Source organism: Oryctolagus cuniculus, chromosome 11 (genome assembly GCF_051225735.1).
Source record: "Oryctolagus cuniculus isolate XC-2025 breed Fujian yellow rabbit chromosome 11, ASM5122573v1, whole genome shotgun sequence".
Classification (NCBI taxonomy): domain Eukaryota; kingdom Metazoa; phylum Chordata; class Mammalia; order Lagomorpha; family Leporidae; genus Oryctolagus; species Oryctolagus cuniculus.
In genome coordinates this window covers 79,721,611-79,782,558 of record NC_142877.1, presented here as the reverse complement: position 1 = coordinate 79,782,558, position 60,948 = coordinate 79,721,611, and the positions used below count along the sequence as shown (strand labels likewise).

Below are 60,948 nucleotides of genomic sequence, written 5' to 3'. Positions count from 1 at the left end.
ATGAACACCTGCACTGTGTTATTACATGACAGAGAAATAAGCTTCTTTTGTGTTCATCTTCTGGAATTCTGAAGTCTGTTTGTTCCTGGAACTGATTTCCTTGACGTGATGTATTGAAAACAATAACAACAATAAAAAAAAAATGTTTGGAATTAACTTGGCAATTAGGCAGCAACACATTGCACAAAATAGATATTAGAATCTAGAAAGCAGAGTCTCATGTTATGCATGTTATTATCTGTGGATACTTAGACGGGACAAGTCTAAGAAGCCTGCAGGATGAGAGCAAGTTTGAAGATCCAGAATGCAATGGATGCTATGTTGGCCTGTTTCAGCTGCCATAACCAAATACCATAGTCTGAGTGATTTAAACAACAGAAACTCTTGTCTCACGGGTGTGGAGGCAACAAGTCCAAGATCAGGCTGCCTACAGGGCTGGTTCTGATGAGGCCACTTTCTCACTGTGATCCCACAGGGGCTTTTTTCTGTGTTCCTGGTCTCTTGCTCTTAAGAACAGGAATCCTAGTGGAGTCCTGCACCCTTGTGACTTCATTTTACCTTAATTACTTCCTTAAAGGCCCTATCTCCAAATATAGTTACACTGGGGATTAGGGCTTCAGTGTGTATGAATTTGGGGGACAGATTCAAGCCATAAAGGATATTTAATGTTCTCGTCTGCATTTAAGAGAATTACAAGAAAGGTGTTTAGGAAAGAACTGGCTGGTTTACAACAAAAATGAAAGGCAATATTCAGAACTTAGAAATCTGGGTGGGTTTGGGGACTTGCGGACTTGAAAAAGTGACTGCTTCTATACACCAACATTAGAAGATAAGACCCAAGATGTTCTGAGTAAAATACTCATTAAGTTGCATGTGTTAAGCAGAAGTTTGCAAGGCTGAAGCAGCGGTCATGGTAACTATTCTCTTTCTACCAACCGTATTGCTTCAAGAGGCCTGAAGTTACTCACATTAAATTAAGAGAGAAAAGGACAGAGGCAAGCAAGTTTAAGGAAAGAAATAGAGCAGACTTAAGAATCATTTGTAGCACAGAATTATGGATATGACTAGAAGCTAAGGGAACAATGTTTCTTAAGGAATCATGCCAGCAATGAGCTGGGCCTTAAAAAGCCTGAGCCTGTGAAATATCCCCATGAGAGCAAATGTATAGCAGGAAGAAGCTATAAAAGCTGTGTAAATGGATGGGATTTTGGCAGGAGTTAAGATACCTCTTGGAATGCCCTCATCCTATATCAGAGTACATGTTTCAAGTCCCGGCTACTCTGCTTCTGAACCAGCTTCCTGCTAACGTTCACCCCAGGGGGAAGCATGTGATGGCTCAAGCACTTGAGTACCTGTCACCTGTGTGAGAGACCTAAATTAAGTTCCAGACTCCTGGCTTCCAGCTGGCCCAGCCCTGTCTGTTACAGGCATCAGGGGAGTGAACCAGGGGATGGATATGATATCTCTTTCTCTTTTTTTCTCTGCCCACCTCCCCATCTTTCAAATCAAATAAATAAATAAATATGAAGCCGTGAAAGCTTCAAGGAGGTCATGTTCCATAATGGCAGTTGCAAATATTGCCGAAAGGATAATGGACAAAGCAGAACATTCCAGAGGGCAGAGCCAATAACCACAGAGAAGGAACAAGGAACTCCCTCCTACGGAGCAAGGCCACAGTCTAATGAAGAGATCTTCACCACTTCAAGTGCCTACTCGGTCAGATTCTCACTGCCGTGGATCAGCCTTCCCCTTCCCAAATGAAATTTTTACTGTGGTTATCTTGTTCGTAGTTGATATTTGTTATATGAGGTTGGTAAGGGGTAAGGAGGTTGGCAGACCCTTTGTCTTTTACTTTAGAGGTCTCTGCACTGAAGAAGCCACATTAGCCAGATTTCCTGTGCTTTGTCCTGGATATGGTGCCTAGGTGAAACTTTGGGTTGTATCCTTTGGGATAAAAGGGTCACAGAGACATTTGGTGGACAGAGGCAGAAACAGCCAGCTACCCGCGAGTTCTTGCTCCCATCCACAGTGTTAGTTTCTTACTGGGCTGTGCTGCAAAGCCAGTGACTATAATCACAGCTCCCCTGGAATCCAAGCTGATCATGTGACGCTGCATTCTTTCTCCACTGTCGTTTTCCCCTTCTGCAAGCTGGCAACAGAGGACTTGGGACTTGTCTAAGGATACTGCACTGCACCAAAGCAGAAGTGCCTAGTCCCTCAGTTACCACACCCAGGAAAGCCACCCACTCAGGCACACTGTTATCAGACTATCAGGTGAGTAAGAAATAAACTGCTGTTTCGTAGTTTTCTTTGGTCTAGAAATCAATCTGCTCCAGAGAAGCAAGGCAGGGAGCTGTGTAGCTCTCTGGATAAAGGTAGTCCAGCAGAGGAACAGTAAGTGCACGCTCCTTAGGCAGAAAAGTAACAAGTGTGTCCAAGGATTAGCAAGGAGCTGAGTGTGCCTGATGCAAAGCAAACAAGGAGAAGAATTGAAAGCGATAACATCAGAGACACTAAAAGCTATTGGAAGGACTTTGGCTTTTACTTTGAGCTGGAAAGCTACCGCAAAGAAGCCACCGGAGTGTCTGCAGCAGAAGGGGCCAGGATCTGACATGTCATTGGATCACTATAGCTGCTGCTTAGGGACAAGTCAGAGCAACAAGCAGGAAGTGCAGTTCTGAAACTAGGAAAGCAATCCAGGGGAGAGGTGGAATGAGGTGGTTGTGATGGAGGTGGTAAGCAGTGTTTGGATTCTGAACCTATTTTTGAGGTAGTGCCAAAGGCTCCTTGTCAGAAATTCAGGCATAAATAATAGTTATGCTTCTGACTGGCTAAAGTCAGAGAACTATATACATACTGCAAGTTAAAACTGACTCCCAGAAGCACATAAACTCTTTGGTATTCTCTGTAGTGAAAAGCGCTCTACCAAAGCATAATAGTACTACTGCTTCATTATAAGTATTACTAATTAATGTGCAAAAAGTAAGCAAAACTACCCCAAGGTTTACAAATTCTCAGCTACTTAGCCCATAAATACTTTTCATTGAGCTCTAACACTATTAATATATTTTCATCTTCCTTGTCACCCTTAATATTAACCATGAGGGACAAGATTGTTTTGGATTCTTTCCAACAGTCCACTGTGATTGTTCTAGAACAAATCAACAAGAACACTAGGCTATCTGCTCCGTCAGGGTTCTCTGGAGAAACAGAAACAACAGGGCTATGCATACAGGAGAGTCACTTCAAGGAGTGGGCTTATATGACTGAGGAGGCTCAGCAAGTCCAAAATCTGAAGGCAACACCTGGCAGGCTGAAAACTCAAACACAAGAACTCAATTTGCAGTTCAAGTCCAAAGTCAGCCTGCTATGAACCAGGAAGACCTGATGTCGTAGATGGAGTCTGAATGCTGAAGGCTGGCAGAATCCCCTCTCGCTGGGGGAGGTCCTCCTTTCAATTTACACCTTCAACTGGGGGATGAGGATGCCCCCCTCACACCCCACACGGTACAAAGGGCAACCTGCTTCAGTTAAAGTCTTCCAACTTGAACATCAATTTCATCCAATCATCTACACTGAATGTTGGACCAACTGTCTGGGCACCATGGCACAATGTGACACGTAAAATTAACTTCAGCCTTTAAATAAGAAAACTCCAAGATGCCCTTTCTTGGGCCACAAAACTCAGTAAAGCTTGCCTCTCACCAACTTCACAGTTCTTTCCCTTGTTGGCTAATTGCATTTAATAAGAGAATCATCAGCCAATGGCAAGAACTGAGTAAGTTTCTTAATAGTGAGCAAGTTTTAATTAATCTATTTCTTTGTTTTAAAATTTTACCACACAGGTAGATCATGTGGTAGTCCACACTGGCAAAACTGTCTGGTTTCCTCTATTTATAATTTGTTTTCAGGGCCAGTGTTGTGGTATAGTGGGTAATCTTGCTGCCTGCGATGCTGACATCCCATGTGGGTGCCAGTTCCAGTCCCAGCTGCTCCACTTCCAATCCAGCTCCCTGATAAATTCCCTGGGAAAACAATGGACGATGGCCCAAGTGACTGGGTCCCTGACACCCACATGGAAGATCCAGAGTAAGCACCTGGCTCCCTGCTTCAGCCTGGCCCAGTCCCAGCCATTGCTGCCACCTGGGGAGTGATCCCATGGATAGAAGATCTCCCTCCGTATCTCCCTCTCTCTGTATAACTCTAAATTTCAAATAAATAAACCAATCTTTTAAAAATATGTCCTCAGTTATGCTTCAAATGACTTTGTAATTTTTTTAACGTAAGAGTCACTGAGGAAAGCACAAATAACTGTATTGTACTTTAATGAGCCATTTTGCTTAGTTTGTATTGATACTAAGGGAGAATCTTTCCAACATTTTTAATTATTCACACACACACACACACACACACACACACATATACACACACACACAATGGAGTGGAGAGAGTGGGCTAAGCCACCACTTAAGATGCCCACATTCCATACTGGAGTGCCTGGGAGCAAGTCCCACCTTCACTTCTGATCCAGCTTCCTGCTAACGCACACCACGGGAGGCAGCAGGTAATGACTCAAGTGCGTATGCCTGGCTTCCTGTCACCCACATGGGAGACCAGGGCTTCCGGCTTTGACCTGGCCCAGGTCTAACTGTTGTGGGCATTTGGGGAATGAACCAATAAATGGAAAAGATATCTATCTATTTATCTATCTTGCATTTCCTTTCAAATAAAAATAATCTTTGAAAAACAAAAATGTAAAAATATAAGATTTCAGAAAGTTGGGGAAAAGATAAAAACTAAATTACCCTAAAAGGATATTCTATTATTTTGACATTTTAATTTCAAGTACCAATAAAATATTTAATAACTCCAGAAAGTAAAGAAACAAGTAAGATAGCAAAATAAATTCCTACAGCAAATTTCAGCAATATTAGGAAAACAGTAGTAGACTCATGGGAACATTACTAAACAATAAGAAATTCAGTAAAACTGGATGTTGAGAACAGGAAGAAATCCTCCTTGAAGCAAAAGGATAGGCAAAATTTAACTTCATCAGACAAAAAAAAAATGGAATAACAAAAATGAAGAGGAAATGCATAGATACAAATGAAAGATATTCTACTGGTTTACTAAATAGATTATAGACATAAGAGGGGAAGAACAAATGCAATAAAACATTAGGGACTACAGAGGCATTGGTCAATATGAATTAGCTAGGTGGCAGAGGCTGGTGAGACAGGAGGGCCAATGCATCTTCCATGCTCTGTGGCAGCAATGGCCAGGAGCAGCAGCAACACCAGTCCTAGAAGCAGCAAACATCCAAGTAGGACAAGCATCTGGCACCCATCATGGAGGGCACGGTAGTATCACAGAGCATACTTGAATAAAGACACTGTTTGCAGGATGGAGTCATACTACCTGGGGAGATGCATCATGGGAGGGGAGGCACAGACAGAAACCAGCACTGGGCAGTACAGGCTGCAGGTGTTAGGGAAGGTGAGAGGACTTTTTAAGAGCCTTTGTGACTGAGACTCCCAGAATTCACTGTGACAGCAGGAGTCTTTGGATAAGGCTAGAATTCCCCATCGCCTCTCCCTCCACACTCTGCTACACAATGTAAACATTTTCATTTGGTCCTGCAAAGTCTTATAATAAATAAGTGCCGTTAAAATAATGCTATTTGGCAGAGATAATCTGTTACATTCAGCTATTTAATTCTAAGCTGAGAAAAATAAAGATCACAAAGGTGGGTTTTGACCTGATTTTTTTTAACATTCTCATTATTAATGTATGGAAGTACATACATGGATGTACATCATGTAATTTACTGAGTAAAGAAGTGTTCTGTTTCACCAAGTAGGGAAATAAATAAGGTGGTTTTAGCCATGTTCTTAAGTATCTACCCGAAGTGACTAGGAGTCAGTGGCAAATAATGTTAAGAGAATACACTAGAAGTCCAGAGAGCATACAGAAATTCAGAATTAGCATATCTTCAGAGGTTTTCTAAACCAATCCCACTTAGATCTGTTCCAGATCTATTCCAGGTCACCCAGCAAGTTAATGATCACGTTTAATCTAGACTCAATGTCCCTCTACTCCTCAAAGCAAAATCTTTCTGGATAAGTCCTTGGAAATTAAAGGGAAAGTTGGGTTTCCTACTTTCTCCGAAATCTCAGTTCCAAGGAAGTGGTCATTCATGATTTATCACTGTAGCCACTGTGGTATGCCCAAAACCTGCAGTATCCATGTGGCCTCATGTACATGAGAATCCCATCACATACTGTCCATTCTCACAGTATTCCCAGGAACAGCCAAATGTCATCCTGTCTATGCTCTGGAATGTTTGCTTCAAGACACACCCCTTCCCATCCCTGCCCACGTAAATACATGCATGTGCATCAAATACACTCTATTTCCATTGATGACGATGCAAATCACATGACCTTGCTCTATAGTAGTACAGAGCGAACTACCTTTGTACTACAGTACAAAGTGAACTACCTCTGTACTACAGTAGTACAGAGTGAACTACCTTTGTTCCCTGTGGGACACATACTCACAGCTGAGGCACCTCCCTCTGAACAGCTAGACATGTGGACGTCATCTGAGGTGGGAGCTATAACCTGCCCTTTGGTATTATCTTCTTTACATTGTTGCTGAAGTTTTAAGTAGGAACCGGTCATGAACTCATCCTCCCGACATTGCTTTTGTTCAGACAAACACAAATTTCTATCTTATTTGAACCCTCTAACAGCTAGAGAGGTAAATATGTCACACTCAGATCCATAAATGGCTGAAGACAAAGGCCTTTTTAAATTTAAAACAATTCACTAACATGTCATAACTGAACATTTTTATGGGGCACAAAGTAATAGGTTAACCCATGTTGTATTTTGATACTACAGCTAAATACCTAAGACAAGCTGCTTATGAAAGATGGAGGTTTGTTTGGGTTCATGGTTTTTGGCAGCTCATAATCCGAGATAGGGTTGCCCCATCATTTAGGCCGTCTAAATGATCACATGGTGAGCCAGGAAGCAGAGAGAGGAGCCAGGCCCAATTCAGGCTCTATAACTGATTGTCTACAACAAGCTACCTTCCATGGGCATGTTCCTAGTGACCGAAGGGCCTCCCATGAGGCCCACCTTCTATACACCATAATTAGATGAAGCCTCCACCCTCTTTAGTATAATTGACTTATGGCTTTGGAGTTTAAACATCTGTATGTACTGGGGAGGCAAATCGTGTTCAAACTATAGTACATGGATACAGCCTACACTGACCAAATCAGACTGGTTAGTATTTCCATTTCCTTATCTTTTTTTCATATCTGCACCCACCAGCTCCTCTCTTCACAAGGCCATTGGGAGCAGTAGCCCTCGGTTTAGGAAGTGCTGTGAAATCAAGGCACTCGGGGGCAGGTGTTTCAGTGCAGCAGGTCAGGCTGCCACTGGGGACATTCACATCCCAAACCAGAGTGCAGGCTGGAGTCCCAGCTCCTCTCTTTCTGATCCAGTTTTGCTAATTCTCTGAGAATGCAGCAGATGATGACCCAGGTATTTAGGCTTCTGACGCCCAAGTGGGAGGTCTGTATGGCAGGCACCTGGGTTTAAATATCTGTATTCCCAACTGTTGTAGACATGTGGGGTGCGAAACAGCAGGTGGAAGAAATCTCTCTCTCCCTCTCTCTCTCTCCCTCCGTCCCTCTCTCCCTGTCACTCTGCCTTCCAAATTAATAAACAAATCTTAAATTTAAAAAACTAGTGACTCATTCAAAGAGGCCTGAGAATTCCCAGATGTGAAGCTATGATCCCTTTGTTACAAATATGATGAAAAAATCAGGCCAGCGCCGCGGCTCACTAGGCTAATCCTCCACCTAGCAGCGCTGGCACACCGGGTTCTAGTTCCGGTTGCCCCTCTTCCAGGCCAGCTCTCTGCTGTGGCCCGGGAGTGCAGTGGAGGATGGCCCAAGTGCTTGGGCCCTGCACCCCATGGGAGACCAGGATAAGCACCTGGCTCCCGGCTCCTGCCTTCGGATAGGTGCAGTGCACTGGCTGCAGCGCACCGGCCGTGGCAGCCATTGGAGGGTGAACCAACGGCAAAAGGAAGACCTTTCTCTCTGTCTCTCTCTCTCACTGTCCACTCTGCCCGTCCAAAAAAAAAAAAAAGAAGAAGAAGAAGAAGAAGAAGAAGAAGAAAAAATCAGCTTCCAATTCCCTCTGTGACCACGCTTTAGAATACAGATGCCACAGTAAGATGACTTCACATCCTTTGTGTCAAGTGCTGAAAGAAAAGGAAAATATTTGAAGAAGCTGATACATTAACTGGGTAACCCAGAAGGCCCTGCCCTAGGGCCAACTGACATGGGTTATACTTCACTGCAGTATATTCTTTCTGTTAGGAGTGATCAACCTCTTGTTTCTGCAAACTATGATAAATCTTGGGATTTGGACCCGTGAAGGGTGAAATACTATTCACAGGTTTGAGAGGCGGTGGAGTAAGTCTTCTGCACAGAAAAATGTCAGATATCATCTTGGTTTTCCTCTGACCAGAGCCCTGGTTACTCATTTTTTTTGTGCTATCACCCTCCTGCCCACCAGATTCCTCTACTTCTTCCAAAAACCAGTGACATAGCTATGAGCCAGTGAGACCTGGCCTCATAAAACCACTACCCCCACTCCACAGGGTGGCATATGTGCGCAGCACCTCTCTGATGGCTGCTCAGGATCCATTCCTGAAACCACTAAGTCAGAAGTTTCCAAAGGCTTCGATGAAGAAGCACATGCTAAGATGATGCTAAAAAATAAGATGCAAAGTATTTAAAAAAATACATAATGCCCATGGCCAATTTAGATCAATAAATCAGAAATTTCTGGGTATAGAGTTCAGATATTGGTATTTAAAAAACTATACCCAGGTGACTCTAAAAGAGAAACCAGGTTGAGAGTCACAGGCTGAGGCTATTACAGAACACAGGATTATCGCCATGTAAGTAACACTACACTGCTCCAAAATCAATCATGTTTCAGGCAGAACTGTACATTTTTATTGTTTTTATTTACTTTATTTTGAGAAGGAGCGAGAGGGAGGGAAACTCCTATCTGCTGGTTCAGACATCCACAACAACCAAGACAGGGCCAGGTTGAAACTAGGAGGCCAGAACTCAATCTAGGTTTCCCACATGGATGGCAGGGACTCAAGTACTTGATGTGATGACTGCCAGGGAGCACATTACTAAGACGCTAGATTTGGGAATGGAAACGGAACTCAAACCCAGGCACTCTGAGATGCAACAGGTGTCCTAGGTAGCATCTTAACTGCTAGGTCAGACACTGGCTCCAGAATCTTAAATTACTGAGTTAGAATTGTATCTTAATTGGCATGACACCTGGTGTGGCAGTTCTCAAAAATGGCCCCAAATCCTTTGGCTCTTCCTTCACTGACAGGTGTGACACATACCTGTCCCCTTATGTGAACTCTTGATTACTTCATCCCAAAGAGTACTGAAGAACTAATGCTACTTTTGATCTTAGCCTTTGTTACAAAAGGTGATGGAATTTCCATCTGCCTGTTGGGATGCACATTCTGAATCTGTGAAGACACTGTGAAAGATACAGTTACCTTTGCTACCATGTCCAGGCAAAGATCAAGCCACAGGTAGGGACTATTCTTGATGTCCTAGCCCACCTCACAGCTGACACTGGACATCAACTCAGTAACTCAGAGAATGACAGTATTTACACATTCTGGGACCTAAAACAATCAATATAAACAAATGAGTTAGAATAATATCTCTGACTTTGTCAAGCAACATTCACTTTCCAGTTTACTTCCAAATCTAAGGTCACTCTAGCTTTAAAAGATAAATGAAATCAAAAGTGTCTGAAGCTACAGATTAGCAGAATTTTCTTGATTTGAAGAGAGGCCATGTTTGAATTAAAATAGAAAAAGTACTTTGACTGAAAATGTTAGGAAAAAGTCTATAAAACTGCCTAACCCCAAAGAAATGATGACTAATATTTTGAAATATTGAAGAAATGAATGGACTTCGATCATTTGAAAGTTGTTCTACATGGCTGAGTAGTGGTCCAGAAATAGTCTAGCCATGTCTTAATCTCTTTATTTAGAAAAAGGGTCCTTCAAATCAAATTAAATTGATGATCTTGGAAGGAGACCATCCTGGATAATCCAGGCAGGACCTAAATTCAGGAGCGGTTGTCCTTATAAGAGACACACAGATGAGATTTAACAGACAGAAGAGGAGGCAGTGTAACTACTGGGTGGGGTCAGACAATGGAGTGAGGCAGCCATATGTCAACCCTCCCGAAAGCCACAAGGTTGAAGAGGCAAAGGACAGGCTCTGCTTTAGAGCCCTCCTGGAAGCAGGGCCTTGTCAACATCTTGATTTCAGACTTCTGGCTTCCAGAACTTTGAGAGATTAAATTTGTTCTCTCAGGCCAGCCAGTCTGTGATCATTTGTTACAGCAGCTACAGGAAACTAATACAATTGGGAAAAAATTTTCCTTATTTAAATTTTCTGCTTCCACATAAGGGAAAAAACTAATAAACTGCTGTTTTTATATTTCTCTCTGTAATGCTTCTACCTACAAGGTAGGCTTCAGTTCAACGTGTTAATTTTTTAAAAAAATTTATTTATTCATTTTGAAAGTCAATTATAGAGAAAAAGAGAAAGACAGAGAGAGATCAAGAAATCTTCCCATCTACTGGGTCATTTTCCAGATGACCGCAATGACCAGCACTAGGCCAGGCTGAGGCCAGGATCTCCCATACGGGTGGTAAGGGCCCAGGCATCTTCCACTGCTTCTCCCAGGCATTGGCAGGGAGCTGGATCTGAACTGGAGCAGCCAGGACACAAACCAGAGCCCATACAGGATGCTGGCATCTCTGGCAGCGGCTTTACCCACTATACCACACCACCCGCCCCTCAAACCATTATTTCTACTCCAAAAGCTGTCAAATTTTATTATTATTGCTATATTTCTTTATGTTCAATGTGCTGCATGCTTGTTTGGTCTTTTTAACATATGACTTTGTGGTGGTTTTCAAGTTGTACTTACTAGCAATCTAGAGTACAAAGTGAGGACCGGCATTTGGCCTAGTGTTTGATTCCTGGGTCCCATATCAGTGTACTTGAGTTTGAGTCCTGGCTCTAGCACCTCTCCCCAGCTTCCTGTTAATGCAGAGCACGGGAAACAGTGGTGATGGCTCAAGTAACTGGGTTCTTGTCACCCACTTAGACTGTGTCCCAGCTCCGGGTTGCAGCCTGGCCTACTCCTGGCTGCTGTGGGCATGTGGAGAGTGAGCCAGCAGACAGGAGCTCTTGCTGTGTCTCTCTGCCTCCTAAAATACATACAAACTAAAAAATTCGGAAAGTAAAAAATAGAGTACAAAGTGAAGGACTTGATTGAACAATGAGTTGTGCTCACAGTTTATTAAAAAAAAAAAAAGCAAAAACACGTTTTTAGGGGTGAGCAGTGAAGGTGGCGCCTTGGGACAGACAGGAGCACGAGAAAGTTACCTGTGCTGAAAAGCATAGGGTTTCTGGGAAATGTTGAGCAGACAGCTTTAAAGAAGGCTGTTGCAGTATCCAACAGAGCAGTACTCCTTAGAACTGCTGAGGTCATCAAAATCCAGGAAAGTGGGGGAAACTGTCAGAGGCAGGAGCCCACGGAGACGCAAAGACGGAATGGACTGTGGTGTTCTGGAACAGAAAAAAAGCCATTAGGTAAAAAGAGGTAATGACTTCAGGTAAGAATAACATACCCACATCGGTTCACTAATTATAACAACTATAGATAGAAGATGTTAATAGTTGCTGAAACTATTAACATACGGAAACTCTTTGTAGTACCTTTTCCATTTCTCTGAAACTATTCTTGTCTATACAAAACGCAGGTGTCTCCACCAACATTCACAGCTTCAACAAGAAACGCAAAGTGAAGGAAGTGAAACATTTAATACAAGTCAGCGATGCTGAGGAAATTTTCATGACTGTTTCCCAGAATAGGAGTCCATACCGTAAAGAATTATTTAATAGAGACTTTTCTCTCCCTATTTGTCATGTTCTGAAAAGGGAACACCAAGAAACATTTCCGGATTAAAAAAAAAAAAAAATTGGCCGGGGCTCGCAGTCCAGCGTCCAGGGCTAACTGGCGTGCCATCTGCTCGCGGCTTGAGGTGGTAACCAGGGCTCGCGGGGCCCACCGGCGTCCCGGGCACAGGAGCCCGCCCGGCAAGTCTGGGCAGCTCCGCTCCCGCGCAGGTCGCCGGGGAGGGCGGGGGCGTGCATCCAGGGTGTGTGTATCGTTTTTCCAAACCCCATCTGCTTTCCCCTCCCCTGCCTGTGCCCGCGGTCTCGGGGCGCGGCAAAGCGCGGGGACCGAGCGGGTTTTTTACGCATAACAAAAGAGCCCCGGCGCCACCGCCTCCGCCTCCTCCCGCCGTCCCGCGCCGCCCCCACCTTGGCTTCCCGCGGCCGCCCGGGCCCGCGTCCCCGGCAGGAATTGGCTCCCAGGCCCGAGGTTTCCAGGTACCCGGAAGGAGGAGGGGGCTGCGGCGGCAACAATTGGGCGGGTGTGGGCGAAACGCGCGACCCGGAGCGCCAAGACTCTGAGGGGCGGCGAGCCCGGGCCAAGCCGACGCGCGATTGGTCGGGGCCACCCCGCCAGCCGCCGCTGATTGGTGGATTCTCAAATTCGGTCTCAAGGCGCCAGAGGAGGTGTTTTAGCGGGGACTGGGATCCAGGGCTGGAGTCGTGCTCGGCGGGTCGGAGCGCTGGCGCTGCCCGTACGCCGCGGGGTTCTCGCTGGCGCATGCATTCGGAGCGGGTGTCTGCGCCCCTCGCTCTCCCCTTCCGATGCCGCCGTCCGGCTGCTGATTGCTGCACCCGCGTCCTGCATCCCGGTGGGGCCGTGGAGGTCCCTGTAGAGGTAGAAAGCCTCCTTCGCAAAGCGGGAGTAAGTACGCGTGCGGCCCCTGACTGGTGGGGAGGCGGGAACTGGGGGCAGAGGGAACCCCTCTTGCCTGGGTGCCAGGCTGCCAGCCCAGCACTTCCCCGAGTGCCGGGCAGCGAGGTGTTCTGACGCGGGACTGCGCCTGCAGGGGCTGCGCAGTGTCCAGCCCTCTCTGCGGCCAGGCTCTAGAGGGGACTGGCCCTTACCCACAACTTGGTTGTTTCGATGGAAAGGTTTATATCTGGGGTCTGTCTGGAGGCCTGGAAGCGGGCCACGCCAAGCTCTGAGTGGGTTTGATCAAGCGATCAGGTTTCCTTCTCCCTCCCCACCCCCCATTCAAACCCCCTCTTAGCAGAATTCCTCCCAGTTCTTTGCGCCAAAATTAACTGACCCGGGAGACCCTGTACTTTATGACAGAGTTGCCCAACAGTCGCCCTGCTTGGTAACTTTATTTTGCCCTGTTGGTTTTGCATAGAGAATTACTATTTTTGTCGATTTTTTGTTCTTTCCAGGTTTTCAGTAATTACTAAGCACACTTTTTTAAATGTTGTTGTTTGTTCGTGTGAATTTAAGAGAGGACTGGAGGGTAGTTTTAGAGAGAAATGGGAATTCCCAGGATGCATTTGGGGAAAGGGAAGTTCATGTCCACGAAGGAGTACCAAATAGATGATTTTGCTAGGAGAGAAGATGACATATCTAATGTCATTGTGCATTCCAGATGGAGATAAATTGTTTAACACTAAAAGACTTGATCAACCCCAGGCAGCCCAGACTGGATTTTACAATTGAAGATGGGGAAAATGCACATAAGGTAAGCACACACAACCCCCTTAATTAATTTTTAAGCTATTAAGGAGACTCATGTCTAGCCCAGTGAACTATTTCAACATGCCGCTTGTATTTGTCCTGCAAGCATCATGATTAATTTTGATGAACATTTTAAAACATTTTTAAAAATGGTACCAAGCAAGCCATTCTTGCTTCCATTCTAGTCTCAGTCATTGTGCACTTGAAAGACAAGGTAGGTTAACCAACTTAAATCAGAGAGATGCTGAACACAGTGATCAAAATTTGTAGTACAGTTGTTAAGGATGGTAAGGATGGTTTGACTAATGCTTGGCAGGATTGTTCAGATCCAGGAAGATAGACTTTTTTTTTTTTTTTGACAGACAGAGTTAAGACAGTGAGAGAGAGAGACAGAGAGAAAGGTCTTCCTTCCATTGGTTCACCCCCCAAATGGCTGCTGATCTGAAGCCAGGAGCCAGGTGCTCCCTCCTGGTCTCCCATGTGGGTGCAGGGCCCAAGGACTTGGGCCATCCTCCACTGCACTCCCGGGCCACGGCAGAGAGCTGAATTGGAAGTGGAGCAACCGGGAGCGTCCCGACCGGGACTAGGAAAATAGACTTTTGTAACTACTGTAGTGTTGGATTATCAAAGTGCTATGAAATGTGTCTTCATACCAGTGAGCCAGCTCCTAGAGACTGGTCCCTTACCCTGAGAGTATGACTTGTGTGTCCCATTTAGGGAGGTAAAGTGACAAAGCTCACTAACATGAATATTTTACAGTGCTCTCACTAGTTTTGCACTGAGCCATTTCCTCCTTCTGGGTACCTTTTCTGATTTGTGTAGTAGACCATGGTGGTATCCAAGGGACATTATGAGAAAAAATTGGCCATCACAGCATCTGAACCATCGCCTTACTCACAGCAGCACAGTTAATACTAACCAGCCCATGCTCCACTAAAAAAGTTGGATAGCTTGTTAGTAGTGAATGTCTGAGCATTTGTAAATAGAGACAAATAGGTATAACAAACCTTGTTTTATGACTATAAAACTGAGAGTAGCACCTCCTTGGCCATTGGACTTCACTGGGTCTTGATTCTGCTCTGGTATCTACAGTGAAACTGCCAAGTTGCAAAGCACCTGTTATAGTGATCTTCAAAGAGTACTTAACAGTCATTAATGTTGGATAGATGTGAAATTGCATACTTCTCCAGCATTTGTTTTATTTTTATTTTTTGTTAGGATAAGAGATATACCAAAGCTTTATTGTTTTAAATAGGGCTTTATTTTTTTTATTACCTAAGTGACATGAGGGTGGAATTGTCCAGATTTTAAGTGTATAGCCAGGCAAAATGTCTTGTTTTCCTTTACGATTTGAGTTGTGGAACCTTGAAAGAATCAATTTATCTTTATATAGAATTTGAGTCTGTATGCTACTCCCTAGACTTGTGCTCAACCACGTAGCAAGTACCTCACAGAAAGACCCTTCTACTCTATTTAGCATCAGTAAGTCCTGGGTCAGTTCACCTTTCACAGTGTAACAGCTGCGGAGAAAAACAAATAACTCAAAAGAAATTGGAAAAGTGGTTAAAATGTTGGAAATAGAATGCGTGACCAGGGATGTTTTCACCTCAAGGAGAAGGCAAGCATTGAGAACAGGTGCAAGGAAGGCTTTTGTCTCCTTTTCACATTGCTGTGAGGTTACGGAAGGAGGTTTTCTAGAGACAGTGAGAATGTGGAGTTTGAAGTCCTGGGTTTGATTTCCTGCTCTACTGTTTTAGCTACATGACCTTAAACAAATATATTTGTAAGGTCTTTCCTCAAATACTTAATGTTCCAGATGTTGGGAACATGGTGGTTTAACAAATCTCCTAACCTGTCGTAAGTCTCATTTTTTTCCTTCCATAAATTGGAGCTGATACACCAGTACAGCACCTCCCTCACCTAGGTTTTATAAAACACCAGCAGCACAAACTCTGCACACTGTCCTGAATTAAACTGACAGCCCAAAGATGAATATGATGGCAGGCCTTGCCCTTGGCTATCTGTAAGACTGTCAGGGACCCAGGTGTAGAACTAACCGACTGTACTGTGATTTGGTAAGTGTTGTAATAGTGCTTTGGCAGGACTGAAGAGGAAGAAACACATTTATGGGGAGGTCAGAAAGAGTTGGAAAGCTTCGCAGAGGATGAAACATTTGGGTTAAGCCTTCATGGAGAAGGAAGTTCAACTTAGAAGAAGAGTATGTGAGATGGAAATTTTAGGCAAAGAAAACCACAGGGGGCGTAGGCATTCAGGTAATGTTCAGGATTCTAGAATGACCAGAAGCTCTTGTGCTGAGTTGATCTTTCTGGGATCCCTTTGGAGGATATGATTCCTGGAGTGGGGTCCTGCTGGATTCCTTTCTTGAGCCTCTACACATTGATTACGATCTATAAGTTCTGTATTAGACCTGCATCTTCTTAACAATTTATGGAGACACTTTCTTTAAAATATAAAGGACTTCTCACTTTTAATACTCAGATATACTGTGGCCAATTGTGGGGTTATAAACAAGACTCTCCTATTGTTTACAGTACATATGGGAATGACAAAAGTAGAAGATGGATTGTTGGGGGCAATAAAGTGAATGCTAAGGATGGAGCTATGGAACTATCACTTGAGCTAGGGCTGGAATGGGTGAATGGTATGGATTAGGCAAGTAGAGAAGAAGGGAACTAGTAGAGAAGTAGAAAAGAGCACGGCGTATTTGGGAATAGTGCGCAGACTTAGTAGGCATGGATATTCTTTGACTGTTACTCATCTCCTTAAGAATGGTTGAGAAAAAAAGAGTTCTCCTTGGGATATGTTTATACCTGAATGATGTATTGGTAAATAAATACATATAGGAGCCAGCTGGTTGCCTGATCTCAGAATTCATGAAAGGTCTTAACCAGTTACAAACCTGAGTATTGTCAGTGTCCAGGCTGATTTTAAAGCTGGATTTGAGGATACTTCAAAAAACTCATGGAAAAAAAATGGAATTAAAAGGTAAGTATTTTGGTGCAATATATTTTGAAATTCAAGCATAGTTTTTTTAATAGTATGCGTTTTCTGCCAACTTCTTGAAGATCCCTCATATGCGTGGATTTCAAAATATTTTGCCCCAAAATCAACTTAATTTTTGACTCTTTTTTTTTCACAAGTTTTTCCAAATGCCCTCATTCTTGAGAGTAGGTTGACTATCCTAGAGAAAGTGAATAGTGAGAGAGAGGTATATGGCCAAGTATAGACTCCTGCAGTTTGTAAGAGTCGGCAAAGAGGATCCAGTGAAGGAGGCTGCAAAGGCACAGTCAGAAGTATGAAGAGAGCCAGGAGAGAGGAAAAGTATCTCAGAAGCCAAGGACAGAGAGTTTGCTAATGAAACTAAGAAGTCATCAGTCTTAAGAGCGGCAGCACCGTCAGTAAGATTCTGCCTCTGATTTGATTTGGTGTCTCAAGGTGAGCTCGGTGAGAGCTGTGGATCAGAACTGACCATGGTGGGTTGAGGAACCCCAGTGGGTATTATTCCTTCTGGAAAGTGTGCTCTAGAAGGAAGGAGGGTTGTTGGACTATAGCTAGGAGACACTTGTTAACACATGGTCTTTGTGATGAGCCTAGATCAGTAGACAGGATTTCAGTAGGCAAAGCACAGCCAGTGGCATTAAAGAGAAAGAGATGGTATGAACAACAGCTCAAATGCAATGCAGTGCAGGGCAGGTTTGAAGAAAAGTGAGTAAACTGGGAATGACGTGAAATGGTATGAGAGGGAACTGGAAAAGAGTTTGGTGAAATACTATCAAGGGTCTTAACAAGGCTGATGACTTACATATTTTATTGAATTTTTACTTATTGTTTGTTTGTGAGGCAGAGAGAGAGAGAGAGCCTCCCATCAATAGGTTCACTCCCTAAAGGCCTGTAATGGCTGAGCCAGGCCAAAGCCGAGAACCAGACACTCAATCCAGGTCTCCCTCAGGTGGCAAGGACCAACCACTTGAGTCATCTGCTGCTTCCCAGAGTGTGCACTTGGAGCCAGGACTCAAACCCAGAATGGAATGCAGCTGTCTTAATTGGCATCTTAACCACCAGGCCAGACACCTACCACTGGATATATAATTTGAGATACCATCATCCAAGTCACACCTGGGACAAGAAGTGGAACAAGAACCAACGTCTTTTAGCTATCAAGCCCTTTCTGCGGCAGCAACCTGCCTGTTTATCTGTAGTCATAGAGCTGGTCCTGTATTATGAATAATAATGAACGTCTGTGAAGCGCTTCACAGATGACAGTGCTTTCCCCTTCCCTGTCTCAGCTGATCCTCCCAGGAACCCTGTGGCAGCTGAGCCAAGATACCTCATCTCCATTTGTGCATGAGAACTGGCAGACTGATGGGTTACATTTCACCTAGCCCTCTAGTCAAGGAAGTGACCTCCAAGGCAGTGCAGGCTAGATTTCCTGGCAAACACCTGTCACTCGGAGTTTTATGTGCAGGGACATTGTTAGGGAGTGCTCTTGGAATCAACACCTAAGAGAAAAGCAAGAAAGGCAGCAGAACTGGACAGAAAGGAAAGCAGAGCTGTGATGCAATAGCAGTGGAAATCTGGGCTTACCGTGAGAAACTCCAGAATGACCCTTCAGAGTAGTCCTGAGTTGCAGCAAAGAGGCCAGGCTTTTACTTACTAGAGCAGCTTCTACCAGCCATTGAGTACAGAACAGACCTACCAAGAAGAGGTAACCTGCACTTGTCAGCCCTCTGTAGCCAAGACAGTCTGATGAAGGGCTTGCCATTAGCATTGCTTTCAGCAGTTAGGGAATGAGTAAGTGACTGGTGAAGAGATCTGGGTGTAGTCCAGTGTCCAGTACCTAGCTGAGTAGCCTTGTAAGAGAATCTTAGAGATAAATACATCAATCTCAACCCCTTGTTTTATACATACAGAAATTTGCACCCAGACAGAATGAGTAATATGTCTAGGATCAAGAAGATACAAATGAGTGGGTGTTGGTCCTAGTAATTAAGACACTGATTAGAATGCCCGCATCCCACATCAGACTTCCTGGGCTTGACTCCTAGTTCCAGTGCCCAATTCCAGCTTCCTGCTAATGGGAACTCTGGGGGACTCTAATGATCACTTAAGTTGTTGGGTTCTTGCCACCCACCAGAGAGACCTGGATTGAGTTCCTGACTCCTGGCTTCCACCAAGCCCAGTCCTGGCCACTGCAGGCATTTGGGGAGTGGAACAGCTAATGGGAATACTCATTCTCTTTGTGTCTCTCTGTCTCTCTCTGTTTCTCTGCCTCTCAAGTAAAAAAAAAAAATTTAAAGATGGAAACAGAGCAGTCACAAATCAGGTTTGCAAATTCCCATTGCAGTCCCTTTCCCACTACCACCTTCAGTGTCAGGAGAGCAAGATAGAATGGAGCAGGGCAGTACTAGACCGCAGTTGACATTCTGCCCACCCCAGACCTCGGAGCACAGCTCGCTTGTTCTTGCTTTTTCCGTTTGATGTAGACGTAAGTACAATCATGACCTAACACCCCTCTTGCTTTAAGTATTAAACTGTGGTGAAAATACATCGAAGTGTGTGGATCCATTCTGAATCACTCCCTCACCAGGAAGAAAGTAGGAACTCATTGTTCCTGTGAGGACAGGTACCAGGGAGCAGCAGAGGAGGTCTACCCAGCAAGCCTGAGCCACCCCCCTCCTCTGCCTTTTGGAATAGCTAGATAACCAAGGCATGGTGTTCTGTGAGCGCCTGTAATGGGAAGGCATTGGGCCCCAAATTGTGAGAAATAAGACATACGGAACGTGCTCCCTGACCTCCACAAGTGTAGTCTCATTATTGAGACATGACACATACCCAGGAAGTTAAATACCAATATGCTGCGCTCTCTTATATTAACTCCAAGAGCCAGAGGGATGATAACACAAATGGGAAAGAGGGGGAAAGCTAAGGTTTATTGAGTGCTCACTATATGCCAGAGACTTAGAACTCTCGAGGTTGGTATTTTTATGAATTTCATTTTCAGTTGAAAGAATTAAAGTACAGTGAGATGAAGGAACTTGCCCACGTTCACACGGTTGATAAGTAGCAGAGGCGAGTACGCTGGCCCTAATTCTGCAAACATTAACTGTTTCCCGTATTGCTTTCCCCTAGACACTACTGGGTATCAATAACCTGCAGGATACCTTTTCTTGGAGCTCTAGAAAAGACAATTTCCAGTTTACACCCACAAAAAGCTCATGTTTAGATGCAGAATTTCCAGAATGTCTGCTTTTAGCTGCTTCTTGATTTACCAATGATTTGTACACTAAAGAGAGTTTATGAGGGCACTTCAAAAAGTTCATGGAAGAGTAGCACTGAAAGATAAGTTAATTTTTCTATTAAAGAACGTTTGAAATCCTTGCATAATTTCTCCATAATATGCATTGTCCAAAAACTTTTTGAAGACCTTTCATATGTGACCTCACGCAATTGTTTAACCTCTTTGTGTCTCAGTTTCTTCATCAGTAGACTGGAAAAATACTAATACATATGCCAAGGATCAGATGAGATGCATACATGTAAAGCATGTGAAAGCCAGGCACCATAGGAACACTGAATCATTTCCCTGAGAGTTCTTTTGTAGAAGCCGGCATCCGGTTGGCGCACTGGCAGGCACTTTGTGAAATCTGGTGTCTAGATGCAGCGCTGTCAGCTGGGATCACACTGCTGCTGTGTTGGGAGATATTGTCACCCTCCTCTGCTGCCTGCCTTTATGCTGGGCAGAATGTCACCGTGGCTGAAGCTTCTGCCAATCTGAGGAGCAAGAGAGCCTGTGAATGCAAACTCCATTTTCTTCCAATCATCTTTTACCTATTGCTTATTTAAAGGAAAACACTTTTCAGTTAAACCACTGCTCCATTAAAATCTGAGCATGAAGTGGCTATAGAGTGAGATGTGCACTGATAATTGTCTACCTTCATAATTATTTAAGATACTGTTGACTGGAAGTGAATCCTATACCACAGGAAGAGCAGAATCTTTCTGTTTTAGAATTAAAAAAATTTATTTTAGGGGCTAGGACTGTGGTTTAGCGGGTAAAAGCACTGCCTACAGTGCCAGCATTCCATATGGGCTCCAGTTTGAGTCCCAGCTGCCCCTCTTCCGATCCAGCTCTCTGCTATGGCCTGGGATAGCAGTAGAAGATGGCCCAAGTCCTTGAACCCCTGCACCCACGTGGGAGACCTGGAAGAAGCTCCTGGTTCCTGGCTTCAGATCGGCCCAGCTCCAGCCATTGTGGCCATTTGGGGAGTGAACCAGCAGATGGAAGACCTCTCTCTGCCTCTGCCTCTCTGTAACTGTGCCTTTCAAAAAAATAAATAAATCTTTTAAAAAAAGTTTATTTTGGAGAAAAGAAATTTCTATGAATTACTTGGTTGTTCCAAATGCAGATTCTGTATACTTAGTCCTCTTTCTTAATGGGCCCATCATTAATCTTCCTGGATAAGTTTATTCCATGTGTGGTTTGGAGGCAGGTGCTTGTCCACAAACTATTAGTGGGCTGCAAAAAATTCAGAACAAAATTTAGGAATTAAGAATTTAGAAAAGTCCAGTAGCAATCTGATGTTGCCACTGGACCATCTAAGTCTCTGACCAGAAGGAGGTCTTCGCATGTAGGTCAGTTTGAGAAACTCAAATGGCAGGTCAACTTGGGAGGGACATACATAATTAATCCAATGAAGTAGGCTCACATATCAGTACACAGAGTTCGGAAAGGAAACACTGGTCCTTTGCTATGGATAGTTTGGGAGAAAAACATTAGATCATTCTCTATATTTGCTTAAAATATATTTTCTTAGCTGTTTTCCAATTAACTGATCCTACTGACTGCTCTCTCAGCACTGGTGAACATCGAATTACAAAGATATAATTGTTCTTCACTTGGAAAGAATATAGACTCCACCCACATTATTTCCCTTCATCTCCAAATATTATAAGCATCCACCAATGACAGATAAATTTATGACATTCACAGAGATGCCATGCAAAATGTGTAAAAGGAGGGGCAGATTGTAACCCATTTCTCGTTGGAGCCACTTCATTCCCCATGAACCTTCTGTCTGGTACTCATTAGGCCTGTACTGATACTTTTCAGCCATGAACATATGGCCTTGTTTGTATTTTCCAGTGTTAGTATGGTGGGAACAAATTGTACTTTTAGCTGATTCCTGCCTTTTTTCATCCTTGCTAAAAAGTCTCTTTTTTTAATAGGAAAATATATTTGTTGATCGATCAAGGATGGTCCCGAAGACTCCGATAAAAAATGAACCAATTGATTTATCGAAGCAAAAAATCTTCACTCCAGAAAGAAATCCTATTACTCCGGTTAAGCTTGTGGAGAGGCAGCAGGCAGAACCATGGACACCCACAGCTAACCTGAAGATGCTCATTAGTGCTGCCAGCCCGGACATAAGGGACCGGGAGAAGAAAAAGGAGCTGTTCAGACCTATTGAAAATAAGGATGATGCATTTACAGACTCTCTACAGGTAAACAGACTGCACCCTGAGGGCTGGTACAGAACTGAAAAATTGTACTTGGATATTAAAGTCATGGACTTCACAATGTTTTAGTTCCTGTTGAGCCAAAAGTACTGTTAAACTTAATATCTTTTTATTTAAGCTGAATACCTTATTTTTAATTATAAATTCTTCATTTCTGTATGGTACTCCTGTGACATAACACGTTTTAAAATATTTTTTTGAGTATGATTTTGAAACTTTTTAATGGAATCTAGGATTTTGGATTTTGTTTTTTAAATACTACCATGAATTTTGATTTTCTTTCGATTTTAAGGATAATATTAATCTAAATATTTTTGGCTTAGGAAATTCCATTATTGTCATATATGTTCAGTTCAGTGGTTTGGAGCTTTAGTAAAGTTAAACCATCTTTAAATTATCTGTCCTGTGGGAACCAGAACTGTGCACTAAGCACCAGGTCTGTATACTAGACAGTCATCAGCAATGTTCACTAGTACTTGGAAATGAATGCCTCAAATGTGAGTGGCCATAAAATAGACTTTTAATCTTTTTATAACTGGCTCGTTACCCTTTGATAGACTATTTGAAATGATATTATAAAATATACTTATCATGCATGCAATACCTTTAACACACATAAATCTACCTCTTAGCCAAAAAACCAGAAGAGAACTATTAATTTACATCAGAATAGCCACTGTCTTGAATTTATGTTTATCATTTCCATGCCATTTTTAATTCACTCTATCATTTGTCTGTAGTTTTTGTGGGTTTTTTTTGGGGGGGGGGTGAGGTAGGCTTTCTAAAATTGAAACTATATGTAGTATGCAGTTTTCAGGGACTTTTTTTCAGTCAGCATACACCCATTTGTGTTTTTACGTGTAGCTGTAATTCTCTCATTTTTTTGCTGTGTGGTATTCCATTGCATGTATACAACACTTCTATCCATTCTCCTGTTTATATTCTCTTTAGTTGCTTGCAATTTAGGATAATACAAACTGTGAAGATATGATATGCTTGTTCATCATTCCTGGTGTATATAGACAAGAATTTGCCTAGGCCAGTGGTTTGCAAAGTGTGATCTGGGGATTTCAGTGTTCCAAGGAATATTTCTGGGGATCAAGAGTTGAAAACTATTTTCATAATAATAGACATTTGCTGTTTGAACTCTCATTTTCTTCTGAGCACACAGTGGAGTCTGTTACTACATGATGTTGATATTGCAACAGATTGAATACAAAAGCGAACATGAGAATACAGCTCTCTTATGAAGCCAGACACTAAAGAAATTTGAAAAAATTTTACATAAACACTTAGCCTTTTCTCACTAAATGGTTTAACTGTTTCTGTTTAAATTTCTATTATAGTGAATATCAGTACATAAAACCCATAAACATGAAAATCTCTCTGGGTTCCTAAGTAAATTTTTAAGAAATAAGGGGATCCCGTGGACAAAATTTGAGAACTGTTTTGAGGTATACACTTAGTAGTGAAATCACTAAGTCATTGGTTAGACATATGTTCACAGGATAATTCCAAATGGCTTTTCAAAGTACTGTTTGCTTCTACCAGCAAAGTGTAAATGTTGTTGATCCCAGTGTTTGATAGTGTTAACATCACTAATTTCTGCCAATCTAGTGGGTGTGCAGTTTATCTCTTATTGTGATACATTCATTTTCTTTTCCTTGATTACTCATGAGTTAAGCTGTTTTCCATATGATTACTGGCCACCAGATTTTTTTCCTCTCCTGTGCAGTGCCTGTTGTTTGAAAAGCAGAGATATAGAGAGAGAAGGAGAGAGAGGGATCTTCCATCTGCAGATTCACTCCCCAAATGGCTGCAATGACTGGGGCGAGGCCAGGCCAGGAGCTTCTTCTGGGTTTCCCACATGGGTGCAGTAGGTGTAGGGCTCAAGTACTTGAGCTGTCTTCTACTGTTTTCCCAGATGCATTAGTGGGGAGCTAGGTCAGAAGTAAAGCAGCTGGGACTCAAACTGGTGCTAAATACAAATATTCTTAAGTTTAGCATAGTTCCATGTATAAATGCTATACCATAAGAGTATTTCCATGTATAAAGAAATCCTTTGAGGTGGGTATTGTGATGTAGCAGGTTAAGCACCACTTGGAATGCTCACATCCCATATTGGAGTGCTAAAGGATCCTGGCTGCTCCACTTTCCATCACACTTCCTGCTAATGCATCGTGTGAGGTGGCAGATGATTGCTCAAGTGCTTGGGCCCTTTCCTCCCATATTAGAGACCTGGTTGGAATTCTGGGCTCCTGGCTTCAGTCTGACCCATCCCTGCTCATTCCAGGCATTTGAGGTGTGAACATGTGGATGAAAGATTGATCTCCCTCCCTCTCTCCTTCCCCCTCTCCTCTGCCTTTGAAATAGATGAAAAACAAATAAACATTAAAAGAAGAAATCTCTCCTTCTCCCAAGGTTAAGAAATAATCTCTTGTATTTTCCTCATTGAAAATTTATATGTTTGAATCCTTGATTTCTTCAGAATTGCTTTTTTGTGTATGATGTGTGTCTGAAAGACAGCTTTGATTTTCTCTGTGTAAGCAGTTGTCATCTTCCCCTTCTGTGGCACTGCTACCTCTGTCATATGTCTAAGTTCCATTTATGTGCATGTCTGTTTCTGGACTTTTTTGTTCCATTGACCAATGTGTCCATCCCTGCACCAGTATCAACCTTGATAATGAAGTAAAGCAGGACCCTCGACTTAGTTTCTTTAACACATATGGGCTGCTTTTAGTTCTTTGCTCTTCCATATATACTTTAGATTGAATTTTAGTTGGAATTACATTGAATCTGTGCATTAATATGAGAATCTCTTTGTGGTGCTTTGTGTTCCTATCCATGAAGATAGAATATTTCCTAAAAACCCTGTCATTTTTGTTGCTTTTATTAATGCCTTTTGAATTCATTTTCTATTACTTTTATATATGAATGCAGCTGATTTTTACCCATTTTGTGTTAAACTTTACTAAATACTCTTATTGTTTTTAATAATTTGATTGAGGTTCTTAAGTGTTTTTTATGTGAACAGTCTCATCTTACTCAGAATGAAAGTTTTGCTTATTCTTCTCAGTCCCTGGGCCTCCATTTTTTTTTTTTTTTTTTCTTGTCCTCGGGCTCTTACCAGATTCTCCAGTGGAAGAGAGGTAGTCAGAGTAGATGTCCTTACATTTTCCTGATTTCAGGGAAATGCTTCAAAGGTTTTCCTGTTAGATGTTTGCTGTTGGGTTTTCATGAATATGCTCCAGTGAAGGAATTCTGTTCTATTCCTGGTTTTCTAATGACATTTTTTAAAATCATACAATGAGTATTAAATTTATCAAATGTTCTTTTTGGGTCTTTTGAGATAATCATATCACTTTTCTCCTTGAATATGTTCATTGAAAAGTCTTACTTTCTTGGGGTTGATTGGAGCACCTTTTTCACACAGGTCAGTTTTTGAGGCAAGAATGCTAGTTTCATCTACTTAACAATAACAAATAATAAAGAAGAATATGATTTAACTACCCTTGTTCAGTTTCATCAACCTTAAATTAATTGTAAAATAGAAAGCAGGTTGTTGATACAGAGTAGGCCAGTGCTTCTCAAACTTTGAAGATTCCATTGCAGCTGGTCTGGGATGAGGCCTGAGAGTCTGCTTCCCTAGCAAGCTCCTTGTAAACTTATTCCACAAGTCCAAAGAGCACACTAGTAGTTAGGGTGTAGGAACCCAAAAATAACTGCATTTTACATTTTTCTATAACTTTTAGCCGGCCTTAAATTGCAAAGGAGAAAAAAAATCCAGTCCAGAGAAGGTGACAGGTTAAACATGAAGCAAATAGATTAGGAAATGTGTCCCAACCAGAATCTCAGATGGTATGCATTGTAATGTCCCCCAGCTTGCCAGTACCGACCGTTGCAATCTCTCCGTTAGGATGTTAACTGTGATATCTCCTCCCTCCCTTCTGTCTGCCCTTTGTAGCTTGATGTTGTTGGGGGCAGTGCTGTGGACGAATTTGAAAAGCAAAGGCCAAGCAGAAAACAGAAAAGCTTAGGACTCCTGTGCCAGAAGTTTCTAGCTCGCTATCCAAGTTATCCCTTGTCAACCGAGAAAACCACCATCTCCCTAGATGAAGTTGCTGTCAGTCTTGGTATGTATCACCAGATTAAGACCTCCATGGGAAACTGGTTTCCGTGGGCAGGTGGAAGTCTTCAGGTGGTCTCTTGTTAATTAAGAATGGCTCTTCATAAGGACAAAGACGGGGGAGCAGGCAGAGCCTCCTTCATCATTATAAAATTTCTCTTCATTATGTGTAGGATTCTAGGGAGCCTGCTAGACCTGAGGACCGGACAAAAATTCAGGTTTTTTAGCCTTAATAATTTTTGAAGAGGCAATAGTTTTTAATGTGGCATATGTCATAAAAATTAACATCACATTTTAAATTCATCTTTAGATTCGAGCAATATTTAGAAATACCCTGATTTTTGTTTCTCATAATGCTTTTAAGAGTTCAGAATTGAAATTATTTCTTGTGTAACACAAAATTTGAGAGCCAGGCCATTATAATTGAAGCCCATAGCATGATGGTCTCAGCAAAGCTGTCAAACTTAAAAAAGCATGTCTGGACATAGATAGCTAAGCCTTATAACAAAGACAAGTACATGCACATGGCATGATTATATGTATGCATGATGCAGCTGCTTCAAAATAGAGACCCCTAGTGGACATGGACTACAGCTTAAGGATGAATTTATATTGGAAATCATCAAAAAAGCAGAAATCACAATGATTTTAAAGTGTCAGGTATTCTCTTTTAAAATAAGAAGGTTTTATATACAGGAAATAAAAAAAATTCTGAAGAAATCAGCAAGATAAGTAAATGGTGGATTATATTTTTATTTTCTTAGTTCTAGTCTTAAGAGAATTGTGCTGCAGTAGATCATTATTAATCTGAGTAATTCAACCTGACAGCAAAGATTTTGGTTGTTGGAAACTGAGATGATGGGGAGACAGTGGGTTGTGGGAAGATCACGGACTGGGCTTTGGGTCAGGTCAGGCCAGGTTTGAAGCCCAGCTCTCTAGCTTATAGGCGGTAAGAACTTTAAAAAGCTAATTGACTTTTTTTTTTTTTGTCTGTAACAGAGGGACTATATAACATCTACATTGCAAAGACACAGCAGAGTTGGGGATAATGCCAGCAACACACCTTGTTCAATGCCTGGCATGGGTAGCTCTTCCACCTATTATTATGTGAAACAATTTCTGCTGAACTCGTACTGGAGTTCATCTCTGTAGCTTTCCAGTCAGACTCTAGAGCTCAGAAGAGGAACGGAGTGCAGGGGTTGGAGAGTCATTCTGGGACCCTGAAGTATAATACCATGTCCTAGGTTTGGTAGCGTTCAGAAAGACACAGAAGTGAGCCTCTGGACAGAGGCAAGGTGAAGGGCTAGTTGAGGCACAGGATCCTGGAAACTAGTCTCACAGAAGAAGATGAGGGTAAACCAACGTATCCTCAATCCTTTGTCCTTTCCATTGGGGTTCCTGCAGCCCATGTTTTCCATAGGCCCGACTTCTATCAAGGGGTCTTCCACTGATGTTATTGAAGAAGACAGATTAGATGTTGGAGGGCTATGTTACAGGTCCCACAAAGGGAAAAAATATGGGGGAACATCAACCTTCATGGGGGCTGCATATTATCTTTTAGATTCCTATGTAATGGCTGCCTGTTGCAGAACTCCAGAGATTTTTAAACACCTGCTTCCTAATGCCTTATGATCACCTGCCAAATGTTTATGAAAATGGGGTCCATTGCTGGAAGCTGTTTCTCTTGGAGTTGAGTCCAAACTCCCTACTACATCCCAGAGTACAAGCCCCAGGACCAGGATTTAATCAGGTATATGCAGAGCATGTTGCACTGTTTCCCAGATTCTGGTGCCATGTAGATTTGGCATTGGTATTATGGGTAAGAATTTAAAGTACTGGAAAATAGCACAGCCTAGGAAGCTATTTTAGTGAGTGGAAAATAGCACAACTTCGGCAGCTATTTTAATGGACTGAGGGTTGCTTTTGATAAGGTCCGTTGGGAACCAAGGAAAGCACAACAGTTGGTAATAGGATGACCTCAATACAAAAAGATAAGGAGTCTGAATGCCAGGGAAAACCTGACAGCAAGCCCCCAGAGTATCCTGTGGGTCTGGAGACTTGTGAAATAGAACTTTTAATGCACCTGCCAGTGGTGTACATGGACTTAGTCCAAGCTGTGTAGTTGAATAATTAAGCAAGCAAGCCATTGCCGCGTTAGTTTTCACCAAAAGCACCTACTAAGCATACAGTGGGCATATTAAGCATCATCTTACTCTCCCACTGTTCAGAAACTTCTATGTTCCCTTCTTGGGCTGTCTGGCCACTAGATGGAGACTTAACAGCTTGTTATCAAATATAAAATAACAAAACAGCCTGGCATATGACTGGCTTTGGGGTGTCTTGGTTGCATTCACATGACATTCCTAATGGGAAAGTGTATAGATGTTGCATTGCAAACAAGATGTGAGAAGATAGGAAAACAAACTGGAATAAAGAACCAGGAGTTCTGGACAAGGGACTGCTGGCTGCTTCTGCCAGCACCTTCCAGCAGGCATCTGGCACCAAAGCCTGAGCTTCTAAGGGTGACTGAGCCTCCCAGAGTCAGGAGCGGAAACGTCCTGATGGACTGTGAAATGCTGCTTCATGCATGTGATAGAACTTCCTCTCAGCTCCACAGTTTTCGTTGTGATTCGGTGCATTTCTCATTTTCAATCATTGAAGGACCAAAAGCTACAGTCACTGAGTATTTCCTGATTTTACAACAACTCCTGTCAAGTGAAAAGAAACAGGGCATCTTTTTACCTGGGCTGGCTTTCTTTCTGCAGGATGCCTGAGGCTTTTGTTAGGATCCTTAGCTGCGAGCAAAGGGGCCTGTGGCACATCAGAATGAGTCACAGACGTGCGATTTTGAAAGTCTGTTTCTACTGTGACCTCTTATGCTAACTGGGATTTTAGGTGTCTCCAACGCTATGCAAAAGTATTTAGCTACAATTAACATCTAGGGGGAACCCTTTACATTTATGGTCATGTTTTTTGTTTGTTTTTGTTTGTGGGTTTTGTTTGTTTGTTTGTTTTTTGTTTTTTTTTTTTTTTTGACAGGCAGAGTAGACAGTGAGAGACAGAGACAGAGAGAAAGGTCTTCCTTTGCCGCTGGTTCACCCTCCAGTGGCCGCCACGGCTGGCGCACTGCGGCTGGTGCACCACGCTGATCCAATGGCAGGAGCCAGGTACTTATCCTGGTCTCCCATGGGGTGCAGGGCCCAAGGACTTGGGCCATCCTCCACTGCCTTCCCGAGCCACAGCAGAGAGCTGGCCTGGAAGAGGGGCAACCGGGACAGAATCCGGCACCCCGACCGGGACTAGAACCCGGTGTGCCGGTGCCACAAGGCGGAGGATTAGCCTAGTGAGCCGCGGCGCCGGCCTATGGTCATGTTTAATTCTGATCATTGTGTAAGATAAATACTAAGACATGGAAGGTTAAGTAACTTCCTGGGATCACCCAACTAATAAGGAATAAACCAGGGATTCGTATCCAGGCAATTTAACCCAGAACCCTCTCCTATACTTAATTACCTTAAATATTCCTGGTAAATTTGATGAAAATCTCATAATCATAGCAGTTTTGGAAGTGTTGAGAGAGCAGGTAGGAAGCTGATGAACATGGACAGCCTGTACTGGAATCTCTGTGCTTCACTTCTGGCCTCGTTGGCAGTTGTTGATAGCCACAGTGAACAGAAGGAGGCTGGTAGATAGCTCCAGCCCTGGCTATTGATTGCTCCAACAATTTGAGAAGGGTACCCTGGGTTTCCAGTTCTCCTCAAATTGGATTCCTGAGTTTCCGGTTCAAAATAGGAAATAATAATACTTAGCATCCACCATCATTACTCAGCCATTAAGAGTTATCAAGGTAACTTTTACATTGTTCAAACTCCAGGAAAGAACAGTATTATCCAATAATGAAATGCCAGTTATTGGGTATAGTTTGTTCTATAGTATGTATAATTAGAAATACAAGTCAAAATCAACAATCATTCATCAAGTGTTTATTAGACTATCAGTGTTAACAAGCTGAAATGTTTGTATGGTTTGCCAAATAAGCTAAAATATAGTGCTATACTCTATATGTCATATAGACAGACCTATCACCATCTCTAGATAGATGTTTTATCCTTGATCTGTTTTGAGGGTTGGGTCTCAAGAAGAAAAAAGAAAAATCTCCATTGCTTCTGTTCCTACAATTTGAATGTATTGATCCAGTATGCTTGCTGGGTATGACATTGGGCATCATGCAAAGTAGTTCACAGACATGACCCTGGCCCTCAGAGAATTTATCTTCAGAAACGTTTGTATGATGTCTGTTGACTTCTGTTTGTCCTAACAGGTGTTGAAAGGAGACGCATCTATGACATTGTAAATGTGCTAGAGTCACTGCATCTGGTCAGCAGAGTGGCCAAGAATCAGTATGGCTGGCATGGACGGCACAGCCTGTCCAAAACTCTGAGGAACCTCCAGAGACTAGGAGAGGAGCAGAAATACGAAGAGCAGATGGCATTCCTCCAACAGAAGGAGCTGGCCCTGATGGAGTATAAATTTGGAGAACGTAAAAAAGATGGCTATCCGGACTCCCAAGATCAGCAGTTGTTGGATTTCTCTGAACCCGACTATCCCTCTTGTGAGTCTGTGGGAGTGTTGCGAGCAATGGCAGAGAGTGATGGTCTCTTCTGAAGAGATTGCCTGCTGAATTGGGAAGTGGCAGATTGACAGCCCTAGAGGAAGATGTCCTCTTATGCTCTCTGCTCAAGAAAGGGAGACAGATGGCCCCCCAACTGGGCTGCCCACTCGACCTCGCTTAAAACCTGTCTGGTGGCAGCTCACTTGGTGTTTGGCAGATTTGGGCTGTTCATCGCCAACAGTGCTCCCATTTTAGATTTGACGGCCCTGTGCTATTTTCTTTTTATGAGACTTTAAGTAAAATTTACCTTGAAGGAATTATCTTTTCAAATAATTGTATTTAATTATATATTGGAGGTTAGTTAGGAAGGCACCCCCTACCAGAAAATGTTAATGAGAAAGACAGATAACCCCAGCTTTCATTTGGTGCAGAAATTTGTATTATTCTCACCAACCCAGCTCACATTTCTCCTCTTTTGTAGCCATTGATCATCATTCTTACTTCCCTACCCATTGCTAATGTGACACAGTACAAGCATCAGTCACATTTCACTTAAAAATATTAGAAATGGAAAGAGATGGGCCTGATTTTTATTTGATTCGAGCCCTCATGGCTTTTCATTCCACCCCATGAGCTAGTCCTTCTCCTAATAACCAGGAAACACAGCCTTCTGTTAGGGAGGGTTTGTCTGCCATCCACAGGAACACACATCCATTCAGTCTCTTACTTAGATATAGTTTATTTATTCACCTATTTCTGAAAAGAAATGGGATATTATGGGCACAGAGAAATAAAATGTCCTTGCCTTTGAGAAGAGAGTTGGTCCTGGAAATAGTTGCTGATCCCACCCTGTCCTTGCTCCATTAATCCATTCAAAATGTTGTTTTAGGAGAACTGCATGGGTTCTAGCAAAATAAAGTTTAAGTAGAAAGCATCACAAGAAGTATACAATGTATATGTTCAGAGTTCAGGCCAACTGTGGAATAGTTTTATGAGTTGTAAGAAAATCTGTCATTTCCTTAAGAGCTGACTTCTGTGATGTGGGTCCAGTAGGCTGCTGACTATATCTCAAAGTTCATCTTTCCATGTGTTGGTAGATGTAAGTGTTCTGGCCAACTGTAAGGACAAGTTCTTATGGTAAACCTACTTTTTGATGCTTTTGTTTCATTCCCTTTGTAGCATCTGCACACAGTAGGAAAGACAAGTCTCTGAGGATCATGAGCCAGAAGTTTGTCATGCTGTTCCTTGTCTCCAAAACCAAGGTTGTTACCCTGGATGTGGCTGCCAAAATACTGATAGAAGAAAGCCAGGATACCCCAGACCACAGTAAATTTAAAAGTAAGACTTTTCACCTAAATCATCCACTTACCATCCTAGAAGGGGTGAGATTTCAAGATTTTCAAAGCTTTTTCCTGTCTCCTGCCTCTGAGATAATATATGTGTGTGTTTATACGTATAAACCACACACATATATAAGGCCTTTAATAAATGCGCTCATTTTCGTGCTATGAGAGATGTTAGAATTCCCCTTGAGGTCCTGTTAGATGCCTTCCTCCACAGTTCTGGTGAACAGTGAGCAGCAGAATGCCCTCCTGAACAACAGTCAGGGAGCATGTGAATTGGTTTACATTTCTCTTTAGTTTTGCTTGCATCTAAGGCGGAATGTCTGAGTTTTCTTTCCCCTTTTTTCCCCACCCCCTGCATACTCCTCTGAAGGGTGGAGATGAGAGTTGTCTACAGGTAAGAACCGGAGGAATGACCAGGGTACGGGTGGTGGGACGTGGCTGCTGGACAGGGAGTGAGTTCCCGAGTTTTATACCCACTGCAGTGTCTTTTTCTGCTAGAGTTTGGATCCTGAGCCATTGTCCTAAGAAGCCAGGAGCTCAGCATTCTCTGACTTTGTTCACAGCTGAAATGACATTCACCTGTGGGTGGAATGCTACATAAAACCTAGCCCAGTCTGGACTGGAAAGAAAGCTGCATTGGGGGTGAATGCTTGATGATTCTGGACAATAATTCAACTCCTTTGCTATATCTGATCCCTGATGTGCAGTGGGCTTCCTCCCTGGAAATGGACTTGTTGAGTCAAAAATACTTTGAGATCATTGTCCTTCCTATTTAACACATCTGTGCCTTCTGGGGTTTTCCTCTAGTTGTGAATTTAAGTCTCTCCCTTAAACCTCCTAATATTCAGGGAATGCACACCCCAGTCCTTCCCACTGGTGGCAGGAACTCTAGGTCTTTAGGTGAGGAGCTGCCTGTCTTTATTTAATACCATTCCACCTCCTGACCTTGAATCCTGGGCATCCTATGTGCTAGGAGTACAGCCTCAAGGGAAGCTCTGGGAAATCCCTGGCTGTCACAGGCTGGTGGAGCTAGTACCACAACCTCCTGCTGGGAGATACCTTTTGAAATGCCACCTATCAGAATTACACTTCCTCAGCTTTTAATGAAGCCCATTTCTCCCCTGTTGTTTTTGTAGCCATGGTGGTCCCTGCTTGCCACCTGGTGCTTCTTGTCAGAGGTGTGAAGTTTTAGAAAGGGAAGGACACACTGACTTTCGCTTATTGTAAGCCTTCAGATACATCAGATGTGTAAATCCTGGGTGATTTCAGGACAGAGCCATTGGTCTCCCATCCCACCCCACTGCTTTCCACTTGAGGTTTATGTGGTGGCCAAGAAACCTTACCTGTCCTGTAAGTTGAACTGTCATTGTGTTTTATATCTTCAAGCTAAGGTACGGCGCCTCTATGACATAGCCAATGTTTTGACCAGCCTGGCTCTGATAAAGAAAGTGCATGTAACAGAAGAACGAGGCCGTAAACCTGCCTTCAAATGGATTGGGCCAGTGGACTTCAGCTCCAATGGTAAGGAAGCATGGCTGGGCCAGGGACCTATTTGATTTTTAATCCCCAATTCCTTTTCCAACTCCTGTAGCTTACCCTACAGTGAGATTGATCTTCTTTTTCCATAGTCTACACCACATACAAAATTAGACTGGTGATTTCACTCAGAACAGTGACCATTTGCCCACAGATTATCTCACACGGTAGGAAAGGAAATGCTGATGGCTTATAATGTGGGAGTTCCTCTAGCGTTAAGAATATTTTGTCCCAAAGCTTTTTCCTAGAAGTTTGGAACTGAGAATTTTTTAAAACTCTGGTTGTTTCTGTATTAGCAGAAGAAAACCTTGTTTTTCTCAAAAATGTAAAATGATAACATAAAAATTACATCAATTACTATACCAAAACTAATATGTGGTACAACTACTTTTTTTTTTTTTTTTTTTTTTTTTTTTTTTTTTTGACAGGCAGAGTGGATAGTGAGAGAGAGAGACAGAGAGAAAGGTCTTCCTTTTGCCGTTGGTTCACCCTCCAATGGCCGCCACAGCTGGTGCGCTGCGGCCGGCACACCGCGCTGATCCGAAGGCAGGAGCCAGGTACTTCTCCTGGTCTCCATGGGGTGCAGGGCCCAAGCACTTGGGCCATCCTCCACTGCACTCCTGGGCCACAGCAGAGAGCTGGCCTGGAAGAGGGACAACCAGGACAGAATCCGGTGCCCCGACCGGGACTAGAACCCGGTGTGCCAGTGCCACTAGGTGGAGGATTAGCCTATTGAGCCGCGGCGCCGGCCACAACTACTTCTAAATATAGATTGGGTGCAATGAGCACTTTTATAATTTATTTAAAAGGTTGAAGATAATCATTTTGCTAAACTAGAGTAAAAGAGGGTATTATCTTCTGCCACAGGTAATATCTGAGCAATCCTGTCCTAGATCCGACTGTACCAGCTACTTTACATATAGTTGTGCTGCCTAGGAAAAAGCCATTAATGTTATTGTAAATTACCCTACTAATTTTATTGTTAGTGATTTAAATTCCTGTGCCTAAGCCATGTTTATAAAGGATGTGGCTCTGTACCTCACTTGTAATACTCTCACTTTGTATCTAGATGAAACACTTGAGATCAGCTATAACTAATTCAGCCCAGTAAGCGTTTACAGACTGTATGCCATGCATAATGCTGCATGTCACAAGAGATTGAGATGTGTGTGATATGGCCCCTGCCTGACTGAATTATACAATTTTGCCATTTCGGCTTCTCTGCCTTTGACTTCTCGTATACTTTTTTTTTTAAGATTTATTTATTTATTTATTTGAAAGTTGGGGTTAGAGAGAGAGAGGGAGAGACAGAGAGAGAAAGATGTTCCATCTGTTGATTCACTCCCCAGATGACTGTAACAGCCAGGGCTGGACCAGGCCAAAGCCAGGAGCTTCTTCTAGGTCTCCCATGTGGACAGCAAGGGCCCAGACACCTGGGCCATCCTCTGCTGGTTTCCCAGGTGTATTAGCAGGGAGCTGGATCAGAAATGGAGCAGCCAGGACACAAACCAGCACCCATATGGGATGCCTTGTTGTAGGCAGCAGTGTCACCCACTGTGCCACAATGCTGGCCCCTCTCTTATTCTTTTAACCTGTGAAGTCTGCTTCTCCTTATCAACATAGAAATATTCTCAACCTTCAGGATCTGGCTCAGTTATCAATGGCTCCATAAAATTTTCCCTGATCACTCAGCAGAGTGTCTAATCTGAATGATGACAGTTTAGTGTTGTGCTGTTGTCCCTGGTGAAGTTGATAGTGTGGTATTTCCATCTATCCTATTTGGAGGCAGACATCATCTTTATTCATCTGTGACCACCTCATAGTTCCCAGAACAGTGTTTTTATTCACTTTAGTCTAAATGATCAGTGAAGCCATCTCATTACATGAAAAGGTTAACTACAGATTATAATCTCCTTAATAGCTATAAGTCTATATTCAGGGTTTCTGTTTAGAAGCTCCTTTTACTTTGAGTTCAATTTCCTCAGATTCTATTTGCTGAAGGTGGAAACTGAAGTCACTAAGTCAAGACCTTTTTTCTTTTCTATTAATCTCTTACTACTATAAATATCCCTGTCAGTGCTGCTTTACCTGTGTCCCACAAATTTTGATGTGTGTGTTATTGATTTTCAATTCCAGATACCTTTTATTTTCTGTTTTGGCTTCTTTGACCCACAACTTAGATGTTTGTTATATAGTTTCCAGATACTCTGTAATTTGCCAGATATCTTTCTATTAATGACTTCTAATTTCATTCCATATGGTCAGGGAACACACTTGGTATAAACTGAATCCTTTTAAAAAACTTATTGAGATTTGTTTTATGGCACAGAGGTGATCCAACCTGGTAAATCATCTGTATACACTTAAAAGTGTTTGTATTCCTATGTGTTGGGTGGCATGACTTGGTTACTGTAGTTAACAGTGTTATCCAATTTTTTTGTATCCTTACTGATTTCATGTTTCCTTATTCCTTGTTCAAGTTCCTTGTGTGTGTTTTTTTTAATTAGTTAGCATAGGTTATATTGTTCATGCTTTTAAACAATTTATACCTAGAGTTAAGGTGAGTTTCTGGTGGGCAGAATATAGTTGAGGTTGTTATATTTTTGCCCTATAATCTGATATTTTCTTCTTTTGAATTGAGTTGAAGCCATTTATATTTCACGTGGTTCATTTTTTTTTTTTTTTAAGATCTATTTATTTGTTTGAAAGGCAGAGCTACAGAGAGGCAGAGGCAGAGAGAGAGAAAGGTCTTATATTTGCTGGTTCCCTCCCCAGATGGCCGCAATAGCTGGAGCTGCACCGATCTGGAGCCAGGAGCTTCTTTTAGGTCTCCCACATGGGTGCAGGGACTCAAGGACTTGGGCTATTTCTACTGCTTTCCCAGGCCATAGCAGAGAGCTGCATAGGAAGTGGAGCAGCTGGGACTTCAACCGGTGCCCATATGGGATGCCAGCACTGCAGGTGGTGGCTTTACTGGCTATGTTACAGCTCCTGCCCCTTCATGTGGTTCTTAATCCATTAGGATTTTAGCTTACCATCTTGTTATTTGTATTCTGCTTGTCCCATCTGCTCATTGTTTCTTTTTTCTCTTTCTCTTTATTTTCCGTTTAATTAGTATTTTTTATGCTTCCAGTTTAACTCCTTTGTTGATTTATTAGCTACGTCTGTTGTATTGTTGACTTACTAGCTATATCTGTTTTATTATTTTAAGAGTTGCTTTAATTTATCACAGTCTACAAGTGATATAATATGTATATTATATAGAAACCTTAAAGTAACCTCCTTTCATTTCTCCTTGCTTGGCTTTCTACTATTACTGTTAAATATTTACTGCTATATATGTTATTAACCCCACAATGCATTATCATTTTTTCTTGGTTAATTATCCTGTAAATATATTTTAATAAGGAAAAAAGGTTTTATTTATCCATGTAGTTACCACTTCCAGTGAATAGCATTACTTTGTGGTATATAGGTTTATGCCTAGTATCATTTTTCTTTAGTGTGATGGACTTTCTTTAACGTCTGTTATACTACAGGTCTGCTGATGATAAATTCTTTGAACTGTTGCATATCTGAAAACATCATTCTTTCACTTTTTTCTGTTGAATTCTTGGTTGAAGGTTTTGGTTTCTTTTTTTTTTTTCCCCCTTTCCAGTGCTTTAAAGAAGTTGCTGCACTGTGTTCTAACTTGCACTATTTTTGACAAGGAATCTACAGTTATTCTGTTCTTCTGTATATAAATTATTGTTCTTCCTTGGTTGCTTTTATGTTTCTCTCTTGACTGGTTGATGGCAGTTTGCTAAAGTGTGATGTGATAGACTTTTCTTTAGGTTTCTTATACTTGAGCTGGTTGAGCTTCTTGCATCTTTATCAGATTTGACAAATTTTCAGCCATTATTTATTTTCCTCAAATACATTTTCTGTCCTCTCATTTCCTGTCCTTTGGAGACTCCATTTATAGTTGACTGTTTGAGGTGGTCCCACAGTTCATGAATGCTTTGCTTGTTTCATTCATTTTTCTCCTTTTCATTCAATCTGGATAATTTCTATTCCTGTGTTTTCAAGTGTACTCTTCTTTGTTCTTCAGTGTTTTATTTGCAAAAGAAAAAAAAGTTTAATCTATCATTAATTCCATGCACTGTGTTTTTCATATCAAATATTGTAGTTTTATCTCTAGAAGTTTGGTTTTGGCCTTTGTTTTTTCCATAGCTGTACTTAAAATATTCAGTCTTTCCTCTGGTCTCTTGAATTATTGGGAAGTAATTCAATACTTGTTTTAATGTGCTGGGCTACTCATCTATCATTGGTGTCACTTCTTTCATTAATTTCAACTGGCTTTTCTCCTCACTGCGGTTTATGTTTTCCTTCTTTTTGTTCCTAATAATTTTTAATTGTATGCTAAACACTGTGAATTAATTATACATTGCTAGGTGCCAAGCATTGCTGTATTCCTAAAAATATTCTTGAGCTTTGCTCTGGGAAGCAGAAAAATTCCTGAAAACAGTGTTCTTTGGGGGTCTTGCTTTTAAGTTTTAGTGGAGAAGACCCCATCTGTAGTAAGTACATTTTCTACACTACTGAAGTAATACCCTTTTTAGTATTTTAATGAGAGCCCCTGATGTGTGAGGACTTTCTGTTGTAGCTATTGGCAGCAGGCACAATCTCCACCTTTGTATGTGCTGCAGAGACTGTTTCTTCAGCTCCTCTTTAGTGGTCCCTCCCTGGCCTCAGCTATCTCAGATGCATCAGTACTCCACTGAATACTCAAGGGGTACCCCCTTGGCAGATCCCCACAATGATCTTTCTCTCCTCTCAAGTATTCTGCTCTGCCAAGTCTAGTTATTTTGGCTTACCCCAACTTACAGCTCCCTACTTAGCTAACAGAGACTTCCGGGCTCTATCTAGGTTCGCCCTCTCTGTCCCAAACTAGAAACATCTCCAGGCAGTAAGCTAGGACATTAATAGAACTCACCTAATTTGATTCTTATTCCTAAGGGATCATTGTCATTCATGTCCTTATGTTTACTTTCTTGAGAGTCATTGTTTTATAAATTTTGTCCAGTATTTTATTGGTTTCAGGAAAGGGAACAAATATAGTCTGTGTTACTACTGACTTGATGGCTTGACTGTCTTTTTGATTTTGTAATTTCTGGTTTTCGAAGAAGAACATTTATTGGACTTTTGTTATTTTTTTTTTCAAAAAGGAAACCATATGGATTTTTTGGTTTATTTCAATTTTAAGGTTGCATTGATGTGAAAATGTGTCTTAGAAAATATAAGTCTAACTGGGCCCTTGAATGTATTAAGTCAGTCTTATAAATAAAATGTGCCTACAATGTGCTTAGGAGAAATAGTGCAATTGAACAAGGTAGAAATAACTGTCAGGACGACAGGGATGACTGCCTGAGTCTATAGAAAGTCCCATCTTGACTTCATACAGGCTGCTTTAAGCACAAAATTAGCTCCAAGGTCCAGCCTTCTACTTGGGTTAGCCTCACTCTTCTTCTGCCACATTTCAACCATAATGTTTCTGCTGACCTTATTTCTTTGGTCACTTAATAACTGATTCTTATACTGCATATAAAAAATAATAAAGCAGGATTCTTATATTCATTGCCCCAGAGCTGTGTCATAGAGGTTGATCTCCATTAATCTTGAAAGTGAATTTCAAAATAAGCATGGTGTGCTGAGAGCATGGTTGGGTTTTACTTTGATGCTCTCTGCCCCAACAGAGTATCTGAAATATCAGACCTATTCTAATTTGGGTTAAAGAACATCTTGCTCTACTTTCTTTGCCATTCAGATAATTTTAGAATATATATGGATTCAATCTCACTTTATAGTCTTCCACTAACTTTACAAAAAAAAAAAAAGAGTACATTGAAAAAAATTGGGGTTTGAGACAAGGTTCATAAAATTCCTTTGATGGTCTTTGTTTTTGATTTATTGTATAGCTCTATTCCAATTAGAGGTTCAAAGCCATCTCTTAAAAAGACTAAAATTATCCTGAAGTACAATTATATAACACTATAATTGTACCAATTCTCTACCAATTCTCTCATTTATGTAGATGAAGACCTGGTGGATGTTTCTGCAGCTGTCTTACCAGAATTGGCAAGAGAAACATATGACCAGATTCCAGTTGCTACAAAACAGAGGCTGGCTCGTTATGGTTCTTTTAACACAGCTCAGGCTTCTGAGAGGATCCAGAGGAAAATAAACTCAGAACCCAGCAGCCCCTGCAGAGAAGAACCAGGTATCTGCTGCCCAAGCTCAACCCATGGAATCGTCAGTTGCTGTATAATCAGGGCCCCACTGAATGCTGGGATTTTAACACGAGCCGACGCTAGTTCTTGCCGATTTTAGCCAGTGGTCTACATTCCCCTTTCCTGAAGTAAAACAGTGATTGAATGGCGGCAAAGAAGACAGATACCAACCTCACAATGTGTGAACAGGATCCCAAGTCTACAATTGATCCTGAATTACCTTGACCAATTGATTTGCCACGGTTGGCCTCTTTGGTCTTAGAAGTCATCAGACTTAACATCGCAATGCTTGTTTTGTTGTATTTTCTCACTAATTCTCGAGGAAACCTGAATTTACCATTTTCAGCTAGGTTCTAGAAATTTCTCTAGTTGAATCAAAACTAAAACAGATTGGAGATTATCTTGGGATCCCTGAGCTATAAATAATGAATTCTGCTGTCTGTCCTCTTTTAACTGGTATGTTTTCAGTCTCTTGTGATATTTGTTAAGCTTTCTTTTTCCTTTTCAGGGTCAGCTGGCTATACCTTAGAAATTGGAAGTCTGGCAGCTGTCTATAGACAGAAAATAGAGGACAGTTCACAGTAAGTATTCTTTAAAGTATTCTTAAAGAAAAAATTCTTTCCTATTTCCTTGTGTTAACTTTGACTTAATTGAAATATCCCCTAACAAAAGATAAAAAATTATTTATTTATTTGTGTATTAATTATTTGTGTTACTGATTTGTGCCCAATAATGTGCACAGGGACACAAAAGTGTGAAAAATTTTCCGTAAGCTACAATGGCTTACGGGTAACAAAGTAATTTAAAAAAACACAAACACTGGAAGAAGACCATTTACTGCCAACATGAAACTGAGGAATGAATCGTAGGTTCAGGGCTCACGTGTCGTCATCATAGCTAACTTTATTTACTAACTGCCGGGTACTGTTCCAAGAGCCTTACCGTCAATATGATCACAACAGTAGTCTTGAGATTTGTGTTTTTATACTCACTTTACACAGAGCAGCTGAAACCCCAGGAGGTTAAGTGATTTGCCCAAGGTCCCATTGCTAATACATGGTAGACCTAGGATTCTAACCTAGGCCATCTGATTTAACATTTGCGGTCTGTTGGGGCCAGCATTGTGGCATAGCAGGTAGAGCTGCTGCCTGCTTTACCAGCATCTCATATGATGTTGGCTTGTGTCCTGGCTGCTCCACTTCGGATCCAGCTTCCTGCTAATGGCCTGGGAAAAACAGCAAATGTTGGCCCAAGTGTTTGGGCTGTTGCCACCTACATGGGAGACCCAGATGAAGCTCCTGGTTCCTGGCTTTGGCCTGGCCCAGCCCTGGCCATTGTGGTCATTTAGGGAGTGAACCAACATTCAACATTCTCTCCCTTGCTGTTTGTAACTCTCACTTTCAAATGAATAAATAAGTCTTAAAAAAAAATTGAGGTCTGATTTTTGAAGGATTCATGTCCTTAGAGAAGGCAGAAGAAACACTGAAGAGGGAATGAGAGAATATCTTAATGACAGATGTAGGAAATAACTGATTGTGAAGCAGAGTCAGGGAGTAGAGAGAAATGCTAGACCATAGTTTAGCTGAAGTAATTTGTCCAATAGGATAGTGAAAGGAAATATTACCCAGAACAACTTGGATGTTGGAAGTAGCCATGACAGCCAAAAGGTTTGATAGGCAGAAAAGTTTGGATTCTTCAGAAAGAACTATTTTAGATTCTCTGAAGATCATTCTGGCTATGATGAGCAGTGGGGGGATTAGACATAGAGCTGGGTCATCTGAAACCTCAGGTTTACAAATCTCTGAGATCCACTTTCCTTACTAGTACAGGTTGGGGAAGGGGCAGTAGCTCTTACAGTAAGTGAATAAAACTGTTACATTGGTTCATCATGATAGCATCTGCAGGCCCAGTAAGAGATTAAGTGCCGGGGCCGGTGCTGTGGTACAGTGGGTTAAAGCCCTGGCCTGAAGCCCTGGCGTCCCATATGGGCACCGGTTCTAGTCTTGGCTGCTTCTCTTCCAATCCAGCTCTCTGCTGTGGCCTGGGAAGGCAATAGAAGATGGCCCAAATACTCGGGCCCCTGCGCCCACGTGGGAGACCTGGAAGAGGCTCCTGGCTTCTGGGTTTGAATCAGCTCAGCTCTGGCAGTTGTGGCCATCTGGGGAGTGAACCAGTGGATGGAAGACCTCTCTCTTTGTCTCTGCCTCTCTCTGTAACTCTAACTCTTTCAAATAAAATAAAATAAATCTTTTAAAGAGAGAGAGAATAAGTGCCGAGGAATTGATAGCTAGTAAATGTGGGAGACAGGGAGGAGGAGCCAATATGAGCATTTACCTAAGATCCCACATGGGCTCCTCCACCCCATCCTTAACCTTCTGTCCAGATTATACCTTGTTATCTGCCTCTGGGCTTAGCAGGTAGGTGCTCAAGAAGTGCATTTGAATGTCACCCTGAGCCATTCCCACACTCCTGATTTGATGTGACTCTTTAGGAAAGCAAAAAATCAGACTGGTAGAATGGGTTAACGTGCCTGGACTCTTTATGTTTCTTTCCATTCCAGGGGAAAAGTCTTTGCCAGTAAGAGAGTGGTGCCTCCATCCAGCAGTTTGAATGCCGTTGCTCCTTCGCCTTCTCTCTCTGTTGACTCGGAGTACTGTGCCAGTCCTTTAGCCCACCAGGTGTTTTCTGTGGCTCAGACGGACGTGCAGGCTTTCTCCATACAGAAAGGTCTGAATGGACAAGTAGGTGTCTCCCTCACTCCTGCAGCCTGTGACGCAGAGAGCCTGAAGCCAGCTGTGCTTGCCAGCCAGCCCCTAGTATACATGCCCTCCTCTTCGCTGTTCATGCTGTATGGGAGCCTGCAAGAAGGACCAGCTCCAGGGCTGAGTTCAGAGAGGGACAGCGGAAGCACACAAGTCCCAGCTGCAAAAGAGCTGCCATCTGCACTCTCAGCTCAGAAACGTCTCTATGAAGAGAGGAAGCTTCAGGAAAAAGATGAGCCAGCAGCTAAAAGACAAAATAGGGATTGTGAAGACAGCCCTCTTTCCCTTGTCGTGCCTAAGGTAAAGAGAATGGGTGGGTATGTCTCATGACATCTTGTTAACCTTGCACTTCTTCTAGGGACACATATCAAGAGCGTGATATTTCACATGTCATTTGCATAATGAAACACTGGACTGGGTTTCCCAAACATTTACCATAACATAGTACTGTAAGAAAAGTGATTTTAGTAAATTAAACTACGAAGTTGAAAAAGGGCTGGTGCCGCAGCTCAATAGGGTAATCCTCCGCCTGCGTCGCCGGCACCCCAGGTTCTAGTCCTGTTCGGGGCACTGGATTCTGTCCCGGTTGCTCCTCTTCCAGGCCAGCTCTCTGCTGTGGCCCGGGAAAGCAGTGGAGGATGGCCCAAGTGCTTGGGCCCTGCACCCGCATGGGAGACCAGGAGAAGCACCTGACTCCTGGCTTCAGATCAGCACAGTGCGCCGGCTGCAGCGGCCATTGAGGGGTGAACCAATGGAAAAGGAAGACTTTTCTTTTTCTCTCTCTCACTGTCCACTCTGCCTGTCAAAAAAAAAAAAAAAAAAAAAAAAAAAAAGTGAAAGAGGTAAGTGAGAAAAGCTAAGAAGTATCCCACAACATACAGGTAATCACTGTGAACATGACTGTATTTCCTTCCAGTCTTGTACATTTTTTTTTTTTTTAAACAAATTGGAACCCCTGAAAACAATCATCTTCGTCCAGGATGCAGCTGAGTTCCAGAGTCAGGAATGTGGCTGGTGTCTGGCTATCAGGGACCAAGCTTGGTCAGTTCTCTGCACCATCTGTGATCCCATTTTCCTAGCAACAAAAGAAAAGGCCCAAAAATCTGAGTTGGATACATCTTAGTGGCCATTCAGAGGCTGATGAGATGTGACCAGTAAGTCTCAGGAGGTTGAAGCACAGTGGGTCAGCCAGGCATTGTGTGGAAATCATTCCATGAATTACACACCTTTCTCCACTCTTTCTGTGTTCCTGTGTCTTACCAGAATGAATTGTGGTTCAGAAGTGGAAGCCTGACTGACTGATCTGTGTCTTAGATGACCAAGAAGGCTTGAGGCCAGCCCACAGTTCTTGGGTTCTGGATGACTGCAGCTTTGTAAACTTTTTGAAACCAGCTCAGAAATTTATTATAATATAAACAACATGGCCAGTTTTTCATAACTGAAGTCTCTTTCATTTCTATACTTAGGAATCATAAACCTACAGATCCCCAGTATGTGATGTCCATTTCAGACATTTCAGATCATTCTTTTTTTTTTTTTTACAGGCAGAGTGGACAGTGAGAGAGAGAGACAGAAAGGTTTTCCTTTGCCGTTGGTTCACCCTCCAATGGGCGCCGCGGCCGGCGCGCTGCGGCTGGCATACCGCGCTGATCCAATGGCAGGAGCCAGGTACTTCTCCTGGTCTCCCATGGGGTGCAGGGCCCAAGCACTTGGGCCATCCTCCACTGCACTCCCTGGCCACAGCAGAGAGCTGGTCTGGAAGAGGGGCAACCGGGACAGAATCCGGCGCCCCGACCGGGACTAGAACCCGGTGTGCCGGCGCCACAAGGCAGAGGATTAGCCTAGTGAGCTGCGACGCCAGCCAGATCGTTCTTATAATTAAGACTAAAACAACTGGCAGACACAAATCAGTGTGGCATATAGTTGTGTGTGTTTGTTTGTTGTTTACAAAGCAGTCTTCAGAAATTTCGAGAAAAGTTGATACAATGCACGGTGCCATGGTTTGGATATTAGTTTGGGTGTCTCCCGAAGGCCCACGTTTGAAGGCTTGCTCCCCAATGTCTCAGGTTAATGAGATCAAGAGGGTGTAAACTTAATGTAATTATTGTTTTTAGAGGTAAGCCTCTGGAATGTGGGTAGATTGAAATCGGTTATTTAGGTAGAGCCCCCATGATCAAATCATGGTGGCTTTATTAGGAGAGGCATAGACTCACATGCTCCTCTTGCCGTGTGATGCTTTGTGCCACCTGGGGACTGCCTTCAGGAGAACCATCACCAGTTCCGAGATCATTGGAACCTGGGACTCGTCTGGGACTCAAAAACCATAAAGACCACAGTCTTTCCTAAGTAACTTGTCTTAGATGTCTTGATATACTCGTGATAATAATTGTTTACACCAAAATAAACTTATCTTAATTCCATTTTTCATGAACTTCTTGAAGTACCCTCATATAAGCTGATTTGCAAAGTCTGTTAAAATTTATCATTAGAGTTTTGACTTGCTTTTCTGTTTTCTTGTTTGCTTGTGCTTAGAAACAGTCAGAATCCACAGACCCCGTCTCTCCCAAAACTATGGGTCATAGTGAATCTACACCTCTCGAAGAGCTTCATGTGAAGAATCACACCCCTGCTGAAAGGGAGGTTTCGGGAAAGGCTACAGCTAATGGCTTTGTGTCTTCTGAGTGGGGAAATTCATCAAGAAATACAGATACTGAAAAGCCTGCGGAAGAAAACGAAAGCCCCCAAGAGCCTTCTTTGCTGCAGTGCCTTTATGTGCAGTCTCCAGCTGGTAAGGCATGGCTTCATGTCCTAGAAGTCCTGTGGGAGCCACATCAGCAGGTGGATTGTTAGTTACCTGTGTCACCTGGCCAGACAGGTTCTGTGATGTGCTGTTGTCTTGCTCTGTGCCATGCTCTGCCCCTTGTTTCCTCCATTTATAAAATGAAAAGAGAAGCTACGTCTACTTTCACCAACTTCAGGTGTAACAGGAAAATAATTAGGGCAGGTGGTTTTTAAAATACATTAAACTTTCCCAGTTGCCCCCTTTCCAGGCCAGCTCTCTGCTGTGGCCCGGGAGTTCAGTGGAGGATGGCCCAAGTGCTTGGGCCCTGCACCTGCATGGGAGACCAGGAGAAGCACCTGGCTCCTGGCTTTGGATCAGCGCGGTGCGCCAGCCACAGCGCACTGGCCGCAGCAGCCATTGGGGGGTGAACCAACGGCAAAGGAAGACCTTTCTCTCTGTCTCTCTCTCTCACTGTCTACTCTGCCTGTCAAAAAATAAAAATAAAAAAATTTAAAAAATACATTAAACTTTGTTGCTCAAAAAGCATAACTTGCAAAAGATAATTCTATAATTCAGCTAAGCCTGCCACTGGTACAGCATAATCGTGTACACCTGCTGGCCATGATATGCAGCTAACAATCTGATCTCTTGAGGATGTAGAGGTACTGAGTATATCATTGTTGTCCAGCATCAAATCCAGAGTAAAAGTGCTTGACATTCAAAACCACTCATCTGCAGGAACCTAAGACAGGTGTTCAACCATCCTCATGGACAAAACGGCAGTAATAGCACCTGCTTCCTAGCAGTGCTGTGAAAACTGAATTAAATTTAATAAGGTAATATCCCTACAGCACTTGTAATAGTAGTGCCTGGTAATTAGTAAGAATCAATAAACGCTAACTTAGTATTTTGAATTAAAGTTGATATGCAATGGATACCTAATTTTTAACCTAGGCACTTTTTACATAAAGCACCACTTGATGCAGTGGTGCTCAAGTTGATTTGCTTCAGTTCCTTGTTGGCTTGAACCTAACCCGCCAGAACAGATTGGATAGGTATTTATTATTACTCACTTATCTAGAACAGATTGGGTGGGTACTTATTATGATTCACTTACCCAGAAAGCATTCTTTATCCCTTTAGCATTCAGTGCTTACTTTAGCATGATAATCAGTGCTGACTTTGATGAACAAAAACACAGTCAGCCCTGGCTGAATGAAAATTATACATCAGCACAGGGATTTTTTACTTTTTCTGTGCAATAGACCATTTGACGTTTTGGTGAAGCCATGGATTCCCCAGCACGGTGTTTATAAATGCAGAGGATTAAGTTATAAAGAAAACTTTAATGTGATTTGAACATAACTGTACTTTTTACTGGTAGAAAAGTCAGGGAACCATTAATATTGTGATTTGCTGCCTGTGATCAACATTGAGGGATATACAAGTTTTCAGTTAGAAGTTTATAAAAAATAAAGGTAGACTTTTTCCCATCCAGGTTTTACTTTCCTCTTCCATTTGTGTTCAGTAGAACTCACATGAAGAACCCATCCGTCACAGGGGGCAGTAGTCACAACACCACTTGAGACTACAGCATCTTCTATCAGAGTGCCTGGGTTTTTTGAGTCCCAGCTTTGCTTCTGATCTTATTAATGCACACCCTGGGAGGCAGCAGGTGATGGCTCAGATACTTGGTCTTTGCCAACCACTTGGGAGTGCTGGATTGAGCTTCCAGCTCCTGTCTTCAGCCTGGCCCAGTCATAGCTTTTGCAGACATTTGGGGAATATAGGGAGTAAACCAGCAGATGGAGGATCTGCCTCTCTGCCTGTCTCTATCTCTGTCTCTCTTTAAAAATATATATATATATATCCTTTCACAGGCATCCACCAAATGATCATAAAAGTTGAAGTGAATTACAGTGTCGCTCTCTGCTGTCAAATGGAGGTGTAAGAGCTGGCAGAGCACAGAAAGGGGGTTGGCCTGGTCAAATAGGGAAAGGTTTTGTCATTCATTGAATTGCCATGCACTCGCATTTGAAAAGGCCAAGGAGGGACTTTAGCATGAATAGCCTCTTAACTTTGTGTCGACACTCACCTGTTCTGCTTCAGTTTCAGGATTAAATGGCTTCAATGTGCTCTTACCTGGCAGTCAGCCCTCACCTAGTGTGGGACCGTCGTCGAGTCAGCTGCCCTCCTTCAGCGTTCCATGCATGGTCTTACCATCTCCAACTCTGGGCCCTTTTCCTGTCCTGTATTCTCCCTCAATGCCCAGTCCAGTGTCTTCTGCTCCTGGCACCCTCCCAAACACAGGACCTGTGAATTTTGGCTTACCTGGCCTTGGTTCAGCAGCACACCTTCTCATTGGCCCTGCAGCCCTGGTTAATTCGAAGACCTCTACACTCCCTTCTGCAGACCCTCAGCTTCAGGCTCAGCCCTCACTGGACCTAAGTCCAGTGATGTCAAGATCATACAACATCCAACCTGAGTCTCCTGTTTACATGGGACATCCAGTTTCTGTAGTTAAATTGCAACAGGTGAGTTTCCCAGAGAGGTTGTCGCTCTGCGATGGGGCGATACCTTTGATTAGTTAGCTTTTGTTTCAGTCATGTGACAGAGGACAGGCCAGAGGAGGCAGTTGGTCAGGTCTGCCTGGCTTCCATTGTAGATGCAGTGTTACGTGCTTATTTACGCACAGGGAAGGTGATCCTATACTTTAAAGAGAAAAAAAAAAAACACATTTTTAGTTGCCACTCTGATAGAATTAGGAGACCTATTTTAGGTATAATTAAGGAGGAATATTGAATATTTAGATGATTTGATGATCTCCAAACTTGGATTTGTAAAGATCACCTGCTATTTTAATAGTGCAGCTAAAGAAAAAATCAGGAGGAACAAAAGTCTTAATACTGACTCAGGGATTATTGGCATTAATCATTTCTTCAAATGTGATATATAAGAGGCAATGGAGATAAATAGATATATACTCACAAAAATATTTATAGTGGGATGGACACTGTGGGGCAGTGTGATAAGCTGCCACGTGGGACACATTCTATATCCAGGTACCTGGATCAAGTCTTGGCTACTCTACACTTGGCAATCTAGCTTCCTCCTAATGTGTCTGATGGACAGCAAGTGATAGCCCAAGTAATTGTGTTCCTACTACCCACATAGGAGAACCAGATTTCCTAGCTCAGCCCCAGCTGTTGTGGTCATTAGGGGAGTATATTCCAGTAGGTAGAAGATCGATCTCTCTGTGTGTCTCTCTCTCTCTGCCTTTTCAAATAAATAAATAAATAAATATTGGTAAAAGTATATACTTAATGGATATAATCAATATAAATTAATCATCACTATAATTGTCACATACTCCATTTGTCATTCAGTAAGTAAGTTATTGTTGAATTCCTCATATATATTGAGACATTGTTTAGACAATTTTCCAGAGCAAGGAATATTTTAGACAGGTTATTCAGAGGCTCAGAGGTTTGCTAGACAGTGAAATAAATATGTTAGTTTTTCACAAGATGATTACAGCATAACTTGTGTTTTGCTTACTTAGTTACATGCCAGAAAGTGAAGACAGAACGGGATAATGGTCCCTGCCATTTTAGGGCATAAACAGATAAGAGGTTAATATTTAACATGAGAGTAAGCATTAGAAAGTAAACAAGAGCCAACACACAACCGCTTGTTTTTTGTTTCATATGCTCTATGGTGCTTTATGGATATTATGTCATTTAATTTTTGCTGCCCTTTGAAGTTGGTACTTTTGTCACCTTCATTGTGTAGATGAAGAAACTGAGAGAGAGAGATGGGCTAAGTAACTTGCCCAAAGTCACACAGCTTGTTACAGCAGAGCCCAGACCCCCGTTCCAGGTGTCACAATTGTAACCTCTATGATCAACTGCCTTTCTGTACCCAAACAAATAAGCATGTGATGTCCAGCTGTGAATGTTCAGTGGGATAGGTGTGATAGAAAAGCAAAGAGAAGGGACACTGCCTGGGGGTCATAATGATAAGGTTATTAGAATGACAAGGTCCAGAAAGGGCTCCCAGGTCACAGGGTAAAACAGTTGGACTTGACTTCTGCTTTTGTTGTTCAGTCACCAGCTCCATTGACCCCCAAGAGCATCCGGCGCACACACCGTGAGACATTTTTCAAGACCCCCGGCAGCCTCAGAGACCCTGTCTTTAAGAGAAGAGAAAGGAATCAGTCACGAAACACCAGCTCTGCCCAGAGGAGACTAGAAATCCCCAGCGCCGGGACTGACTAGCCTGACACCTTGGCAGGCGAGGGTGGCATCAGCCCATCTGCTGGTCCCTGTTCCAGACTGTGGTGTCCTAGGTAGAATGCAAACCATGTGCTCCTCAGCGCAGTCCTTCACGTCTCTTTGATCCGCTGGTACTTTTAACTTCCCACCATCATGAATCATCTGTTTTCCTGAAAGTCATTGTTATTAATTGTGCATGTAATACGAGTTGGAGTTCAGACTCTCTGCTTGGTGTCACAGTGAAAGCACCTACTGACTTGTGTGGTTGGAATCAAGATCATTTTCTTGCTGGAAGTATATCTGAACAGACTCCTGGAGCCGTGTGGTTATTCTGAAGGGGGGTTGTCCAGCACTTAACTCGGGGAAGCATTCTCAACATGTGTTTCCACTTGCCCTGAGCAACCCTGTGGTGAGGGAAACTTTCTGCCGTTTACAAAGCTACTGCTTCCTTAGGCTTCACCAGGAAGCTACCTTCAGTTGTGAATCTTTTGGTGTTATTTATTTTGTTCCTGAAATGGGATTTAGTGCAAAAAGTTTACAACTACAGCCTAACACATTTTTTTCAGGGTATGACGACTTGAATGTTTGTATTTTTTCCCTATAATTTGCCCTGCACTTATTCTACAACCTAGTAACAGTGTGGATAATCGTGCATATGTGACCAATGTCAAGACCAAAATAACTGTGAATGACACACCATGCTGTAGAGGAACTGTGCAAACCCCACCTTTGGGCATGAGACCCAAGATGAATGCTAGCAGCCTGATCACTGCTTTGCAAATAAATGTGTGAACCATGAGATTTGACTGTTCAAAAAAGCCCACCATGTCAGGTTTCATTCACTACGTGCCCTATGTTGTTTATTTAAATGTTAACTGTAGAGTATCAGGTACAGAAGCCTTCTAACAATTGTTCTTTATAAAATAAATCAAGATGATAGAAAGGACTTCTGTGGAACATTGGAAACCAAATGAGACCTTTCAGTTGAATTCTGAAGAGTCACGATGTAGAAATTGATACAGGGCAATAGGTGGTTATTTTATTCTTTACTTTTCTCCATGTTTGGAATGATAAGAGGAAAATTGGATACATTTTGTTCCATTTCCAAGAGGATTCAAACCGTGATTATATGGTACTTCTGATAAATAAGAATGATGAGTGCAGGGGTTCACTGTTCTAGCACGAATCCAGTTCTGGGAACTCTTATGCAATTTCCCTTTGCTAAACCACATTACTTTTAGGGGATCATTAAGTAGCCAAACTAGTTCTTTGTATTCCTAGATTTATTGATATTTACCTCACTCTTGGCTCTTCAGAGTAAATGGGCTTTCTCCCTTCCTTCCTCCCTCCCTTCATTCCTTCTGTTCTTTCTGCTTTTTAAAACTTCTTAGATTTTAAATCTTGGTATATGGTGTTATTTTATTTTTAATTTTGGACCCAATAAAATGTTATATGAAAGAATAAAAATATTAATTTAAGAGACTCTGGGAGTCTGAGTAAAGTAGCTTTATGTTAACTACAGGATAATATTAACCTTATTATCCCCACAAGCTATTTGAAAACTTGAGGTAGGTAACCAGACTAAATAAATTTGCTACTTATACAAACTTTTTTTTTTATCAACACTAAACTTTTGAAGTTTACAGATGATTTTTTTCCTTTTTTTTTTTTTTTCCAGTATGTTCTAGAATTAGATGGAAAATATGATTCTAACTGTCAACAACTGCATGGTAATGATTATCCTGAATTAGTAGTGATGGGTTGGTTCTCTACTGAATCAAACAAACAAACAAAAATACCTTTTCAGGCAGATTACAGGATGTGCAACATAGAAGTCTGTATTTGCATCTTGAATCTCCCTTCCCCCATCCCCCCATGCCTAAGAACTTCCACAAAATATTCTGGCTGAGAGGTCTGCATTTAGATGGAAACACAAAACTCATTTTCCCTTCACTATTCCTGGATGGCCTCCATTCGTTTTAACTTTTTTGCTATCCCTTTTCTTATTCTTCTGTCCATTCCTATGACTTCATTAACCTCAGAGAATTTGTGGTTCTTGAGAAGTGTTAAGAAGCAATCCCATAAATAAGAATATTATGACATTGTGACAACACTTAGCAATAGAAACTAAGAACAAATTACTTTGCATTCAGTATTCACTTCTTAATATGACTTGATATGTAAAAACAAATTAATAAATTAATAATGCAGTGGTTGTTTCTGCCAGGAAAATGAATCTTTCTTAAAGAACAGCTGACAGCAGTGATGATGCCAAGCTAGACTTGGATATTTTGCATAGTAAAGAAGCAATGGCAATCTTGAGTCTGTTATTGTATAATTTAATGAAAGAAACAAAAAATCACTGTTGGTGATCCTGCTAAGGACATGCAGCTTTGAGTTGGCACTGGGGTCGTATGTGCCCTACACTGTCCAGGGTTTGTGAAACCCTTTCATTCTGGTACAAGAGTTGGGGGTATAACTTTTATACTTGAATCTACCTACCAAGTTTACATTTCTCAATTCCTTTTTGTAAGGTGCTATTTCTGTATTTAAATTAACTTTTTAAATTGTAAAGCTGCTTCCTGCTTATCTTATTGCACTGCTAGTTTTATGTAGGTATTAATTTTATTGCTGCTTACTGCTTTTGTTATATTATTTAGCTCTGCTTTTTCTCCTAATGGCTATATTATCTATAGCTATCTACTTATAACTTTACTACATGTAAACTGATTTTTTCATATTAAGCTTTATAAAACAATAAAAATTAGTTCATTTAATAAGAAATGTTGGTTGTATTTCTTGGTGAGTGTTCTTTACATATCGTTTTTAGTAAAAGGAATAACAGTCACATAGCCAACCGGGCCCTCATAAACCTTCACATCCTTTTGCTGAGGTCTTCCCGTGGTTCCCAAAGGCCAGAACTGCCTGCATCAGAATTACATGGCAACTTAGGAGGGTTGAAGGGACGTGCTGTTGATTTCTGCTGAGTTCAAATCACTGTATGATTCTGACACTTATCTACTGGAAACGTCAACTGAATGCAGACCACCTCCCAGACTTACAGTATCTGTAAAGTTAAATGCTTCAGCCTAGCAAATGCCACCTTTAGTTCAAAGCCACATCCCATCATTAACTCTCACCTTTGAGTTAGCATCAAGTAGCAGACAATCGGCTTATCAGTAAAGCCACTTGTTGGGACACCCGTATGTATCCCTTATCAGTTTCTGGGTTTGAATCCTGCTCCCGATTCCAGCTTCCTACTGATGCACACCTTGGGAAGCAGCAGATGATGACGTCAGTATTTGGCATTTCATGCCTGATACCCATGGGAGACCTGGATTGAATTTCTGCCTCATCTCTAGTGGGAATTTGGGGAGTGAACCTGTTAGATGGGATCTCTCTCTCTCTGCTTGTCGAATTAATATTGTCAGGTCAAATCAATAAAGTAACCCCTGGCTCTTTGTATCTCTAGAAATATCCATGTCACATTATTAATCTACCCTGCAAAATTGTGAGGTGAGATGGGCACATGTTGGAGCTGGTTCACATGGATGCTTCTTCAGATTCATCTTGGAGACATGTGCCTAGCCTTTCTGTGATGCAGACAGCACCTTTCCTACTATTAACCATTCTCTCAGCCTCTGCTTTTCCTGCAGTATTTTCCATGCAGACTTTGTGCAGGATTTGAAATGGTCCCAGATTAATTCCATCTCCCATTAGCCCACACCCAGTGCTCTTTGTCCTGATTGTAGGAGACAGGGCCCAGCCTAGCACAGCGGCTGTGCCCTGCCTTCACTGCCAAAGCTATTGGCCCAGCCAGCTCTCCTAAATCCCCAGGCCAGTCAGATGTCAGAACACTGCAGGGAAGTGGTGACAAGTAAACAACACCTAAATACCCCCTTACTGTCCCTGGATAGCAGAGGTGACGATTCACAGCTGAACTCCAAAGAAATCCTCACTAATTCCATTTCTATTTCCATCCTGTCACCCTTTCATGACCTGGTTGTGGGTGGGGAGATTCAATAGTTGTGTAAATGATATTGCAAAACCTCCTCTATCAATACTGCAGAGTCCAATAGCTTTGAAATGCAGCATTTAGAGCTGCAGCCAAGCTCACCATTGCATATCCTGTTAAGCCAGTTAGTAACTTCCACTGGCCAGGAATGTCAGGTTTCCAGGTGACGGTTATGGCACTTAATATTCCATATTTACCAAAGTCCTTTTTGATGGCTATTCATTTGTTTTTAAGTGTTAAGATCAGTTGGGTGCTGTTTTGCCCTGAAAATGCATCTGAAGTTAAGAAATCATGCCTAAAGCCAAGTCACTTTCTTCTATTGATGCTCTCACACCCAAATCCATTTTGTGTTGGTACTCTACCAGTCACTCTCAGTTGGACATGCTGTTCTCTACAAGCTTCCAGTCTTTCCCAACCTGTGTCCTGGAAACTCAGCTGTCAATGGTATTGAAAATCAAATTAAGTTACACTAGTTTAAAAAAAAAAAAAAACTTAAATAGTTATTTTTTAACTATGAAATTTATTATACACTTAAATTCAAGAGGAAATATATATGAGCACACATTTTAAAAAATGCTCTCATTATTAGACTTTTTTTTTCCTTACAGCTTCTTATAAGATTAAGGTTAAGCAGAAGTTATTTATTTATTTATTTATTTATTTATTTATTTATTTTGACAGGCAGAGTGGACAGTGAGAGAGACAGAGAGAAAGGTCTTCCTTTGCCGTTGGTTCACCCTCCAAGGCTGCCGCAGCCGGCACGCTGCAGCCGGCATACCACACTGATCCGATGGCAGGAGCCAGGTACTTATCCTGGTCTCCCATGGGGTGCAGGGCCCAAGTACTTGGGCCATCCTCCACTGCACTCCCTGGCCACAGCAGAGAGTTGGCCTGGAAGAGGGGCAACCAGGACAGAATCCGGTGCCCCGACCGGGACTAGAACCCGGTGTGCCGGCGCCACAAGGCGGAGGATTAGCCTAGTGAGCCGTGGCGTCGGCCCCAGCAGAAGTTATTTTGAGAACCAATGGATCAATCCTCCAAACAGCACTCTAAAACTTTCTTACTTTCACTGAAAAGAAAAAAAGATCAATATTAGCTTCTTGAGGGCAGAGACCATAGATGATTTATATCTGTATTTACTGCATCTACCATAAAATGTGCACCCAATAAAAAATTGTGGGAAAGAATATTGGATGGATGAGTTGTCACAAATTTCTTTTTATTTTAGAGGGCTCAAGATTCCAGTTATATAATAATTACTTAATAAATAAATCGCATATATCTTGTTTTATTACATGTTTTTAGTTTTGAAAATTATCTTGGTATCACCAACATTTATAAAATAGATTTTTTTGACCATTCTGCTATCAAACATTCAAAGGTCTCCCATGCAATGTGTCCCTGACTTTTTGGCTGTCGTTTCCAGTCCCTTCCCAGTTTGGTTCTTGCCAGCTATGTGCAGGATACTGTCTGTTGACCATCAGCATTCATTTCCACTCCTCACCTAAGTTCTCATCACAGGAATTGGAAGCCTGGCAAGTGTGTTTCCCAGATTTCCTTGCTACCATGTTCTACATGTGAATTTGTCAGTAAGATACACTCGTGTAAGATTGGTAGACAGAAAGGAAGCTGAGGCTGTTCTTCCTGCAGCACTTCATGTACAGATTTACAGCAGCCACACTTTGTTCTGCCTAGTCCAGAGCCATGCACCAGTAGTATGATGTTGGAAGTAGTTTTGTAATGTTTCCAACCATCAGGAGAAAAAGATATCCCCCAACACTCGGCCTCTAGGTAATAGCAGCAGTAACATCACCTAAACATTTGACAATAGGCCTTTGGCTTCCATTTTGCCTCCTTTCCAACAGATGTTGAAGCACCTAATTTCCTGTCTTACAACATTTCTCATAGAAAAATCTAGAATGTTTCTAATCTCTACATAGAACCCAACAGTCCTATCTGTTACCACTCCTTCCTTTAACTTTCTTCTTTATTAAAAGTTGTTATTTATTTATTTGAAAGGCAGAGTGAGAGAGAGAGACAAAGACATTCAGTGATCAAAAGAGCTTTGAAAATGATCATATTCCCATACCCACTTTACAGAGAATGAAACACAAACAAGGAGGTTATATGACTTGACACACTGATTTAACCATATAGCCAAAACCAAAGCACAACACTCCCACTATCCCAGGCCAGGGCACTTGCCCCTAGGCCCTATCACTTCAATCAAAGGCAAATCCTTACAAGATGTTGAAGTTGACCATACAACCTATACAGTAGGTTATTCATATGATGCTCAAATTGTATGAATATTATAGACCACATACTTGGGAGTGTACAACGTTGAAACTTTATTATGTAGTAAGACTTCTCTGTGCACAGTATGAATTGTGTGCAAAACAGCATTAATGTTTAAACTGGGTTTTTGGAAGGTGCCTATGGGATTTCCAGGTGGAGAAGAAATAGAAGTGAGAGAAAGGCATTTTAGGACAAAGGAGTGATTGTTACAAGGCACTCAGGCATAATTGCAATTGTTCTGTGACCTCTAAAATTTTTTTACCAAATTATTAAAAACCAGCTACAAATATTTTGGGAAAAGAAAAAGATAGTAAAAACTGATATTTATTTAGCATGTAATATAAAATGTCAGAAATATGGAGAATCAAAGTTTTAGTTCTTTCGTCTACCAACAACAACATTTTCTACCATACAAGAAAAGTACTGAGCATCTTTTCCATGTCTTAGTGAATTGTCATATTCCTTTCTAAGTTTGGCTCAGCTGCCAACATTTTATGCTTTGTACATTTGATTCGATAAAATAGCTCCAAGGGTTCATTGAATGGGGTGTTCCCACAGGTATCACTTTCTCTGTGGTATCTTTGTCCTTTTTATCACAACCCGGTGATTTGATGAGGTGACCTTCGTTATATTTCTCTAAATATATTTCCAGAGTTCTCAGGTGGTGGCAGTATCAACATCACCACTACCAGCTCTTTCTTCTCTAGGAAGTACGTTGATGCTGGATTCTATTTCACTTCTAGATTGATCACTTTGGTTACTTTGCTTCCTTCTTTGTTGGCCAGTGTTCTCTTTTCATTATTCATTTTATTAAAATATCATGTCTTCATGATTGGGAAACTCCACTCTTGTATCTACCCAAATAGACTTTGTACATGAACAGCAAACTGAACAACTGATAAGACTGGTCACTGGTCATGATGGGTGTTTGTTATTTATAAAGCGGTTTGTGAACTGAAGCAGCGAAGTTTACACTTCATGCAATTGCAGGTTGAACACCCCTGCTCTGAAAATCTGGAATCCAAAAGGCTCCGAAACACAAAACTTTTGAGCTCTAACATGATGCCACAGTGTAAACATTCCATGCCAGACCTCATGCATCGAGTCCAAGTCAGAACACGGACACACTGAAAATATTGTATAATTATAAGTGTATGAATAAACTAATTAATCACATTATGTTCTATGGAATAGCTTAAATGCAGTAACTATATCCATACACAACATGGATGCATGCACTTCTAAAGTTAATAAGTAAAAAGAACAGACACGAAGAATACATACTAGCATCAACAAACAGTTCCTGCAGAAATTTTAAAGGAAAATAGAACAGGTTTCGTGGGAGTACCGCAACTGCACCTACAAAATTTGGTTTATCAGCAAAGGGTTCTGAATTCACTGTGGCAAATACTAACAGTTGGTAATTCTGGGATATAAAGATTCATGTCTTTGATGTGTTAAACTCCACTTTTGTATATGCTGGAAATATGTCATAAAATTAAAATACATATTTTAATATAAAAATTTTGGAAATGTTAGACATGTGCTTACTATTAAAAATGAGTGGTTACTAGAGTTGGGGTTTTCATTGGTGTGGTAGGTTACTCAGAAATCTGAGTAACTGCTGTCTCTTCCTGGAGGTAGCCTGTTCCTCCTCGCTGTTGGGAACTCACAAGGACAACTAACTTGCTTTTCCTAAAGAAACAGTCAGGGGTCCAGTGTTGTGGTGCAGCAAGTTAGGCCTCTGCTAACCAGTATCTGTATGAGCACAGATTTGAGTCCCAGGTGCTCTACTTCTGATCCAGCTCCCATCTCATGCTCCCGGGAAGGCAGCAGGAGATGGCTATAGTGCTTGGGCCCCTGCCACCCACATAGGAGACTGGGATGGAGTTCCAGGCTCCTGGCTTCAGCCTATTCCAGCCTCAGGGCCCTTGCAGTCATTTCGGGATGTGAACCAATGAATGGAAGATCTTTTTCTGTCTTTTTTCCTTCTCTCACTCCCTCTCTCTCTAACTCCATATTTCAAATAAATAAATAAGGAAATTAAAAAAAGAAAGAAACAGTCAGGAGTGATGTCTGCCATTTGTCAGGGCAGAAGTTGAGAGACAGTGCTCTTGGTTTTCTCTGTCTGTTATCTCTACTGCCAAGAAATCACATCTTAGGGGCTGCATTCTCATCGTCTTGGGCAGGAAGCAGAGCCACAGCCAACCTGCGATGAGCAGGGCAGTGTGAGCAGAAATGAAATTTGTTTTCCTGTTGCTGAGATTGGGCTTGTTTGCTACCTCAGCCTAATTTAGACTACCCTGGCAGACATAATTTTAAAAGCAGGTAAATGGTAGGGACCAATATAGCATGGCTGACATGCGACTTTAAAAATGGGGCATTCAGAATCATTATTAACATCTTCTAACATCACTTTTTTTTTTAATGCAGAAGACATTATGGGAAAATAGAGTTATTTAAACTCAGAAAATCCCACATGAAACACGTAATATTGCTTTTCTTGGCCCCTCCTGCCAAAGCCCAATTTGACATCAAACTTGTGGAAAGTTGCATTGTAGACTGGCTTTTGGAATAGAACAGTGACCAACTTGAGGTCTGGTAACACTTTTCAAAGGAAAGACACATTTAAATGATGTAAGAAAATATTCTTCATATCTTCAAATCTCATTTATTTTTGTTATTAACATTTATTTGCTTAGGTAATCTCTGGCCAGCTGTTTGGTTAGGTCTCTGTCCCCACCTCCATTTTCTCCCATTAAAAAAGAAGACCTTGCCTCCTGCACAGTCGATAGCTATGAAGGTTCACTGTCTAGAGTGTAGAAAAATCTGGAACGGGCCGACACCGTGGCTCAGTAGGCTAATCCTCCACCTGCGGCGCCAGCACACCGGGTTCTAGTCCCGGTCAGGGCGCCGGATTCTGTCCCGGTTGTCTTTCTTCCATTCCAGCTCTCTGCTGTGGCCTGGGAGTGCAGTGGAGGATGGCCCAAGTGCTTGGGCCCTGCACCCACATGGGAGACCAGGAGAAGCACCTGGCTCCTGGCTGTGGGGAGCAACTCGGACTAGACTGTTACTGGAATTAAGACTTATTCTATGCATCTGCTCTCCCACAATATGGCGCTGAGAAGGGAGAAACAGCTTCTACACAGCTGCCTCCAGTTCAACCAATAAACTGTAGGACCTGCTCCTGATTGGAGGAGAGCAGCGTACTCGGCGTGTGGGTAGCAGAGTTGGGATTGGTGGAAGAGGACTATAAAGGAGGAGAGAGACAACATGCACCAGGAACATCTAAGGGGAACATCTATCTGAAGGAACACCTGTGCAGCCCCCGAGAGAGCCGGCCGGCGGTGTGCCGCTCCCCTGCGGAAGTGGGGAAAGTGGCTAGGAGGAACCGCCCTTCCACGGAGGTGGAAGGGTCGGTAGCCAACCCGGGAAGAACCAGCAGCAAACCCGGGGAGGGCCGAGCAGACAAAAGAACAGCGCAGGGTCCTGTGTCGTTCCTCCACGAAGAGGGGGAGCGACACCTGGCTTCAGATCAGCGTGGTGCGTCGGCCACAGCGCGCCAGCCACAGCAGCCATTGGAGGGTGAACCAATGGAAAAAGGAAGACCTTTCTCTCTGTCTTTCTCTCTCACTGTCCACTCTGCCTGTCAAAAAATAAAAAAAAAATAAAGAAAAATAAATAAAAGAAAAATCTGGAACATTCATCACAAGGATGATTTGAAATACTGTGTCTGTGCTGAGAGAGTAATGATTCTAATGACAGGATACAAATACTTTTAAAGCTCCCATGGTTTCTAATTCTTCTACTTTTAACAACCTTGAATCAAAATCGAACCTAGTTTTCCACTGATCATTAAAAGAAGAAAATTATTAAAAATATACTAAGCCATTTTAAAAAAGTAACTTAGAAATAATTCATAATATTGAATTAACACTGCCTAATAAAATGTCTTCCATTTTCATTACTTATTTCTGTGAATGAAGATAAACTTATATAGTATTGATAATCACATTTGTCTCATTCTAGAAATAATGACTTTTCATGTGTAAACTAATTTTTAAAAGACTCATCTAACCCAAGGGTTGATTTTAAACAGTTTTCTTCACATATTTATGTTTTTAATCAATTGCATAGTAAAAAGTACAGATAACTGAATCCTTAGTCATGAATTTTTAAATCAAAATTTATATACTTAGTGTTGTTACAGAGAAATATATATTAATGTCTTATACAGGCATTATATATATGTAAAACATTACAAATGAAATATATATGTGTGTCTAAAACATAAAGATATAAGTTTTTGGGTGAAGTGGAATTTAAATATAAGTTCAAGAAGGGAAATGAATTATGTGAATATTATTCATATAAAAGAGCTTACTCGTGTAATTTAAAAATAACTGATGGTCCATGTCAAGTCCCTATAATATTTAGTTTCCATTGTATACATCTAAAGGAGTGATACAAGAGTTTTAGTTTTAAATGTCAATATTTATAAACCCACAAGGAAATTATATTCCTTACAGACATTTAAATTTAGAATCCTTACATATCGACTTTAAAAATGTGCCAGAGTTTTTCATAACTATTCTCAAGGACACATGAA

The 60,948-nt window shown here is 42.0% G+C and overlaps 2 protein-coding genes across 4 annotated transcripts; one reads left to right on the top strand and one right to left on the bottom strand.

Annotated features, from left to right (window-relative positions):
• Positions 1-9,618: 9,618 nt before the first annotated feature.
• LOC138844401 (uncharacterized) lies at positions 9,619-12,835 on the bottom strand. 3 transcript variants are annotated; one of them, XR_016216191.1, is made up of 3 exons: positions 12,482-12,835; positions 11,540-11,722; positions 9,619-9,753 (listed from the first exon to the last, which is right to left on the bottom strand). XR_016216191.1 is itself a non-coding variant. In XM_089307475.1 (2 exons), the coding sequence occupies exons 1-2, from the start codon at positions 12,833-12,835 to the stop codon at positions 11,645-11,647; spliced, it is 432 nt and encodes a 143-aa protein (XP_089163601.1). In that variant the 3' UTR covers positions 11,422-11,644. The 3 variants fall into 3 exon arrangements, 1 of the variants encoding a protein (XP_089163601.1); XR_016216192.1 differs by lacking the exon at positions 9,619-9,753 and adding an exon at positions 11,873-11,938 and having other exon boundaries at positions 11,587-11,722; XM_089307475.1 differs by lacking the exon at positions 9,619-9,753 and having other exon boundaries at positions 11,422-11,722.
• On the top strand, positions 12,834-52,810 carry E2F7 (E2F transcription factor 7). The gene is made up of 13 exons (XM_008256836.5): positions 12,834-12,977; positions 13,693-13,785; positions 22,029-22,304; positions 26,284-26,452; positions 30,767-31,057; positions 32,237-32,395; positions 33,790-33,924; positions 40,013-40,198; positions 40,717-40,789; positions 42,769-43,270; positions 45,503-45,758; positions 47,862-48,286; positions 49,859-52,810. The coding sequence occupies exons 1-13, from the start codon at positions 12,834-12,836 to the stop codon at positions 50,027-50,029; spliced, it is 2,880 nt and encodes a 959-aa protein (XP_008255058.2). The 3' UTR covers positions 50,030-52,810.
• The last annotated feature ends 8,138 nt before the right edge of the window (positions 52,811-60,948 follow it).

Excerpts from the sequence above, each read along its gene's own strand:
- E2F7 (XM_008256836.5), top strand. The coding sequence starts at position 12,834 with ATGCATTCGGAGCGGGTGTCTGCGCCCCTCGCTCTCCCCTTCCGATGC. Across the intron at positions 40,199-40,716 it reads CCCCTGCAGAGAAGAACCAG|GGTCAGCTGGCTATACCTTA; the intron begins GTATCTGCTGCC and ends TTTCCTTTTCAG. Across the intron at positions 48,287-49,858 it reads CTGTAGTTAAATTGCAACAG|TCACCAGCTCCATTGACCCC; the intron begins GTGAGTTTCCCA and ends TTTGTTGTTCAG.
- LOC138844401 (XM_089307475.1), bottom strand. The coding sequence starts at position 12,835 with ATGCGCCAGCGAGAACCCCGCGGCGTACGGGCAGCGCCAGCGCTCCGA. Across the intron at positions 11,723-12,481 it reads GGCGGCCGCGGGAAGCCAAG|AACACCACAGTCCATTCCGT; the intron begins GTGGGGGCGGCG and ends TTTCTGTTCCAG.